This window comes from Lepisma saccharinum, chromosome 8 (genome assembly GCF_977018435.1).
Source record: "Lepisma saccharinum chromosome 8, izLepSacc3.1, whole genome shotgun sequence".
NCBI lineage: Eukaryota > Metazoa > Arthropoda > Insecta > Zygentoma > Lepismatidae > Lepisma > Lepisma saccharinum.
The window spans coordinates 88,830,099-88,888,271 of NC_139236.1; the positions used below are offsets into that span (position 1 = coordinate 88,830,099).

Genomic DNA, 58,173 nt, shown 5'->3' on the forward strand with positions numbered 1-58,173 from the left:
AAACATGTGGCAGAGAAATAAAGAAGAAAACTGAAGAAGAAAAGACCATGTGGAGAATGACGAGAGAAAACTGGAAAGTTCAAAGACAAAATCTCAAAACAGACACCAACCTGACCCATCTAACAGTACCACTGGAGAAAGGAAAGACAGTCATGAAAAATGTTCAGTGTGTGATGAAGATTTAATAAGTAATGTCGAAGATGATCATCTTAAAAACATTGGTTGTGATTACTGCATTCGCTGGTTCCACCTGAAATGTACAGAGCTGTGTAACTTGCCTTATAGAGATGTATCTCAGCAACTGTTTGCCTGCCCAGAGTGTGCTTAGTTGGGCCAAATAATGAATGATTCTCACAAAAGTATTTTTTCTTTCATAAAACCTATGCTAGGGCCTATTCTTAATGTTAAAAAAACAACAGTCTGTGTGAAGCAGGTGTTCTTAATGTCACCCACAAGTATATCTATTTAATGTTACTAGGCATGCATAATGTTACTTACATGATAAGTTAACCTTCATTTTTAAATATATGCTCTCTTAAAATGTTTTATGCATAAAAAAACAGCTCTGTGAAACAATAGCTGACCTGGGGCAACCTATATTGTCTTTGTGCAGTTGCAGGCTGGCTACTAGTGTTGACAATGGCTGACTTCTGAATTTCAGTGGCCGAGTACTGGGATTTTTGCTCTCTTTTTACAATGTGAGCTTAATTGCTATATTTCGTGGTTTATTTGTGCTATAATAAATACTGCAGACATAAAAGTGCAATTCTCCATTTTAAATACATCCTGATTACTAGAAAATGTACTGGGATTTTTATTCACGCGAAATCACTGAAATAAAAATTTCTCTTAAAAGGTTGATTACTGGCAAAATCACTCTATTTTAGAATGCATAATTCGCGCCACTTGTTACTTAGAATTGTTACAAGAATTACGCTTCAGAGGAAGAGACGAAACCAACGATTCCTTGAATCGAGGGAACTATGTGGAACTGCTTCATTTAATGGCTGAAACTGACGATAAACTGAATCATCATGAGGTGGGGAGGTGCCCAAGTCATACGGCCCCTCCCTTAAATGTCCTACTGATAACCGGTAACACTTTTAAAAATCCCACGCCACGCCACTGTCTAAATTATATCTTAGCATCGAGATGTCCACTTAAGTTTCAATTTCCCTTCATGATCCATTATTTTATAATTTGACAAGTTTAAAAACAAGACGCTGCAAATAGCTGTTGCGCAGCTCACACCACATTTCCCCACTCCATTCTCTGCAGCGACGTTGGTTTGCAGTGTTGCAACCTGGAGGGAGTGGAATGGTCTGAGGATTTTCAATGAAATTTGTATTCGCTTTTTGCAGGGCTGTTTTCTACCTGTCGGAGTATAGAACTTCAGCTCAGCTTTTGCCAACGACTCTTTTCCTTCTTTTAAAACTTGAACTCTCCGATGGCGCAGTGGTAGCGTCGTCGCCTTGTAATCAAGGGATCCCGGGTTCGATTCCAGATGGAGGCACATAGTGGTTCGGATCCCACTTTAACCCAGTAATGCCATGCATTGCATATATGCAACGTCATCTCATATTCCCATTTTAAAGTTTTGTATAGAGTTCTCTAGTAATATGAAATGTCTATGGCCAAGTTTGACTTTTGTGCTGTACAAAAAACATATTTTGTTGATACATAACCTTTAACGTCATCAGAAACTGTTAGTCAATTGTCACTGTGTGTTGTTTCAATATGGATGCAGTGCCAGGCATGTCTGGGTCATCTTTGAATGGACAAACCAAACACATCACGGTGAGTTTTCTTTGGGAGATAATTACTTTCTGTTAATTTAGTATTTCGTTTTCACATTTCTTTTATATATTAGAGATTTTAGTGTACATTCTTTGAGAAAATATAGTTATAAAAAAATGTTGCACAAATGCAACATTGGGAATTCCATTTAGAATTGCACCATATGATCCCAGTGTTGCATATCTGCAACTAATTTACATTATTTGGAATACTTATGTTTTATTCTAATTCTAAATTTTTATCTTTGCATGTGTCATTGCTTTAGAACTATTTCAAGAAGAAATCTAGTATTATAATTCGGGCATTAAGCAGAAATGATAAATTCCAAACTCATTGAACAGCTTATTGGTTTGTATTTTAGAATGGGTCTTGCTCAGATGCCTAACATTCAGTCTTACTGGGAGAGAAAGTGTAGGTATCACCTTGTTGCAGATGTAATGTCTCGGAATGAGTTTGAAAAGTTGTGTAGGTACATTCATTTTACAAATAATGCAGAGGTGTCAGATGATCAGAAAAAGGATAAAGTGTGGAAACTTCGTCCATTCATTTCCCAATTACAAAATAATTTTGCAAAAATTAGTCAAGAACAACATCAAAGTGTTGATGAAATCATTGTGCCACTCACAGGCACAAAAAGTCCAGGGTTAAGACAATATATAAAGGGTAAACCCCATCCATTAAATTGTGGGGAAGAGCAAGTAGCTCAGGATTTCTTCACCAATTGGAAGTTTATGAAGGCAAGTCAGCCAATCCATATTTGTACGGACTGGGTGGAGACACTGTTTTCAAAATGTCTTCGCAAGTACCAAGAAACGAAGGCTTCATTGTTTGTGCTGACAATTTTTTCTATTGGAAGAAGGGCTGCATTATTTGGGCACCATACGTGTCAACAGGTTACATGGATGTCCTCTACTATGTGACAAAGATTTGAAGAAAAATGGCAGAGGAGCCTTTGATTATAGAAGAGACACAGATGACAGAATATTGATAGTGAAATGGTATGACAATCGTGGTGTGATACTCATATCTACCTATGCTAGTTTGGAACCAGTAATAGAAGTTAGAAGATGGGAAAAGAAAATGAAGCAATTTCTAAATGTACCACGCCCAAACATCAATAATGGGTGGTATTGATCTTCATAATTGTTTAGTAAGCTTGTACAAATATTCTATAAAGAGTCGAAGGTGGTATATGTACTTGTGGTATCATCTTCTAACTAGTGCTCTTGTGAATGCATGGCTTCTATACTGCAGAGACAGCAAATTCCTTAGTATACCACATAAGGACAAATTACCCTTACGAAAATTTCAAGCCCTTGTGGCAGAATCTCTTATAAGCTTCAAGGCACGAAAAGGTAGACTTTCTCAAAGTCCACCTGAAGTGAAAAAGTGGAAGGCAGTATCGCATGGTCCAACGAAAGAGATACGGAGAGATACAGTAAATCATTTTCCTCAATGGGAAAAGAATCGACAACGATGTAAATTTTGTTCTCAGGGTTACACATATGTATCTTGTATTAAATGTAAAGTAAATCTATGCCTCAACAAAGGCAGAAATTGTTTTTACAACTATCATATGTAAGATAAGTCATGTGAGCATTTACCTTATTGTAATGTAACTGCTCACGTGTGGGCATCAAAATGGATTCTTTTGTACATGTAGTAATAATAAATGCCCAGTGTATCATAAATGCAACAACATTTTTATTTCTTTAGATTTTTTTTAAAAAAAAATCGAATATATTTGATATAAGTTGTCCAAAAGGGTCCAAAAAATCGACAATGTAATTATGGAAATTAACAAGTTAGAGTCCAGCGCAGATAATTCTGCCGTGCGATGCGCGAAACAACTAAAGAAGCAGTGTTGCTAATGGAGCAGATAGAAAAATCGCTGCAGTGCGCCGATGCACAGCTGTTACGTACAACAATAAAATTAGAGAATTCAGGTCTATCTAACGTTGAGTTTTAAACGTCATGCATTATACCAGGACTAGGATTAATATGTACTAACAAGTGGCTTTGTATGTAGCTACATACTTATGGACTAAAAATTCGCAAAATATAAACTAACACATAAGTAAAATTACCCAAAATGCTGCAAAGAAGACTTCTTCATACGATTCCTTATTTGAGTGATTTCAAACAAAATAAAAAAATATATATATTATTTTTCATTGCATTAATGCACTGGTGGCGTTCTAACTTTTCACTCCAAAAACCCGTATACACTGGTATGGAACTGCAACGGCAGATAATAACATGCCAACGTGTTAAACCGCTACAATTGCACCATAACACTCCTCCTGAAGCAGTATTATTATTTCCTCTCTGAGATCGGCGACAGTCGGTTGCCTTTGTTGTACATTTACAAAGGATGCCGGCTTCCACAACAATAACAAGTACATATACTGCCACTAGACGATAAGCTGCGCGGCTTTTTCTTTTGTTATGAACCAGGGCCGGCGCTAGTCATTTTGCCTCCCTGGGAGGTGGCGGCAGATGCCGCTCTATTTCGACCCCCCCCCCCGGTCATTACGCAGCAACGGAAAATTGAAAATCAATATATTCCTAACTAAAACATCAAAATATAAAATAAATAATGAGACTTCTTATGCTATTTCAATACTATTCAGCGCAAAAGAATATCTCGCTCGATCACAGTTTTCAATAGGCTTATTTTTTTCTTCTCTTCAAATTTTGCCGCTCTGGGCGATGGGACGGTTCGCCCTCCCCTTCCGCCGGCCCTGCTATGAACTTGGTCACCCATCAAAGCATGGCAATTTTAACACAGAAAACAATATGTATCGCATTAAGCAGCAAAAATGACAGCCTCCTCTATGCAATTTCTACAACAACACGTGCTGGAGCCAGAGTTGAAATGATGTTGGAGCCACATAATTTATTTATTTTGAATAATTCCAAAATTATGAAATATGAACAATTTGTTGCTGCTGTTCGCTGTTCTCTTGCCAAAATGCTTTATTGGGATGCTAACACCATGACTGGCTTCCTCCTTCATGAACTCGTGCACGTTGCTTAGAATTTCCCGAGCTTGGCTATGCAAGGTTTTTGATTTCAACTTCGACAGAACTGGAGGCATTATGGAATTTAACGTTCATTAGCAAACACACACTTTTACATACACACACGCAATACACGCACACAACGTCAAACCGGTCAAATACTTAGTATAAAATAAAAATATGGTGCTTCCAATCCAACAAAACTCACCGCCACTTTACCTGCCTTTTCCCCTTCCGTGACAGAAATAGTGCTTCATTATTACAGTTGGCAACACTAGTTACTAGCTAGCCAATGAACATGCACTGCATAAAAGAAGCAAGCACTACGCCGTGCTATATTGCCACATTAGCGTCCCTACCGAACGGTGGGAACCGCGAGCTGGAGCGCTATTCAATTGTTTTCAATGATGTTTGCGCGAGTGTGTCCAGGAATGGAATGACAATGTGGCAACAATAGCGAAGGTTTTCGAGCAGGGTAGAACACATGATGCTAAGAGAGAGGGAGACGAAACGAAAATTCGTTTCTACGCAACGGCAAATTTACGTGTGTGGCACTCTAGTACCTTGGGCATTACAGGGTTAAACTGTACGTCCAGTATCGATTAGCCTTACTGTGCATAAAGTGGACTTAAAACAACAAATCAATCCAATCCAATTCTTGTAAAACCTGAGAAACCATCCAGATACTCCCGTGACGGCGCTTGTGGACTCTACAACATTATGCTTAAGTTTATGTAACTCCTCCTGATTTCGCAAATATGTTGCAACATTGTAAACAATTTCTCTGGCTTGTTCTCTAAGGGGCTTTCCAGAGCAGATTGTGGATTTCGTTGGACCCGGCATGTTTTCATTTTTGCATTTCAAAAATATGAAAAACTACTTTTGTACTTGATACAGAGTCTGAAGAAGACCTTGCTAGAAGGTTGAAACGTTACGTTTAGTTTATGTTTTTAATAAAATAAATTACTGCCTTGGTCAGCATATTTAGTTTTTCATAATCATGGAAACAAGGCTTAATGGTGTTATAATTCAAAAATATGCAGCCAAAAAAAAAAGTAAAGAGCAAGAACATTTCAGTGCTTTAAAAAAGAACACAGGAAAGCGTGTTTATCAGATTGCCTTCTCGTAGTGATTGGCCGCGTCCGAATCGGCAGCAGATGTCACCTAGAGCACCGTTCCATCCGGGGACTCAGCCAACCTCCGTTGTCCGAATTCGCGGCAGACGTGGAGTCGGAGGGGAGAGCAGAGAGGCGCGACAGATGCACGCTTGAACTCGCTGTGACGCTGCGCTTGGCAGCCATATTCTAACTTTCACTTTGTACAGACAACATTTACTGATTAGAGGATGTAAAACTCAGTTATACTTTAACATTTTATTGATAATACTGAATGCAGAAAAATTGTAAATGATGAAATAGCGTGTTACATTTTTAATATTAGTAGTAAATAGGTGGAAGTCATTGTCATGTTTGTTTGGCGTCTGCCTTCTGCTTCCGTGCGATGCGCCTGCGCCCCAGAGCGCGGTGGGTGAAGTTCGAACTGACACCTGGCGGGAAAAGTGACAACCGTACTACAAGGGGACATGCAGATTCGGACGACTTGGGCGTGACTTCGACGGCACGCGAGAGCAACGGGAGAGAACTGGACGGAGCGCTTGCCAATCCGGACACGGCCATTGTTGTACCCCATTCCCCAACGGCGAAAGAAACAGTAGGCAAATTGTCCACCACCAGTTTCATTCTGTCAATTTGCGTACCATTCTCTTTGCCGTTGACAAAATATCGCTAAATGTTTTCTAAAGAAAAAGGGTCTAAATTTCCTGTACATTCATTCCCACTAATCATAAACTTGCATTTCTCTCGTCTCAATCTGTTCTTAAGATTTGTAACGTCCTCTTAGCAGACGAATTACGTGGCAGGAGCAAATTTGAAGCTTATTCTTACTGCTGACACGTGCGTGGCAGCAGACTCGGCCAAAAAAGAAACAAGTCACTGCTCGATGTCGCATTCAGAAAATAAAGTCATTCGCCCAGTAGTTTCTCTTCGTTATCGTTATAAACGTTAACGCGCGTGCGTAATACTGCAGTTTACGATCCGCGCACCGCACGCATTTTCAAAGAGCGGATTAAATCAAATGAACCACTGATAAACTGATATGGCCCGGCACCGACAATGTACAGTAGGATCCATGAGTATAACCAGTACGTAGAAGAGTGGTTAGGGAGGATGACGTAATAGGAAGTGCTCCGCAGCGATCTGCGCATATCGGGACTCTTAACTTGTCAGGCTATTCGCGATTAAAATTAACCGATATGCCATCTGGTGGGATTTCTAGGAAGTACTCTAAGTAGGATACGTTGTGTTGAAGTCGTTTAAAGCATGGGGAATATGCGAGAGAGTAAGGTTTACTGTTCAGGTTTCTTTTGCTCTAAATCGTTTTATGGGTCAGAACAAATTAAAAGTTTTCAGGGGTTTCCAACCTGTGGAATCAACAAAATGAAATTTGTTAATAAATCAGGGAAAACGTAATTGACAGAAGATTGGTATGGGGGATATAACATTGTAATTCGGCAAGGAAATTGCGAAGAATGCACGAGTCTGCTTACTTTATTTTTCGAGAGATAAATATATATTACCATGAAAGTGAAGTTTTAAATTGTACTTTATAAATGAAGCTGCTTCTTCTTCTTTTTTTCCGAAAAATCATGATGCGTCTTACCCAATGCGTCCATGTATTACCGGTATTACGTATGTGTGAAATTTGGAACAGGTGCAAGTCGATTAAGAGAGAAGATGAAAATAGTTTGAGAATGAATTAATGTCCAATGTAACCAGAAAAAAAATGGACATGCTAATGTTACTGTTTCATTCAATACGATGTTATTTTTCAGTGAGTATAGCCTGGTCATGAAATCGTGAATATTATTATTAAACCAGCCAGCCTTTCTCTTTCGAGAAAGAACTGCAACGATATGTTCGCAATTTTCTCCTGTCCCAGCTTTTCAATTACAGGTCAATTTCATTTCCTTTATTTTCAAATAATTTCTGAGAACCCCAGTTACAACGTGACGTGCAGATGATACAGCACTGCTTTGGACAACCAGTGCGTATACATAGTTTCGTCTGCATTTTCCGTGTTATTTTTGCCTATTATAATTAAATGCTTCGTTCTCAGTACAGCTTCACGTTTGTTAGAGTACCTGGAATTCACATCGCATTCGCAATATTTAAAAATAATGCGTAATTTAAACGTTTTCTAGCATACCAGTCATGACAACACGCTGCTATTTTGTAATACTGCTGAATGTAAACAAAGATTTATCCTACTTAGAGCGGCCATATTGGAAGCGACACTAGCGCTCAAGTGGTAATTTTAATCGCGAATAGATCTCAGGTGGTAATTTTAATCGCGAATACTATTGCATGCTATAATTCATTTTTTTGTGATTCACTTTGCCTAGCGCTTTTCTGGTGATTTTTAATCTGGAATCTAGCGCGTTTGTCCGCTGGCATTTGGCAACCCTGCGTAGCGCACAGTTGTTTTGGATCAAATTATGAGAACAAGTGTCTGTTAAATTATTATATTAAATATGCATATGATTTTGTAATGAAGTTATTTTCGATACGTTGAATACTGTTTATAGATATGTAACAAGTCCTCTGGAGAAGGTATTGTGAATTTTATTATATTTACCCCATAAATGTCCGGTACTTATTAACTTAACTAATGTGTATTAAACAAAATAAGCAATGAAATTTGATAAATATAGCTAATTACTATGCATTGCATAATATAATCAATAAATATACACGTAAATATGTTAAGAAACAAGTTGGAGCATAGCCTATTTGCAACGCGAACTTGTAATAATAATGAAAGTAGCTTTTGGAGCCAGTGACCGACCTTACAAACTCGAAAATTTTTCACACATATTGCAAAATAATTGCAAACCATTGACGCTACACCCACGAACTATTGACGTGTGGTTAGGTTAGGCAAACATAGTTAAAATTTGGTGTCGTGGTAGTATCAGGATCTAGAAATTGCGAACCATTGACGTGTGGTTAGGTTAGGTAAACATAGGGCCCAAGTTCCTTTTGTTTTATTGTAATTTAATCATGCTACGAATGCAATTTTTACATGGTCGATTTCGATGTACGTCTGTTAACACATACTGCGGAGTTTTAGCGATTACTTAAGGTTTTGTTCAATATATGCTTTCGTGGTTAGGTTCCCTTAGCATTAAAATAAAGTCCCTAAATGCATACTACTAAGGTTCCGATTTACTTGTACATTCATTCCCACGCTTCTACGATATTTACTGTCGCTTGTCGACGGAGAATATCTTGTCCATGAGAAGTGCGTAAGGTAATTATCAAGTTGTTTTTTTTTCTTCAACATAAATAACTTTTTTCGAGTCCAAACAGTGCTCATTACTTAAAGGAAGGTTCAAATTTTGCGTGACAATGATTTCCAAAATTCTACGATATTAGTCTTTGTGCTAGGAGAAATCATAAAACAATCGGAACAGTTACCCTTACGTATTCTGCATTACTAAGGATTCTTGAAGGGGGGATTTTGTTTTTTTCACGACAATAATTTCAATTTTCCACGTATCGAGTATTTTTTTCCGGGTTTGAAAACCCCATCTTCCTCACACCATGCAGATTACTGAAGAAGTGAACGCTACGTAGAACAAACATGGTTTACATGCTTGTATATGGAGAATGATTGTGGTTATTGATAAGCTTATTGTATAACTTCTACATGTCAATTAACAATTTCAACACGTCACCCCCACATGTTAACCTCAGATACTTCATCGGGACTACGTATTTCGTGAGTATAAGAACTAGAATAGAAGTTACGGAAGGGCCCTGTATTGTAAATTCGGTAAATGTTTACTATCCTTCGGACACCTATAACTTCAGAGTTTCGTCAATTTTTGACATTTCTACTTACGTATCTGCTTCGCGGATCATTTTTTAACGTGTATTCACTTTTTTTGATCATTTTTTTTTATTTAAAAAAAGCATTTTTCTAACTGAAGAACGTCCATTTTCACAAATGGTTTGTGGGGCTATGTGTGAATGGTTCGTGGGGCTATGCAAGAATGGTGTGTGGGGCTATGCGAGAATGGTGTGTGGGGCTACGCATATTTTTTCGAAACCAATTTTTAACTATTGTAACCTATTGTGACCCTACCTAACGTAACCTTACCGGAAATGGTTCGTGGGGCTATGTATGAATGGTTCGTGGGGCTATGTGTCAATGGTTGAATTTCCGCTATGAAACATTCCCACATCACACAAAACACCTTCCAGATGTTAGACAATACTACAGGAACTTATTACGGTAAGTAGTTTCTTCTGTAGAAATCTGTCCGAAGGATAGTAAACTAGTACCGTAAATTCTTACCGCACTTCTTAATGTTACTATAAAACTTGAAAAAAAAAAAACACGTTAAATATTCATTACCATTACTGTATTTGTGATGACAAGAGCACCAAACCTGACCTGACTAACCTATTCATGTGAGCATAAAGGAGAGGTGTGATACATTTGATTAGCTCAGTATTTATTAACTTTCTTCCCCCCTTCCCCAATAAGAGTTTAGTCACTTTCAAACAACTTTTCACACCCCAGTTTCACTGACTTTGGACAAACAAATTAGTTTCTCCAATCTTCTATACTAATTTTCAATGTTCTACAAACTTTTGTCCCCCACAAAATTGTGCATGAAATCATTTTGAATCTTATTCCCATGATTGATTTAAAGCTAGATATAAATACAGCAACAGGGTTCCCACATGCCGGAGAACCTGGAAATCCCAGGGAATATGAAAAAAATAAAAATCTCAGGGAAAATCATCTAATTGACAGTCTCATTGAAGTACATCTGATTGACTAGAATATGCTCCTGCCTGTTGATAATAAATACAACTAGTGAATACTAACGATTACAACTTCAGTAACTTGCTATGCACAAGCTTCTTTGAAGAGAGATGCTTGTGATATATGTTTATTTTGCATTACAGATTGATATTGTGCCCATTTGTAACTACTGTATGCCAGAAGTGTGAAAATATTTGTTCTACATGTTATATGTTTGAGATTTTATTTTACGCACTGTAATACAGGTTGAAAGAGTGTTCAACTCGCAAAAGAAACTGTAACCTTAGTCCTTATTATATGCACAGATATGTGTGTGTTATTCTTGGATTGGTTTTGTTATTTGTATCACAAAATGGAACTAATAAGAAATATTTTCTGATACTGATAAACTACTGATATAAATTTTACTGACACCCATATTCCACTGATACAATATAACATTGCAAATGTGTCTTGAGGAACGTGAATAGTTCCTTCACCTTCTTAATTAATGTAGGTAACTATAATAATAATATCGAGTTTATTAAAAAGGCGTGTTTCGGCCTCGCGGGCTATTCTTACAACAAACCCTTAAAAAAAATAATATTACAATTGACACTTTACACTTTCACTTGCAGTAGAAAGAATAAAAATAAAACATTCATACTTATAATGTAAACAATTAATGTACTGAAGGTACAGAGTTAAATCTAAAACCACAATTAGAATACAATCATTACAGCTAAAACTAAAACCAATACCTCATTCCCATTCATTACAGAAAAGACAAATCCAGACATTATTGTTTGCAATGGGTTTTGTCTTTGAAAAACAAACTGCATACTTAAATATTTACAAAACTTTGACATGTGAATTATATGTTGTTATTCATAAAAATAACAAAAGAATTACCAGATACCTGTTGTGTGCAGTATGATAAATAAGAATTAAATTAACAAAATGGCATATTGCACTAAATTACAGGCTATTTATAGATATACTTGGTTGGTTCAATTATCAATAATATTACAGATTCACTGATATGCCGACATCAGTCAGAACTTTTAGAGTCCTGATGAACCTGTCCCATGTATAATGGTATGACTATGATGAGAAATGGGAGGAAGCCATTGTAAAATACATTTAAAGTACTAATGTACTGCATTGAGAACTCTAAAGAAAATTGAGGATTCAGGAAAAATAATGTAGAGTTCATGTAGAAACCCCGAGCAACAATACCACGAGTTTTCTTACTCAAAATATTCTTTCTTATGCACATAAGGTAAATTATGGAGGTCAAGTAACTCTTAGATTTATCATCCTAATATAAGCACTAGAAACATGAAATAATAATGACTTTGACGTGTGTGTTTCCGTTATATATGTCTGAATAATCTACTGCTTGTGAAAAATATTATTTTGCCATGTGGCATTCAAATCCTGGTGATTTTGACTGTGGATATATTTGTTCCAGGATTATGCTGAGTAATTTAATCAGTTACGCAGACTCAACATGGCATCTGAAGGAGAAAGTAAACGTGTTGATTATTTGAAGCTTGCAGGAAGTAGCTTAATCAGAACTGCTTCACTTGTAGTGGAATGGCTAGATGGTAAGTAACAGAAATTATTATTTGTGTAATATTTGTACAATGTGTAATGAAAGAGCTGTTTAACACTGACCTGAAAATATTGTTCTTTCCGATGGAACTTTTTTTTTTCAAGAAATTGTTGAAAATATGTTTGTAAGTTTGTTATTATTTATGAAACCTTTCTGAAATGTACACGAGATTTGCTTTATGCAGATGTACAGTATGTTACATTTTATATAAATTTTCTCACATTTATGAATGTTTTTCTGTAACAATTTTTGAAAGAAAAATATGAAATTGTAATCAAAGTTACTTCAAACATATTTTCAATATGTACTGTAGCAGTGGTTCCCAAAGTGTGCATCGCAGCACCCTTGGGCACCACAAAATGTTCCAATATTTTCACTGAACATGTTTTTAGAATGGCCCATCGCATCAAATTCAATCAGTGACATGATTGTTCCAAATATGTGCTTATTTAATACTTTTTACACATAAAATATTTCTGAATTTGAAACATGTGTTTGTTTAACTTAATGCGTGCAACCTAACCACACTAACTGAGCGTTTGCAAATGTTATGTAGGCCAACATAATGACTTGGGCGCCGCAGAAAAATCTTGGAACACCAAGTGTGCCGTGTAATGAAAACGTCTGGGAACCCCTGTATTATAAAATTAATTAATAACTTAAACACTTCAGATTTGAAATCATCAGTATCTTCAAAATCCGAGGTGGAATTCTCTTGTAGAATTTCAACATTGTGAAATTCTTCAATCTCATTCTGAAAACCAAAAGAGCAATGTAATTTGGCATGAGTATATGTAAATCATAAACATGTGCCACCAGATATCCAATTTTGTGATAGTTTCTTCTGTGTCATTTAGTTCAGCCGTGAATGACTTCTGATCCCATGGCAGTTTCAAAATGAAACTTGGCATGACATTAGAGTGATCCTTATGTCCAAAAAATGGATTTTTCCTTTTTTTTAAAATCACTTTTTGGATATTTAGTGAACATCAAAAGTAGTACTTGGAAAACGTGCATTATATTCAGCAGTAAGTACTCTTAAGTAAGCTGTTTACTAATATTTATTTCTTATTCACATACAGAAGCTGAGAGAGATCAAGCTTTGGATTCTCTGAAAAAAATTGCTTTGAAATATGCATATCTTGATATACATCACAAGATGATGTTGGATGCAATTGATGAAACCAGGAGGGAGACGAGTGCTGATGATGATGTCAATATTGATACAGTAAGACCAATATAATTTAGTTCTAAAATCACTCTTGTTGTCTTGTATAAAGAGCTGAAATGATAGAGTAGACTGTTTGTAATCTGATCATTCTTTGTACATTGGGGTGCCAGATTAGGGAGAGTGTCAGTTTACTTAAAGTCCACATAATACTTTAGTTTTATTCTTCATTAAATTTAATGTTTGTTAATAATAATAATGAATTTTTAAATATTTAATAATTTACTCTTGTATTTAATAACATTGTAAATATGTTCATGTACAGAGCAACAAAGACAAAAGATCATGCACAATCCCAGGACTCCTGTTGTAATGAGTATGTAGTCTTATTGCTCTGGTACCATCCTTTTTGTAGTGAGTACATTCTTCTTAATACAATGCTACACCTATTTGTGACGATTACGTATTCAAAAACTATGCTACCCTGATTTTTATAACGCCACTATAGTAAGTAGCGGAAGCGAATTGTCAAGGTACTACTACACTATTAATGCTACATTTCCATATTTACCCATTTTGAGGTCCCAAGGAAAATAATGTTCTCCCGCAAGAGAAAAGAAGCCTATTGCATGAACGTTTGAATCTGGGTTAACGCAAACTTGTCGGAAGTTGGGGAATCGTCTAGTTCCCCTTTACGACAACTTGCGTACACCCACAGTAACCACAGATATTCATAATCATATACTGTTTAATTTGCTTATTTATTTTAACTCTATTTTCTACAAGGAAGAACTTTTTAATTGATTAAAAGAAAAGATCCAATCTTATCAGGCTTTTATTGTAACTATGAAGTCTGAATAACAGGAATAGATAACAGAATAGTAATTTAACAGAAATTCATGAGAAGGCTCTCTGTTCCTCTTTTTTTTTTTGTCTTTACATTAATCACGAAGTACTTTACAGCCTTTTACTAATAACAGTAAATTGTCCTAATCACACTATAACAACTCTTATGTTAATTCAGCACCAAAATTCTTGAGCAATAAAAATTCCCTTTACAAAACAATTAATTCCACTTCAAAATATCAAAAGGTGGTCCCATCCCTTTTTGTACATTTTTTTATGCTGTCTGGTGATAATCGTAATTCTATTCTTAACAATCAAACATTAACAGTCACTCCCTCATTCACACATTATTTCTCGCCATAGCAAAAACATTAAAAGAGATCTATATACACAGTGCGGCAATTTGAAGTATTGTGGTGCGAACAAGTAACTGGTATCTCACGAACAATCAACGCATAGCTCATTGACCTTGAGCGACATTGCTGCTTGTGGCGTTGTTGAATGTGGACACATGTCGTGAAAGTGTGTCGTCATTGCAACATGGAACAAAGAGCGAACATCAAGTTTTGTGCGCTCTTGGTTAAAACTGCTGCGGAAACGTTTCACATGTTGTAGCAAGTCTATACGGACAATTGTTTATACTGTACGCGTGTATTTGAATGTCTCAGGTTGTTTCAGTGAAGGACGGGAGCCAATTGAACACAACGAGCATCCAGGTGTAGCAGGGATGGTGAGAACACCAAAATTGGTTGAGAAAGTGAGGACAATCATTACTGAAAACTGAAATTTCAGACAGACTGCTACTGCTGCATTTTATCTTGATGCAAAGGATAACACGTGTGAGGCCCGAGTATCGGAATGATGGCAGCTGGTGTCTGCTTCATGACAGTGCCCCAAGTCACAAGACTGTGATTGCGAAGAACTTTTTGGCCCTAAATCGACTCTGTGTGTTGTCACACACTGCCTACTCACTGGATGTGGCTACGTGTGATTATTTTTTATTTCCTAAACCAAAATCTGCACTGAAAGGTTTCTACTTTCATGATGTACCAACAATCTACGACATGGATTTTAAACAGCATTACACAAAACGAATTCCAGCAATCCTTCCATGCACTGGTAGGCATTGCGCTACCATGTGTGGATGCAGGAGGGTCCTTGTTCGGTACCTTGTGACTCGAAAATTCCCAGTCGAAGAAAATTCAACTGATCGCTGATTTGCTTTTTCCCAGCTGCCAATTGGAGTTGCATTCAGTATAGCTGCTTTGTATTTTCAATTTATGACACGTTTCACGTGACTTGACATGGTTATAGACGACTATTCTAAATCAGTTTTCAATTATTATTGTTTAGTTAAAGAAGCGTAATGTAATTTATGCAGAGAGGAAGAAAACCAGCCAAAAACTGCAACAATGGTTTCTATTTTTTTGAAATTCCAAATTCTTGCCAGAAGAGCAAGATTTCAAAGTATTTTTTGGCTGAAATTGAAAATGAATAATGAGCAGTTGGAACGACAACGTAACAGAACACACACAACTACTATGATATGCCTTGTAGACGAATGCCTGGAAAACAAATTCAATAAGATTTGAACAAAGGCAAGACATCGTGATTTTGAGAGCGTGTAGCGAGCACCCAACTGAAATGTATGGAGAAGGGTTTGCTTGTGGTTGGAGGGGTGTGAGAAATAAAGTAACAGAGAAATTCATGGTGGTCTGAGTGACTGATCATAGTAGTTAAAGGTTAACATTTATTACTATTTTGAACAACTTTAGATTGTTCTTTATATATGCTTCATTGTATAAAAATATAATATTTTGTTATTAACTGCAAATCTTCACACTTCTGTCATACCATGTACCACTCAAACCTTAAGCCAGGGATCACCAAACTTTCGATACCGGTAGCTCGTGGAGTCATTTCCAGTAGCTCGCGGCACAGCAATGGCGATTGTAAGTAAAACACAGATGGTGCATAATTTTCATTTGGAGTGGTAGAAGGAGGGTGTCCATGGGGAAAAGGGAACACTGACAGCCACTAAGAAACTGTTCATTCACAATTTGAGAAAAGTTTTTCCATGCACACAGCTGTGAGAAAGGAAAATGTGAGGCTGCTGAAAAATCAGTTACTTAGGCAACAAACAATGTTTTCAAAAGCAACAGACAATAACAAAGCAGCACAAGGCTTCCTACAGTGTCTCACTGATCATCACCCAAAAGAACAAAACCATGCGAGGATTGTGAAATGATAAAAGTTGCCTTCATAGACGCTGCTGATGCATTGATAATTTTGAAAATAGGAGTAAAACCATTTCTGCCATAAGATCTATTCAGTTTTCTGCCAATACAGTTATGAGTCGTCTTGAGGTGATGACTAATGTTTCACAACTGAAAAATGGATTTGGATAGCTGCCAATTTTTTCACTTCAGCTTGAATCTATATGCGACCAATAGCGCTCAATTCACTGTTTTCGTGAACAGTGTTTTGTTAGTAATTTCAAATCAAATGAAGAGTTGATGAAGATCTTTTGCCTAAAAGAGCATATTATGGGACAGGGCATATATTCAAAGATTGAAACATTTATTTCCTCAAATAATACTCCTTTGTGTAAAATGGTGGGTTTGAAACAGATAACGTTCAATGGTTGGGTACGCAAAGATAAAAGCTTTCTTCAATTTGTTTCCTATCACTGTATTATTCACCAACAAGCACTGTGTGGAAATGAAACTTTTTGTGAAAATTGTGAACAAAGTGTGAGCACAGGCTTACAAAGATGCTTATTCATAGCGTTGACATCAGTTTCAAAACCATTTTCAAAATTTCAGAAAAATCAAGCTCCTGGTGCAGTTCATCTCATTGCCTTCTATGGATATTGATAATGAGGAATTTTCAACTTGTATCATGTAACATTTTGTACGGCCCTCGATTATACATCTTATTTTTTTTTTTATATATAAACCAAGAAATAGTCATAAAGAAAATCAATCCAAACTTGTACCTGGCCAGGCATTTTCAAATGCTCAGTGGGTCGTGGAGTTTGGAGACCTCTGCCTTCAAGCTATAAATAATAATATGAATGAAAATGATACAGTAATTGTTAAAGCTTTACATTTGCATGTAGTTAGGTGTAGATGCATGGTAATTATTAATTACATGATGCATGAAGCTTCTCATGGTTTCTTTTTTTTTTTTTTAGTTACTTGAACAAAAATTGAAAGGAAATATCTCTGATGATCAACTGCGAAAACATACTTTTTGCAAACAATTTGAGAATGGTGTGAAGGAAATAACAAAAAAACAAGGTAAGGAAAGTAAATGCCTATGTAACAGTTATTTGTAAGGGTTTTTATTTTATTTTATCTGCGACTTTTCATCCTGGTTTCCCAGAACTATTTCAAACTACACCAAGATATAGAATGACTAGCCATGTAAGGTTGTGTTGTTGTATGTATATCTTTGTGTAGCTTCAAATAGTTCTGGAAAGCCAGGATGAAAGGTCACAGATAAAATAAAAACCACTAAAATTAACTGTGTTGGATTATTTTGCATCTACAAAAAGTGGTTATGCGAACCTTTAATAAATACCCAGGAGTCAGTTTCTGACATAAAATTTCATTTGAAAAAAAACAATGACGTTAATTCATTGAATTCAGCAACAGGCCTCTGTGGACCAAGTCCTGCTTTCGCTGGCTGAAACTTTGATACAGCCTAATTATACCAAATGTGTAATTTTATTTACTATTGGTTCATCATTGTTCAATAAAAGTGAATTTAATATTGAAATGACAACTTCATATTTTGGGGAATGAAAGATGCAGAAGCAAATTAATATACGTAATGAAAGAGCTTGCTTATGTATGAAACTTTTTTTTTTTTTTGTTTTCTATTAATTTTGATGGTTCCTGCCACCATTCTGTCGAGAACTTGCTTGAGAGGATGGTGACTGCGGCCACCGAAATTATTAGAACGCGATAGAAACCAGTGTCACAGATATGTATATTAAATGATAACTATTTTAATAATATTATGTCTTAATTAATCAGCTTTGTCTCATATTTTCCCCCACAGATGATTCTATGCAAGATGAAGATCTGGTTATGACTCAAGAGAAGCCATCGACGATAGATCCCTTCCTCCAAAAGGAGATGAAGGACCCCGTGAAGAACACCAAATGTGGCCACTCGTATGAGAAGACTAGCATAGAGAGCATGATGAAAGCCAGAAAGGACCGTGGATTGAGGTACATATTACGTGTGGTTTGTTTTCAAAAATTGTTCAGAAGTTGCGCTGTCAATATGTTTGCAAACATTTTGGTATTAAACATTTTTTTTGAGTAAGTGGTTCAATTTTGACCAGTTTTGTCCATAGTTGTTCTTAACATTACACATTCAGACACTTTCGTGCTGAAGGCTTGTCTACATTTAGTGTGTAGGTGGAGTTAGTTCCAGAAGTAGCTCTAGGATGCATAAAGCTTGTGTTTGAAACAGTTAGTTTCTATCCGGGTAACAACATTGTTGTAGGAGTGTGTATTTGTTTTGACCTTCCATTTTTTTTTATTCAAAATGTCATGCGGTGGAAAGTAAATATGTTGTTTTTATCTAATTGTCCTTCATTATGGCATTCTGAATGCTTTCAAAATTTAGTTAACACATGTAATGTAAAACCTATGATGTTTTCTGTTCAAGAATTTGAATCACTTGTTCGATATTTACTAATAATGGTTCTGTTACCATATGTTATCGCTTTGCAGATGCAGTAGCTAAAAGGCTTTTCAACAATTATCATTTCTTGTATTAATGCTTATAAAGCCAGAAAATTAAATTGTAAGGGCTTTTCTCGTCTTTTGCATGGTTTATTTATTTCTATTGCTTATTATTTTATTATAATGTTATAATTAATAATAACATTATAATATAATAATAATAATAATAAGATAAACATTTCGTGGAACATTTTGTGTTTTTACTGTAGCTCAGTTTTGTTGAGCCTGTGCTGCTGTATTATGGGAAACGTTCCTGCAAGCAATTTATTAGAGGTAAAACTATAAGATTTGGTTTCAAAGCCTGGTGCTTGAAACTTTTCTGTGGATACCTCATCTGTTTTCACATCTGTTGAGGCAAGAGTAAGCTATAACAAGACTCCACTGACATTGAAAGCACATTTAGAAAGGCTGCAGCCTCTCTTAATCATACATGAGGCTTCTCAGGCAAAAGTTCTCTCATCTTGAATTTAGATGGGAAATTGCTCTATGCTATATGACAGCATTTTGTGTTCCACCTAAGGGAGCTTGGCAACCCATTACAACACACAGAAAAAGACAAATTTTGAAGGACTGGTATGCTGGTGGTCCACCTGTAGTGTTCGTATTGGACATGTTAAATAAAGTTTTAGAATTCACGTTCCACATTTCATACCGTTTCCATGGCAAGTGAATATTCAGGATTGATAAATAATATGTGAATATAGAATAATCAATATGTAGTAAATAGTTAACGGAGGGAGTTTAGATCAGGGAATGTGAGATTAACGTACAATGGATCTGTGATATTTGTATTTTTAAAATATAATAATCATATTTTTAAGGAAAATTTGAGGTTAATTATAAAAAATCCAAGTTTTCAAAAAATAAACAATTTCTAGGGGTGAACGCATAGTGTTACCATACGGTAACGGGGGAATTATTTGAAATGGGAGATTGCAAATTTTCTAAAAATGATTCAAAATCGCTTATTAGTACATATCAACTGATTTTAGACAAATAATTGGAAAAAGAATTGACACAAAATAATTCATGCGTTTAAGGGTTAATTTCAGGTTGGTTCACTTGTGTTTATGTTCAAATTCTTCTTTTCGTTTGTTTGTTTTCTGTAAAATTGGTTGCCAGATTGGTAGACCTGCCCTTGGCTGAAGTTGGACTGCGGTGAAGAGAATTTCATAAGTTTCTGTTTAAAAACATTGGATTTGTGCATACGTTGAGACTCCTGATTCTACAGTTTGTGTTTTCACTCCATTCACTAATTATTTTCTTGATTGTTCTGACAGTTTTACCAATGTAATGCTAAATCACAATTGTATCCCATATCATATACAAGTGCACTGTTTATCTTCTCCACACAATATCGTCTGTGCATTTTGAATCCCAGGCCTAGTCTTGATGTTAGTTTTAAGGCCTGAAATGCCACTCTTAGAGAGAGGTACATATCATGGAGGACAATTGTTCAGGATAATGTTAAAGTAGAGACGCTCACTATTTGGAACAATATAATTTTATTACAATGTTAATAGTCAGTATTTAAATGTTAGTAACCTACATAACAAATCCTCAGTATTAGTAGTCTTTTCTTAACCTTGCCTAAGTTTTCAGCATGTCAATCAGAAGTCTTCTCTTTCGTGTATTTGTGACTATTGATATCTGTGAATAGTGACAAGTAACTGCCACAAATACATAGATGCAAGAGAATCATATTTACATAAATATTTTTTTATATACAGGCTGAGTCAAAAGTAAAGAACCATAGTGTTATTCACTTCAGCTTATACTGTCTATATGATATGTTCAATATTTTTACCCTCTTAAGCTAGGTACATTTCAGACTATGCTCCCAATTCGTCAGAACTCTTGAAGATTGTGGCAGGCGGTATTTTTGTGGCACATTCTGTTATCCTCCCTTGCAGATGGTGTAGGTTGCAAATCTTGGTGGAATAAACCATTGCCTTCAGGTGACTCCATAGGTAAGTAATCCATTGGTGTGAAGTCAGGGGACCTTGCATGCCACTCAACGGGGCCTCGTCGACCTATCCACCTCACCGGAAACTGGTCATCCAGTCACTGACGTACGATTAATCCATTAGTCCTGTGGTTCCTGACTTTTGACACACCCTGTATTACTGCAGCTTGCAATCATGCATCTAAATGTTCTCACAATGATGTTTATACATAGTAGCTTTCGATGTGTACATCTACCGCCACAGCATTGTTTACATGTTAATGTTTACATTGCTAGTTATATTTTTTTCATGTTTATTTTTCTTAGTTTCTTCGTTTTCACATTCCATTCAACCTGTGCCGGACCCTGTGGCCGAGCGGTTAGCACATCGTGCTGCGATGCCAAGGTTCCCGGGTTCGAATCCTGCTCGAACTTGGTTGTTTGTGAATGTCCATTCATCAATTTCATCACTCATCCCCATCTTTGCAAATTAGCCAAGAGGCACAAAACACAAAGTAAAATAAACTAAATCAATCAATCAATCAATAAATCAATCTATTCAACCTGTGATAATTTTGTCAGTTTTCTACACAAGATACAGCAACTGCTATTGTATCAAGTAGGAACCAAATAAAATACATTCATTGTAGGTTCTTGGTTGACAAGAGTGCTCTCTCGAAACATAGTGTTAGAATAAGTATAGCTTCAAAACACTAGATAATGGATAATGTCCAATTAACATGGTGTGCTAATGAACAACCACTGTCACTAACATACAGAGAAATAAGTAGGAATATTGATTGTTTAGTTTCTCATCAGCCCCTTTCTAGCACGATATATGTATAATTTTGATTTGTTTTTAGTGCCATCTTGTACTCTATTTTGTTGTTGTTGTTATTCATTCAGTACTGTATCTGAAACTTTAGGTAAAATAAATAATAAATAAATATTGTGGCTTCACACTAAATACATCTCCAACTAATTATATGTTTTGAACCTTTGCAGGTGTCCAATTGTGGGTTGCAAAAACCAAGATCCTATCACTGAAGCTGACTTGGTTGAGGACATTGAGCTGAAGAGATACATCAACAGTCAGCAGAGATAAAAATTACAATGAATTGCATTGTTAGTGTATATTTAAAGAAGATGGTGTTGTCAAGTAAGAGCATGCATGTGAATGACGTAAAGAAGATTTTTTGTAAATTTTTCACAGGATGGCTTGAATAAAATTGTACCTGAATTGATTGTGGAAAACTCTTGACAAGGTATGATCCTTTGTTATTCTCATATATTATTTTTACTTTGTTTTGTAAGGAATGAGATGTAGTAAAGAAAATTGAACTAAGTAAAAATGTTGTTTTCTTTTCAGGAATGTGCGTGTTGCTTATTTTTCACACATGACTAAAAATGTATATCCTTACATATGTGAAATTTACTTCTTAATTCTATTTCCTTTTCTAATTTTATGTTTGAAATGTTAGCCTACCTAATTAAATTTCCTTATTTGTTTTATAGTTTTATTGACAACCACTCCATTACAGAAAACAATTTACTGTGACTAAAGTAAGTTTGTAATTGTACAGTTTTTCTCAGTTAGACATTGCTTGGTAATTGAATTATTGATTCTTTGAGTGAGTGAAATTAATCATTACGAAATACCAAGTGCAAATGCATTTATTGCTGGCAACATTTCCACAGAACTTTATTCAGGTAAGAACTGAATTGGTAATAGTTATGACATAAAACAGGATAATAATACTCTTTTTCTAATACAGGGTGTCCACCAATCATGAATTCCTTGAACTATGGGAGTTACGTGTGGATTTTTTCCACCAGAAATTCTGCATGAATGTTCTTCACAGATTTGAAGAAGTGACTATTTAATTCAAAATGCAATTTGTACTTTATTTAGTACAATGTATTAGTATTGTAATGTTTCAGTTCAGATTTAATCTCCGATACTGGGTGATGCTTTCCACGGTGTCTGTGTTTTGCAGGGTCTGAAAAAATTGCCGCCTGTCACTTTTGTGGGGGTCTAAATATCTTGGAAATTATGCAAAATGCATAATTTTGCAACAATATTGTTGGGAGAAATGGATTATATCGTTAAATGATTATATTTCATGTGTAATTAAGAATATTTTAAATTAATACCCTTGTAGATTAATATTGTTAAAATTTATAAATACCCTGATCTGCGGTGAATTTTTACAATTTTTGGTATCAGTATTGGCCAAATAAGACTGTATCTGAAACTCTGAGTAAATAAATAAATAAATAAATGTATCGGATCAGACCTAGTTGAAATGGAGAAAAACTGGATACCATTTTTTTAAAATAATATATTTATGACACATGGTGTGAAAGACTCCGTCTGTCCCATAATTATTGTCCGGTACACTTTTGTTTGTTGTCACAAAATACTCGTCCAATGTTCAAACTGTGACATTTGTGTATACAGAAGAAGAAAATGAAACACGGGAATGAGGCATACAACATTATTACTCAAGGATCAGTACAAATTGGCCGATCAAGTATCCAAAAGAACGTAAATAAAAAGTTACCATTTTGGCATACCGGACTATAATTATGGGACAGAGGGAGTACCACTTTTCATTCACAAGAACATTATTGTCTTTGCCTTTGTTGTATGATTAGCATGAACAAGTGCTTTTTACTTGTGCTAGAAGAATTTGCCTTCACATATCGCATAAAAGTCATGTGAGAACCACAGGGACGTAACTCCAATCTATCAAATTTAAAGAGTCAGTAAATTGGAGATACTTGACTCCACCTTACTGCTAAGGATTAGAAATGGAGATGTGTTGATCTGACTCCAAATACAGCTCTTGAGAGGAGTTTACTTAAACGAAACTGAAAGCTGTATTTTTGGAGCTACGTTCCACTGATTCTCATACAATGATATAAAAGTTCACTAAGAAAACACTTGATCTGTTGCTTGCAATTGGAATAGCGCAGAAGTGACAAAATAACTGTTTGCATGCAGTTCACAAAGTCATTTTGTTAGAACTCCACTTTTTGTTAATACACACACACACCAGAAAATGCTGAAGCTAATACTCAAAATAGAACAACAAAATTTTCTCTATTCAATTTCTTCATATATGTGTTCTTCATGTGAAGAAGAAACATGATTGCAATAGTCTTTATTAGTTTGTTTTATAGGTTCCTCGTATGCTGGGTATGAATCACGATACTTTGCATGCTGGAGCAATGTGGGCATTGTTGTATATCTTGTGAAATCTTGACCACATTCTTTTGGAAATTTAGCACTTTTCACCACTTCTACAGTTGCATAATACTTTGTTTTAATACAGAGATAGGCAGAACATAGGAGCAAAATAACAATAAGGCTGCCTAGTGATATTGATACTATTGTAATGTATTGTGCTGTTCCAGCTTCAGTCTCGTATTGTGTAGATGTATTGTTGTGATATGATGTTTCCGTATAATTGTCTGTATTCAGAATTATTATCTCACTTTCCGTTGTTGAAGTTGTCCTCTCATTTGAAGTTTTATCCTCTGTTGCGAACATGCTGATTGTTGAGCACATTAAATTTACTTCCACCCATTGTTGTGAATGTTCGTATCCATTTTCGGTGCTAACGCATGTACTACCGATTACTTCTATGCTTTTCTTCACAACCCACATGTGCATGATCTGTATCCAACAATCACAGAGAATAGGATTTTCCAAAATGTGGAGTTTTTTGAAACGCTTTGAGTAACTGAAAACACCAGGGTGGAGAGTTTTCAGTAAATTGTGATCAAGACTCAGAGAACTGAGATTTTTCATTTTAGAGAAAGTTTGCTCTGATAAAGTTTTAATATTGCAAGAATCTAAAAATAATATGGACAAGGAAGGTGTATTGAGGAAAGGTTCATATTCGGGTACATGCAACTCTTTGTTGTTTTGCAAGTCCAAGAAATTGAGCAGAGAATTTTCTTCAAATGTATCTGGATGTATTTGTCTAATCTTGTTATTACGAAGCAGCAGAATTTCTAAGGATTGTAATCCTGAGAAAGCATATTTGGAAATGGTTTCTATGTTATTAAACGAAAGTTGAATACCTTTGGTACATGAAAGATTTTGAAAAATACCTTTCTCAAGATTCTGAATATTGTTATTATCAAGGTGTAAGTGACTTAGAATTTGCATGTTGGAAAATGTGTGCCGTGATAAGGTTTTAATATTACAAGAACTTAATATTAGTGTACTTAAGTATGGTGCATTGAGAAAGGGTTCATTGTTGGGTAAGTGTAATTCTTTATTACCTTCTAAGTCTAGGAAATCCAGTAGGATGTTCAGGGCAAATGTGTCCGGATATATTTGCCTAATTTGGTTGTAACTGAGTTCCAGACGTTTTAAGAATGACAACTTGGAGAATGCATGCACTGAAATTGTTTGTATGTTGTTAAAAGAAAGTGTAATGTTTGTCAGTTTGGACAGGTTGCAAAATGTATTTATGCCTAGATCTTGCAAGCTGTTGTGCGAAAATAATAGTTCTTTGTAGCCTTCTCTGTGAAGTTCTGGTGGAATGGTGGCCATACCTCTTCCATTGCATTGCACAGTAGTAGATGAGCAGTTGCATTCCACTGAACATGTTGCTGTCACTTTCACTAATGCTGTAATCACCGTGAGGACCAATATGTGGAATTCCATGAAATTCGAAACTGTTCGCTTCCTTTTTATGTGTGTTATTGATATACGGATTCCTGGAAATGGAAAGAAAATATGATGCTATTAAAAATATATTACTGGAAAAAGTTAAATTTTCATGTTATAAATACGGAGAAACTAGTACTCACTTTTATCCGCGAAGCTGTTTTTTCTTCTTTTTCGATTAATTTCAGTGGCCACTGCCACCATCCTCGTTGGAACTTGCTGCGCTGTTGCTTGGCGTGCGTCTTTTGTTCGTAGTTCTCTGGCTGCCGTTAGGTGCGCTGCTAGGTGCGCTGTGCGTCTTGGTGCGTCGTCTGCTATTTCCGGGCGATAACTGCTGTAGTAGTGGAATCCAAGTATGGTGCGCTTGCCCGCTTTCGATGTTTAGTTCGTGCGGGAAGTGCATTATGGCGTGCGTTTCCTTGATTTTGGTGTCTATGAGCGTGTGGGCAGTGTGTTTGACTCGAACCTTTTGAATTTTATGGCTATTGTATTTGATATGTCTAGCAAGACCAGTAGTGGGTTGGGCTTTTTTCGCATCTGCTAGGTGCTGTTGGATTCTTTCATTGACAGATCTGATGGACCTGCCGATGTAATGAGCCTTGCATTCACACTCTGCATCATATACACCTGGGTTGTCAAGGGGGGAGAGGAAGTACCGTTTGTGCTTGTTCAGTTTATCAGTTATTTTGGAGTTGGGTTTGTGCGCTACTTTGATGCCAAATGGGAGAAGGGCTTTGGCTATGCGGTTGGAAGTGGTGGGATGGTAGGGGAAGGCAAACCATTTATATTGGTCGCTGGGGGTTGGTTGTGGCTGGGTTGCTTGTGGATGGGTTGATTGTGGTAGGTTAGGGTGTCTGACCTGTATTTCCGCCTTACTGCACCAAGTGGAAAGTTGTGATTCAGTGTAGCCATGTTTCAGGGCTATTTCTGTGATGGTGGCTATCTCCTCTCGTAGATCCTCTTCTTTGCCACAGTAGGAGAAGGCTCTTCGATAAAAGTTTAGCCACACATTGGCTTTTAGCTTAGGGGGATGGCTAGAGAGAGCATGTATGTACTGGTTGCCTGCATCCGGTTTTCTGTAGACGGTGGTTGTGAATTTGTTAAGTGCACGGCTGATGGTGATGTCCAGGAAGTTGATTTTACCAAGTTTTTCATGCTCTACGGTGAAGTTGAGCCTGGGGTGGATGTTATTTAGTTTGTTCACTAGGAGGTTGAGTTCTTCTGCCTTTTTGTATACAACTATTGTGTCGTCCGCGTACCTTCCATATCGGATGTGTTGTAGTTCTGGAGTGTGGAGTATCTCTTTTTCAGCCAGGTGCATGACGATGTTGGCTAAAGGAGCTGATAGCGGGTTGCCCATCGCAAGGCTCTCGGATTGGTTGTAGAATTTATCTTCAAACTGAAAGTAATTGTGTTTTAGACAAACTTCCAATAGCCTGGTTATCTCTTGTACCTCTAGGGCCGGGATTCTGTTAGTTGTCAGCCATCTTTCCACCGAACGCAGTGCTAGGTCTATGGGGATTGAACTGTACATATCTACTATATCAATGCTGGCTAATTTTGCACTGTCAGCATTGATATAGTAAAGTTACCAGATTTTTAGCATCGGCACTGTTGCGGAACACGTATGTAAGCTTGTGGTTGAAATGAGATATTTTGTTTTTTAGCCAGTTTGTTAGGTGAACTGTGGGGTAATTGAAGCCAGCTATTATAAGTCGCATGGGGATTCCAGGTTTATGAGTTTTAGGAATGCCATAGGCAATGGCAGGTGAAGGGTGGGGATTGAGGAGGAATTTGTGGTCTTGTTCACTAAGTATGGCACTAGATTTCACTGCATTTTTCACAATTCTATTGCACCTGTCTGTGGGGTCTTTTTTGATGACACTGTACGAGTCACTGTTTAGTTTGTCTATCACTTTCGTGGAGTAATCACCTTTGTGCATGATTACGAACTGGTTTGTTTTGTCAGACTTTAGACACCAAACATCATTGGTGTTCAGCCATTTGCCAAAATCGGAGAGGACAGAAGAGATTTCTTGGTGCACTGGATTAGGTTTCCTGGTTTTACTGTTGGTCATCACTTTTTGAAAAATTCCGGCTGCTGACGTTCTGATGTTTTCCGAATCTTGGGGTTTGGGAGCAAAACAAGCTGCTTTTTCTGCCGCACATATGAGGTCGAGGGTGGGTGGCTTACTGTTTTGTACATTAAACTTATCGCCGTAGGCAAGGAGTTCTTTGAATTTGTTGGGGATTGAGAGATTTGACAGATTTATTATGTTTTTTCCATGTCCGTCATCTGGGTTGATTGCATTCTCACTCGGCCATGTTCCTCCCAAGTGGTGAAGTTTGTTGCGTAAAGACCTAGTTTTTTGGTTTTCCAAGATTTGTAGCATGTATTCGATGTTATTCTTTGCATGCTCCCACTTAGCGGGTGATAGCGTGGTTTCCAGTCTATTTCTTTGTCGTTCACACGTGTGAGACAGTCAGCGAATTTCAGCATGTTTGTCGGAAATAACGGCGGAAAGCGCACGTTTTTGTGAAATATGGATAACATTCTTCATTCTGTAGCTGCTATTTTGCACTTTCCACTGGATGAACTTGGGAAAAACATCGCACCGTTTGCACGCTTTCGAGAAAATTACGTCCAAACGACGCACAAGTAACTTACGTTCGTTCCGTTCGTATTCCCGTAATTCCTTCACACGCGAAGGTTCTGTATTCATGATTGGGAAAAGAGAGACGCGGTAGTATATAAATACGGAGAAACTAGTACTCACTTTTATCCGCGAAGCTGTTTTTTCTTCTTTTTCGATTAATTTCAGTGGCCACTGCCACCATCCTCGTTGGAACTTGCTGCGCTGTTGCTTGGCGTGCGTCTTTTGTTCGTAGTTCTCTGGCTGCCGTTAGGTGCGCTGCTAGGTGCGCTGTGCGTCTTGGTACATCGTCTGCTATTTCCGGGCGTTTTCACCTGCGTTTTCACCTGCCATTGCCTATGGCATTCCTAAAACTCATAAACCTGGAATCCCCATGCGACTTATAATAGCTGGCTTCAATTACCCCACAGTTCACCTAACAAACTGGCTAAAAAACAAAATATCTCATTTCAACCACAAGCTTACATACGTGTTCCGCAACAGTGCCGATGCTAAAAATCTGGTAACTTTACTATATCAATGCTGACAGTGCAAAATTAGCCAGCATTGATATAGTAGATATGTACAGTTCAATCCCCATAGACCTAGCACTGCGTTCGGTGGAAAGATGGCTGACAACTAACAGAATCCCGGCCCTAGAGGTACAAGAGATAACCAGGCTATTGGAAGTTTGTCTAAAACACAATTACTTTCAGTTTGAAGATAAATTCTACAACCAATCCGAGGGCCTTGCGATGGGCAACCCGCTATCAGCTCCTTTAGCCAACATCGTCATGCACCTGGCTGAAAAAGAGATACTCCACACTCCAGAACTACAACACATCCGATATGGAAGGTACGCGGACGACACAATAGTTGTATACAAAAAGGCAGAAGAACTCAACCTCCTAGTGAACAAACTAAATAACATCCACCCCAGGCTCAACTTCACCGTAGAGCATGAAAAACTTGGTAAAATCAACTTCCTGGACATCACCATCAGCCGTGCACTTAACAAATTCACAACCACCGTCTACAGAAAACCGGATGCAGGCAACCAGTACATACATGCTCTCTCTAGCCATCCCCCTAAGCAAAAAGCCAATGTGTGGCTAAACTTTTATCGAAGAGCCTTCTCCTACTGTGGCAAAGAAGAGGATCTACGAGAGGAGATAGCCACCATCACAGAAATAGCCCTGAAACATGGCTACACTGAATCACAACTTTCCACTTGGTGCAGTAAGGCGGAAATATAGGTCAGACACCCTAATCTACCACAATCAACCCATCCACAAGCAACCCAGCCACAACCAACCCCCAGCGACCAATATAAATGGTTTGCCTTCCCCTACCATCCCACCACTTCAACTGCATAGCCAGAGCCCTTCTCCCATTTGGCATCAAAGTAGCGCACAAACCCAACTCCAAAATAACTGATAAACTGAACAAGCACAAACGGTACTTCCTCTCCCCCCTTGACAACCCAGGTGTATATGATGCAGAGTGTGAATGCAAGGCTCATTACATCGGCAGGTCCATCAGATCTGTCAATGAAAGAATCCAACAGCACCTAGCAGATGTGAAAAAAGCCCAACCCACTACTGGTCTTGCTAGACATATCAAATACAATATCCATAAAATTCAAAAGGTTCGAGTCAAACACACTGCCCACATGCTCATAGACACCAAAATCAAGGAAACGCACGCCATAATGCACTTCCCACATGAACTAAACATCGATAGCGGGCAAGCGCACAATACTTGGATTCCACTACTGCAGCAGTTATCGCCTGGAAATAGCAGACGACACACCAAGACGCACAGCGCACCTAGCAGCGCACCTAACGGCAGCCAGAGAACTACGAACAAAAGACGCACGCCAAGCAACAGCGCAGCAAGTTCCAACGAGGATGGTGGCAGTGGCCACTGAAATTAATCGAAAAAGAAGAAAAAACAGCTTCGCGGATAAAAGTGAGTACTAGTTTCTCCGTATTTATATACTACCGCGTCTCTCTTTTCCCAATCATGAATACAGAACCTTCGCGTGTGAAGGAATTACGGGAATACGAACGGAACGAACGTAAGTTACTTGTGCGTCGTTTGGACGTAATTTTCTCGAAAGCGTGCAAACGGTGCGATGTTTTTCCCAAGTTCATCCAGTGGAAAGTGCAAAATAGCAGCTACAGAATGAAGAACGTTATCCATATTTCACAAAAACGTGCGCTTTCCGCCGTTATTTCCGACAAACATGCTGAAATTCGCTGACTGTCTCACACGTGTGAACGACAAAGAAATAGACTGGAAACCACGCTATCACCCGCGAAGTGGGAGCATGCAAAGAATAACATCGAATACATGCTACAAATCTTGGAAAACCAAAAAAACTAGCTCTTTACGCAACAAACTTCACGCTTGGGAGGAACATGGCCGAGTGAGAATGCAATCAACCCAGATGACGGACATGGAAAAAACATAATAAATCTGTCAAATCTCTCAATCCCCAACAAATTCAAAGAACTCCTTGCCTACGGCGATAAGTTTAATGTACAAAACAGTAAGCCACCCACCCTCGACCTCATATGTGCGGCAGAAAAAGCAGCTTGTTTTGCTCCCAAACCCCAAGATTCGGAAAACATCAGAACGTCAGCAGCCGGAATTTTTCAAAAAGTGATGACCAACAGTAAAACCAGGAAACCTAATCCAGTGCACCAAGAAATCTCTTCTGTCCTCTCCGATTTTGGCAAATGGCTGAACACCAATGATGTTTGGTGTCTAAAGTCTGACAAAACAAACCAGTTCGTAATCATGCACAAAGGTGATTACTCCACGAAAGTGATAGACAAACTAAACAGTGACTCGTACAGTGTCATCAAAAAAGACCCCACAGACAGGTGCAATAGAATTGTGAAAAATGCAGTGAAATCTAGTGCCATACTTAGTGAACAAGACCACAAATTCCTCCTCAATCCCCACCCTTCACCTGCCATTGCCTATGGCATTCCTAAAACTCATAAACCTGGAATCCCCATGCGACTTATAATAGCTGGCTTCAATTACCCCACAGTTCACCTAACAAACTGGCTAAAAAACAAAATATCTCATTTCAACCACAAGCTTACATACGTGTTCCGCAACAGTGCCGATGCTAAAAATCTGGTAACTTTACTATATCAATGCTGACAGTGCAAAATTAGCCAGCATTGATATAGTAGATATGTACAGTTCAATCCCCATAGACCTAGCACTGCGTTCGGTGGAAAGATGGCTGACAACTAACAGAATCCCGGCCCTAGAGGTACAAGAGATAACCAGGCTATTGGAAGTTTGTCTAAAACACAATTACTTTCAGTTTGAAGATAAATTCTACAACCAATCCGAGGGCCTTGCGATGGGCAACCCGCTATCAGCTCCTTTAGCCAACATCGTCATGCACCTGGCTGAAAAAGAGATACTCCACACTCCAGAACTACAACACATCCGATATGGAAGGTACGCGGACGACACAATAGTTGTATACAAAAAGGCAGAAGAACTCAACCTCCTAGTGAACAAACTAAATAACATCCACCCCAGGCTCAACTTCACCGTAGAGCATGAAAAACTTGGTAAAATCAACTTCCTGGACATCACCATCAGCCGTGCACTTAACAAATTCACAACCACCGTCTACAGAAAACCGGATGCAGGCAACCAGTACATACATGCTCTCTCTAGCCATCCCCCTAAGCTAAAAGCCAATGTGTGGCTAAACTTTTATCGAAGAGCCTTCTCCTACTGTGGCAAAGAAGAGGATCTACGAGAGGAGATAGCCACCATCACAGAAATAGCCCTGAAACATGGCTACACTGAATCACAACTTTCCACTTGGTGCAGTAAGGCGGAAATACAGGTCAGACACCCTAACCTACCACAATCAACCCATCCACAAGCAACCCAGCCACAACCAACCCCCAGCGACCAATATAAATGGTTTGCCTTCCCCTACCATCCCACCACTTCCAACCGCATAGCCAAAGCCCTTCTCCCATTTGGCATCAAAGTAGCGCACAAACCCAACTCCAAAATAACTGATAAACTGAACAAGCACAAACGGTACTTCCTCTCCCCCCTTGACAACCCAGGTGTATATGATGCAGAGTGTGAATGCAAGGCTCATTACATCGGCAGGTCCATCAGATCTGTCAATGAAAGAATCCAACAGCACCTAGCAGATGCGAAAAAAGCCCAACCCACTACTGGTCTTGCTAGACATATCAAATACAATAGCCATAAAATTCAAAAGGTTCGAGTCAAACACACTGCCCACACGCTCATAGACACCAAAATCAAGGAAACGCACGCCATAATGCACTTCCCGCACGAACTAAACATCGATAGCGGGCAAGCGCACCATACTTGGATTCCACTACTGCAGCAGTTATCGCCCGGAAATAGCAGACGACGCACCAAGATGCACAGCGCACCTAGCAGCGCACCTAACGGCAGCCAGAGAACTACGAACAAAAGACGCACGCCAAGCAACAGCGCAGCAAGTTCCAACGAGGATGGTGGCAGTGGCCACTGAAATTAATCGAAAAAGAAGAAAAAACAGCTTCGCGGATAAAAGTGAGTACTAGTTTCTCCGTATTTATATACTACCGCGTCTCTCTTTTCCCAATCATGAATTTCATGTTATGTTTAAAGCTTGGCTGGACCTTTGGATGATGATGCCAGGGCATCTGTTTTTGAATTTTCCTTTCGAAAAAGTGCTATATATTCCAAAATATGAAAAATTCTTAGAATTCCTTCAAGAGCATTCATGTGAATCTCCATGTGATTTGTTTTCGTTGTCGTCTACAATTTTGTGCCTACATAAATCTATTAACCTTTTGGCACTCACGCTTATTTCTGTCACATGAGTATTCGCGCGTTGTATTTTTTACAACACTCACTATTTTCAGTCATACAATTGAGGCACTCCGAATAATAACGGCAGATCCCAACCAAAGTTCATTTTGAGAAAAATGACATTATCTCTTTAATTTCAAAATTTGGGAGATTTTTAACATTATGACATAATTTTTTTTTGTTCTTTTAAATATGGTTTTTCAAGTTTATCTGCAAATTCTTGAACCATTGTGCTTAATAGTTTCACAGATTTTGTGCTATTTACTAGGAAAGAATATACACAAGTGAAAAAATGGGATAAAACTTATTTATTGAGTTTACCTTTATATAACATGTTGTATTAATCCAACTCCGTTCCCAGATTTTCACATTCTTCTTCAACATCAACACAAATTATGAACAAGATTTTTATAAATAACAATAGTTGCATCAGGTCATTGTATTTAGCTTTCTTAATTTTTTTCTGTTGGCTGTACTTCTGTTGTAACTTAAAGAATGAAACATCTAAAGTTTTACCTCGTTTCCTAAAATCAACTGTTTGATGCAAGTCAATGTCAGAATAAGATAAACTAAATTTTACAATATCAGGATTATCATTTTCCACAATAATGGAAGTAACCTTAAGTAAAAGCAGAGGAGCACCATTAACATTTTTTCTGATTGATTGATTGAGTTGGTGTTTTAAGTCCACTTTGTGCACAGTAAGGCTAATGGGGACTGTGCCTACAGTTTAAAGTGGGATCCGAACCACTATGTGCCTCCACCGGGTATCGAACCCAGGACTCCTTGATTACAAGGCGACGATGCTACCACTGCTCCATCGCTTTTTTCTAATGACAAAGTTTGAACTAATGCCATTTTGAATATCAGCAAAATCTTCCCTGGTCATTTTATTAATAGTGAAAGGTTTTTTTTTTACTCTTGGTGCTTCAATGACATTTCACCATTGGTTTGGGCAATACATGCACTGCATCTTCGTTGTTTTCTTCTCAATAGCTGCAAAATCCCTATCCGAAGCCATGTACGAGTGTCCTGGTACGAAAATCTATGTGTTATTGAATCAAAAACCTTCACTTATACTAAGTAAATCCAAAGAGCAACAATATGAAAATTTTTGTTTTGTCCAGCACAAGAATCAGTCCATATGATCAGGTTATTAACATTGAAGTTTGATTTCAGCTGAGGAAAAACTTATTAAGAAACAAGAACCGATTTCATCACTGTCACGTGAAGCCACATTTTCAGACCATACATTCAATACTGCACTGTCATCATTTAACATGTGAATATTAGAGGTATACGTCCATAGCTGACGCATGTAAAACACTGTTTCTGTAGAAATACGAGTATTAGGTAAACTTGCGCCTGCTTTCGTCTCGGATTATTCTGTCCTTTTTTATGCCTTTCGAGGTTCATTTTTCTCGATTAAATTAAACAAATAGGCATTCTTCTTGTTATAATCACCAAGATCATAAAACTCTAGAAACAATGTGTCCTTCACATCCTCAGACAAACTTTGAAAGATGCAGTTGAATCAGGAAAGTTCCAACACTTCTCAAATGGTTGACGTTTTTTTTCCTGGAACCACAGTTAAAGTTTTTGTTACATATGACTTGCCACTGTTTCTGCATAACTTTTGTTTGTTTATTACCTATTCAGTAGAGTTTTTCACTCGTTTTTTTACCTTTTTTTTGGAGATTCTGGCATAACAACACACTCAGTCATGGACGCTGCCATATTGTCTACAACGCCACCAAACTCGTAGCGGACATAAACAAAAGCACACACAGTTGGGATATGCCATTTTTCCACTGATAATATTTTCATCTTCCTTACGGACGAATTTTAAAGGTGGAATATGAGAGTTTTGGCATATTGCAATTCTTTTGATACTTCAGCATATGAAAGATAAGTGGCAGCAGTATACCGTCATACGTGTATTTCAAAATTCGAGGTCGGGTGACAGCAGTATACCGTCATACTTGTATTTCAAAATTCGAGGTCAGTTGGGATCTGCCGTTATTATTCTGAGCGCCTCAATTGTAATTCTTCAAGAAAGTAGTTTTTTTTTATTTTCTTAATATTTATTAATTGAGACATTATATCTCAAGCAATTTACTCTTGTGGATGGAATTGTAAAAAGAACACAAAAGTACTCATGCGTTATAAAAGTACAACAGACACACATTCACTGCTTCATTCTTCTGTTGCAACTAAATGTGTGACTAATGAAACCACATATTTAGCAGTAACTATGAGGAAGAACCAACAAACGAATACGTTGGTGGAATCGATTGTTGGTGACCAAGCTTTTCATTTTACTTTTAAAAATTATACATTGTTGTACTTTTTACAACAGCACGAGTGCTGGGAGGTTAAACTCTTAATAATATCTAGAGAACGGCGAAAGCAAGCTACACGAATATTCACATGAATGTTTTAGAAGTAATTCTAAGCAAACGTAATACTGTATTTCATATTTTGGAATATTATAGCAGTTTTTTGAAAAGAAAGGAAAATTCAAATTCAGCTGCCTTGGCATCGCTAAAAGTATTTTTTAACAAGTACTTTTTCAAAGAAGTAGATATTTCCCAAGAAAATAATATGCAATGTTATTGAAAATGTAAAATGGAGCTGCGGGAGCTCAGTTGGTAGAGCATCTCGCTACCTGCATTAACCAAAGTTGCACTTCCATTGCTGTATGCACAAAACTTTTGATAGATATGCCATATCATAACATGATGGTATCCAGTGCTGTATTCTGAAAATTTGACCTGGTTTACCTCAGCAGTTTATTTATTATATATATTTATTACATATTAATATCCCATGCTGCGACAGTCTGCGTGGGCCAAGGTCTACCTACCGACTGCCGAGTTGGGAGAACATTCAACCAGTTAGTGGGTGACGTGTGGTCAGCATGATGAACCCCCAGTCGTCGTAGGTTTACGTGACTGGGATATGCTACTCATTCATAGCTCCCCAATTTCCTCACAATGGTAGGTGGCCACCAGTCCCATACACTGGCCGAAATCTCAGGAGAAAAGTTGTTACGCTTCCCTCGGGAGACCCGAACCTGCACGTATCCCATATCTGGAGACCAAAGCATGACCACGCATGGCCACAGTGCATGACTTTATTATGTATTAATTACATATAGTATAAATAAAACACTAATGCAGACATGCAAGTAAAACATAAACAGAATTCTTACAACTTAATATTTTCTGCCAATTTTTATACATATGAAAAAATGTTGGTTTACCGACGATATACAAGGTAACATGGGAGAATGCACCACTGATATCATTAAAAAGTAGATGACATTGGAAAGTTTATATTTTTTTATTTTCACTCCTCTCATGCCCACTTTTACTTCGTTGCTTTTCAAATCACTTGCCTACATAATGTACAAATGCATGCTAGACACGAGAGCAAAAAAACATTTTTTTCAAAAAATTTATGAAGATTGCTGCATTGAGGAGAAGTGTCTCCATAGGCAATGTCAAAAAAAGGAAAACAGATTTATTTTCAATCACAATATTCCCTATCATTTATTTATAGATCTCACCTTTGCATTCCCCCCCCCCCCCCGTTCGTTGATCATTGTGGTGTGAGCAGCACCATGCTCTGTGCATCTATCTTCAATTTAGTTCAACCTTGATAGCAAACTGTATCTTGGGCAGTGTTTTAGAATAAGCAACTGGTCATACATGTTCAGCAATTGAAGCCAGGTCACTACGTTTTCTGTTGAATCAAATCTACCTGTGAATTTAATCTGGCATAAAATGAAATTACTCTATACTTGCCTGTTAAAAGTTTTTGCAAATAGTTGAGAAGCTGGCCATATGAAGTTCTTTCCTCTGATGCAATGTGTACATTGTAGATAGCACAAGTCAACAAACCAAAGATAATTTGGAAGTTATCAACTATTTTAGTAATAACCTCCTAATTGATAAGGTAAATTCTATAAAGTTGTGAAAGTTGAGCAGGAACTTTGAACATTAGCATAAATGATGGGGGAGGGGGGGGGGGGAACATGAAGATCAGTTCCCAGGATGTTAGCAAAATTAATGTTAACGTGTAAATTGTTTTTGTGGAGGGGAACAAATACCTCCCCTCCATTGCCTCCAAGTGATACCTCTAACTTTGAAGGTCTCATCGTTCTCATAATGTTAATTCAAATGATGTGTAATACTACAATGGAATATGTTCTGAAATATAGCCTTTCCCTGCACATTAAAACATGCCCCCCACCTGCACTATAATTTCAGCCATAGTGGAGGTGATGAAGGGAACCTCTGTTCTCCTGAAACGTCGCAATGAAAAACTGTTTTCTTATGCTTGTAATAACCGTAAACTACAAGAAAATAATAAAAAAAAAATTATTGTTATCGAGGAAGGAAAATAAAGCTTCCTGGAAAATAAAACAATTCTCTCAACCGTTTACTTTGTTAGCGTCCTTTGCAGAATAATATCTGACATGCTAGATATGATATCTTGAAGATGATTAGGTAGTCTGAAATTCTTATACAATTAACAAGTTTTCTTAGATTAGAATATAAACCATAACATTTGTGACTTGTGTTTATAGATGTACTGTATTTCTAGTCTTGAGTATGTGAAGTGGCAAATGTAAACTTTGCACCTTAAATATTTTGAATACAAGATCATTTAATTTAATTGAATTATATTTTTTTTAACACACTGGAATCGCACACACCCTTTATATTGTTAATATATTTGTGTGTGTGTGCTGATTAGTGTGTGTGGGTGGTGAGAGGTGGTAATACGTAAGTTGAAATAGAGAAAACATGTGCTTATAGCCTTGAATTTTTGAAAAATTCACCTTGAAAACTGGGAATTATACTTGAATTTTATCATGGTTCTAGAGTAGCCACCCTGCTTAGTTGTTAAAGCTCAAGCAGATAGGGGCCATCACTTCATTCTTAGTTGCTTCAGCATGCCAAAGTTTCAGTTAGGTATACTGAGTTCCCTCTGATTTCCTAGGACTCCATTGGAAAGCCTCTCTAACCTGGTCCTCTTGTACTTCTGGCTTTATCATTATGTGTAGAGCCCGGAAGTTTGGCAAAATGCCTCTTTTTATCTACTGCATATATTGATAAAATTTTTCCGGATATACGTTTCTTATGTTGTTTCGAATGTTTTGGAAGCCTTTTCATTTTGCCTATTTGGGACCCCACTGCCTATTTTTAATTATAATGCCTTTTTTTTCCTTTTCAATGAAATTTGACATTTTTTTAAAAAAAATGTGTATATAAATTATTTTTCTCCCAAAAAACGTTGTTGGCATTTATTTTTCTTCCGTTTATTATGTGAATAATTTTCGCCTTATTTAAGTAATATTGAACTCACGCATGTTTCAACATTGCTGAAGGAGAAAAGTGTGAGAAAAAAGTATTTCATGCTGAGTCAGGATATTGCCTTTCGGTTAACATTTCTTGTGCATGATTGACTGCTGAAGTGGACAGGTTGATTTCGAACACAAAGAAAATATTTCTGAAATCTCCCTCTCGAACCCGAAAATTTCAGGAAGTTGCGATTGAGCTTAGTTTACCTCAGCAACCAGTCTTGACGAGATAGGGAACCTGGATATCAGCAGCTATATATTATGCTAACAACCTTCAAAAAATCAGTGAGGTGATCGATGCTCTTCCAGAAAATGAAGCGGCTTCAATTCGTGAAGTGAAAAAACTCCCGTGCTATTCAAGTTTACTTTTCCACATTATGGTGCATTGCCAGAGACAATTACAATTATAGCATCCATGAAAATCTTCGAGGAATCTATGCAGCAGATGATGGAAGTGCCAGGAGAAAAGGGGTGAGTTGTTGCGGAAAAGTGCTAACGGGTAGTGAGTGCAAATGAGGACTTGAAACAATTGAAAATAATTTGTGACATTCTAAAAGGTGAAAATGCTGTTACCAAAATGAGTCCAGCTACGTTAGCTTGTTATATGTATGCTCCAATAACTTCTGTCGAAGTAGACAGATCATTTTCTATTATGAAAAACATTCTCTCTGACAGACGACTATCAATGAATGTTTAGAACTTAAAAAGCACTTTAAGCGACTTCTAAATGTGCCTTTTTTCGCTTTATTTTGCCCCTTTTTTCATTTTTAGTGCCTATTTACCACATTATAAATGCCTTTTTGCCTGCCTATTTTAACGAAAATAAATGCCTGAACTTCCGGGCTCTAGTTATGTGCCATCCTGTATCCTGAAACTGTGCATGCCACTGGTGAATGGAATTTGTCGTTGAATGATAACTGACAGATGATAAAATTCGAGCACAAAAACAACTTCTCAGAGCCGTGACCCACCATCTTATAAAATCTGTCTCCTAGCAGCCAAATGCATAATTACATATTGCAAAAAGAAAACTTTGAGTGTGTCCCCATCCATCAGTGCAGTTATCAATGTCATATATTACATGACCTGACCAGCGCCGGCTCCTGTGGAGGAGTGGTTAGCACATTGCGCTGCAACGCCAGGGGTCCCGGATTTGAATCCCGGACAGGGCATGGATGTTTGTGAGTGTTCAATCATCAATTTTATCATATAATCACTCATCCCCATCTTCGCAAATTAGCCAAAAGTGGCACAAAAAGCGAAGTAAAATAAAGCAAATCAACAACGACCTGACCAGCAAAAAATATTAAAACTGCAACAATTATTTTGAATTACCCTGTATATGTGTGAGTAGTGTTTGTTCTTTTGATGCATTTAAAATTGTAGCACAGTTGAGGGTAACAACTTTTCTGAACAGTACTTTGTAATTCTTTTTGGATAAACCAAATTCTTGTACATACCAAGCTATATAGATGTATTACAGGGATTGACTATATGTTCATTTTTATCTATTTTCAAAATCTTCTCATTCGTTCCATATCTCTGATATCAATCATAATATTTTTTCTGGACATTTCGTTTTCTAATAACAGGAAATTAAAAATAGCATGTGTTCGATTTAGGGAATATATTAAAAATAATTCACATTACATTTTGTATGAGTTTATTACAGTTAATTCCATAGATATTACAGTTGTGCTCATTTCAATAAACATCAGAACATTTTTATCATGAAGAAAATAAAATTATTCATATAAGACGTAAGCGAGTTACTAAAGATATAGCTGCATATATAACAGCACTTAACGGACACAAAAAAATCCCAACCCACTACCAGACTATAGATCGACCACAAGGAAAAAAACCTTGGGACGAAAAGTCCCCGCGCAGCTTTTCCTTCTTCCCTCTACCTCGGGCCATAAGGAAGCATGGTCCACTCTCCCCCTCCTCTACTCGCGGGAGTACGGTGCACAGGAGTCGCGGGTCTGCGCAGGTTTCTTTGCTTGCGGTTCCACTATAGCAAGGCACCTCAAGTTTAACAAACACAGGATCCAAAATCGACACCAAAATCAAAGAGACACATGCAATTATGCACTTTCCACATGAGCTGAATATCGACAGCGGTCAGGCTCATCATGTTTGGTTCCCGCTTTTACAACAACTCAAACCCATCACGCAGAGCAGACTAAATGGCTACACCAGCGCCCCTAGTGGTAAGCAAGGAAACAACAGGAATCGGAAGTCAACCTAACAGTAAAGCATCGAGTTCCCATGTGGATTGCAGCAGAGGCGACCAAAATTAATAGAAAATTTACAAGTAAGTTTCGCGGATATATCTTTAGTAACTTGCTTACGTCTTATATTATCAACCACGTTGTTTATTCCCCTTAACATAAAATTATTCAGTTAAAAATATTTACAAATTTGAAGCTAAAAAATCAAACTGAATGCCTATGTAGCAACACATTTTACAGAATTTTAAATTTAATTAAGTACCTACCCCTAATTACTGCTTTGATCTTATTCCTTTGTGATTTGACATCATAAAAATATACAACTATTGTTTAGATATGTACCTGTTGAATATTTCTAAATTTTCAAACCTACTTGTGTTCATCAGGGAAGGTGAAAATTAAATGCACACGAGTTAAAATCAAGTTTAAAAGTTAAGGATGAAAGTAAATAATACCTAATGGCCAGCCAAACAACAACCTTGTAATCAAGGGTCCTGGGTTCGATACCTGGTGGAGGTACATAATGGTTCACATCCTACTTTAAACTGTAGGTTGAGTTCTGATTTGTATATCTGTGCATAAAGTGGGTTTAAAACAAACTTCAATTCTAGGTTAGTGTTGTAACAGATAATGAAAACTAATGATATGATGAAGCAGGAAGTTGACTGATTTAAAAATACTTCCTGATATATTGTTAAACAGATTCTGATGCCAATGTTTAACCAATTCCAATATCAGGGTGTGCATATTCGCAATGTTTATATTGTAGTTGTTAAAACACTCCTTTTCTTGCTGTCCCATTTAACTCATCGACAATTTTCCACATCGTTTTTTTGATTTATAAGGTTGAGTCAAATGAAAGCCAAGATGTTGTTTAGATGAAAACAAATATATATGTAAAAGAAAAAAATGCACCCCTGGCACTATGACACTTGTCCACTGTTTAATTTGTCTAGTGATTTCTAGAAGTCATTTGGTAGCTGGGTTAGAAGTTCTGTGACTGTCTTCTTTGTGTCTGTATCCAAAGCAAATGTGTGTCCTTTTCTCTTTAGTTCACCAAATGTGTGAAATTCACACAATGATAGATCTGGACTGTAAAGAGTGTGCTGCAGGGTTTCCCAATTAAACTCCACTGGAGTTTGCAGTTTCAGACCTACTCTACATTGCAGCATAACAATGATGCAGAATGCAACATTATGGATTATTGAATCAGTCACATGGATTGCCAAGTTACAGGACATAACTATTCAACCGACCGAAGGACTTGCTGACTTTCATTTAACTCACCCTTATATAATGAGCTTCACACTTTGGAAGATTTCATACCGAAGCGACATGTGACAAGTGTTGCTTGGAAGCAAATCCTCAGTAATCAGTTGAACCTTTTGAAACCGAAGCGACATGACAAGCTGCACATGTTGCTTGTCGCTTCCTGTCGCTCTGACTGGGCCGTTTTCTCAATAAGGTGCATCGTGATGCTTCAGTTTGTTGTTCCCGCATGAGCAATGAATGCTTCACACCAATGAGGTATATTTAAATTAGAAGAGAGCCCAACCAGAGACCTTAAAGCAGTTTTGAAACTAATTTGTTGATATAATAAAGTATCAACATAGATTTTAATGCAACGTTCTTTTGAATTTATGAAGTGTGATAATGCAATTATTTGGTTGTAATTTGCCTCCAACATTATGTGAAGAGGCTGTGTTTTGGCCATTTAGGACATGACTGCTTTTGTTTGAAACAACCAGGGCTTGGAGGCACGTTAGTTCAAAGTAGGTCAGTCAACATGGTAGGGTACTCCAGTGCAGTGTATCTCAACCATCAGGCTGCGACCCGGTACTGGTACCAATAGTCTGATATCAATTATAGTGAGCCGAAAGAGGTTCTGCTGAAAGTGGTTGACAGATAACAATCCTAATTTCATATTTGAGTTGTGAGTTTTTGTCTTTTTAAAGTACAAATAGACTAATCAAGACGGGATCTGCAGTTTAAAGTGAGATCCTCACCACTATGTGCTCCAATGGGTATTGGACCCAGGATCACTTGATTACAAGGCAACGATGTTACTGCTATGCTATTCACATTTTTATATTTGTTAACAAGCCTGGATGTAATCGAAGTATTTACTCTTTGATTTTACCATAATTTTTTTTACCAATATTTAATTTCAAAGGTACATGTTCATTCATGTGTAAAATTTTATGAACTAGAAAGGTACTTATGAGTAAAATTTTTGCGATCAGGGATTCAACTTTTAAGAAATTGGAATTTGCCATGCCATGGTATCACCACTGCTCTAGTGTTTAGGTCTTTGCTTTATCCAAGCAAGGAGAGTGACAAGTCAAGCGTATACAGTTTGAGCTTAGTGCATATGATTTCTTCATTTTCTCATGGGCAACATGTCTCTCCTGAGTTTCAAAAACTGGTACAAATTTTACAACATAATTTACATTTTTAGGTTTTCTTCCTGTGACTAATAAACTAGAGAAACAAGTGTTGCTTGCCACTTGTCACTTTCGTGTGAAATCTCCCTTAGTCTTTAGTATTACTTTTCTTTAGATTGATGAATGCTTATTAAAATACAATTCAAATTCAACTGTAATATTTGCATCTTTTCTGATTTTACTTAGCAACCTCATTCTTTTGATTGGTTTAATAATAATAATAATTCATAGCTCGACAGCCCTCGAAAGGCCCTGGGCCAATCTTCCAGCTGCCAGTCTCCCTCCCACAATCCTACCTAGAGGTGTGGAGATCTTCAACCGGTAATGGGGCGACGTGGGGTTAGCACGTCGAACCCCCAACCATTGTAGGAGATTTCCAAAACCAGGTTACACTACTCACTTGTAGCTCCCCAATTTCCTCACGATGGTGGGTTGCCACCGGCCCTATACACAGGCCGAGAACCCAGGCGGATTCGAACCCATGCCGTCCCGCAGTCTGAGTCCAAAGCACAATGCCTTAGACCGCACAGCCATGGAGGAGGACTGATTGGTTTAATAATTCCTGATATTATGCATTGCTCCTTTGCGTTGCTGATATTTTAACCTGTGTCCTTCAGAAAGCTATTCCGAAGCATCAAGTGAACATTTTCAAGCTTATCAGATACGTTTATCTATATCTATCTATATAACCATATACCTATATCTAGTGGAACAAAGGAAGGAGAGCCACAAAGGCTAAATAACAAGGAAAAAGGAAACACTCACCAGTGTTGCACCTTTTACTTACTATATCTACATGTATATATATCTATGTATGACCATGTTTTGTCTTAAGGCAAGGAGGGACAATTTCCCCTAGGTCTTTCTCGCTGGGGCAGCTGCTGATCACTGTTGCCAACTTCGCTCTTTTGGAGCCAGATCTGGCTCTTTCGTGCACTCGTTTGACTGTGAACTCTGGCACCCGCCCTCTGCCCCACTATGATGCCACCACTGGCTCCGGCCCATAAATACCAACTTTTGCCATGAGTGTACATTTTGCACGTGACGTGATATTCGTATAGCTATAGACTGCGTCACCCACCTCTTCTTTCCTCCCCATGTATTTTTATATATAGCGCTGTGGCTAAGATGAAGATGACAATTTTGTTATCCGGGAACCCTTTATTTTCGATTTATATTAACATCATTGGATTATTGAGATGGGTGATGCCGCCAAATCTAGACGGTGAAAACTAAGAATAAATTGCCATCACTTTAAAGCTAACGATAATAGCAGCACCCCCACCCCTCTGACAACTAAAAATTACCCTAGGAGGCACTTTATGCAGCCTTCGTTAATCTAGCTCCTTGAAAGTCCTCTTTAGCTATATTAATGGTGAAATTTAGCTGTATTATGCACATCAGGTTTGGCAACACTGCCAGGATGGCCGTAGGAGGCAAGGAGAAATGCACTAGGCTTATGGGACCATTATTTTTTTCGTTCTCTCGGGAATATAAAACATCCCATGACGTTGAAAAGTACATGGACGGGAAAAGGACTCGTTGAACTATGTCATAGCAGTAGGAAAAGTCGAAACTCCTATTTGATGAGCCGTAACTTGAAGTTGAAGTTGATGTCCCATAAGGAATACATGGGATTCGGTAAATACTAATTCATCATATTTTTCAAAAATCGTATAAGGCTTAATAATCAACTTAGGAAACCGCTTCCACTTACAACATGGGGAGAAATTCATACTCTTCATTTCTGGCGGAGATCTTTTTAGTAGCATTGCTCATTCCGACGATATTGGAATAAATGCATGCCTGGTGCGTAATTGTCCCTCTTCGCCTTAAGTGCTCAAATTATTGTGTTATTTTTTTAAGAGAAAAACTAGTGTTTAACATATCGAGTGAGAAAAGATGGATGTAACTGACCTTAGAATGCTCTTTTGATATTGTGCTAAAATAGTAGATACAAACTTTGAACTAGAAACTAGGATTGATGCATTTTTGATATTAAGATCAGCCCTTACATTAGGTTTGTCATTTTTAATAAAATATGGAAATGATTTACCATTATGAATCCTCTATTTTCTTAAAAGTGTATCTTAGAAGATTACTACCATAAATGTTACAGTTTAATTGTAAGAATTTAAAGTTTTTCAAAATAATTATTAGTGTGTATTTCACTTTACTTGAAATCTTCAACAATGATTTGCAGCATTAGTAGTATTATTAACAATGATTAGTGCTTTGGTTACACTGACCACACATCACCCCATAACTGGTTGGATGTGCCACAGGTTATTTAGAGAGGAAAATAAAAAATTTTCATACAAGACAGAGTCAAGTTTGGGTTCAAAAGTGGTAAATAAAATAAAATTTCGATGTTATTCTGGTGAAAATTGGATCAAAATTGACATTTTGGTTTTTAAATTATGAATATAATCCTAAATTTGATTTAAAAACTATAATTATTGCACAAAATAAACATTTCCTTTCTAATACCACATTTATGTAGCTAACAGAATATTAAGTTTTTTTCCTGTGTAAAGGAATCCACTTTTTCGTTGCAAATATTTACAACAGAATTAATGAATTTTCCGTGAATTGCATAACTCGCAGGATAATTCAAACTTCAGAAAGTGTTGTGTTGATAAATAAACTAAATTTCATGTTTAAGAGTCCTATTTTGCATTTCATTTAGTGACAAAACAGGGTAGGAAAATACACCTCACACCTTTCAGAAACATGAAAAATGAACATTACAGCATGTTATGTTATGAAATATGCATGCCTCTAGTTATTTATAATTTTTATTACTAGCTTCTAACAGTAGCTAGTAATAACACTAGTTTTGTTCAGGATATGTCTTCAAACTGCAGGCACAAGTCTGCTTTTTCTATCTCTGTATGAAGTGGACTGAAAACAAATTTTGACACAAGATTCTGTGTTAAAATAAGAATGAAGAAAAATGTATGGGAATTATGAAAAGCATTAATAGGTACTGGGAACTGGTGTACCAATTTCTTCGTAAATATGGGAAATTCTCTCTTGAGAATTGCTGGGTGTTGGAACAATACGAAGATAATCATGGTGATTGGTTGGTTGTCTGGGCTCAAGATATTGCCTACTATATGTGGTTGAAGGAGCACTGGAATACCTTCTCACATTGTGGATAAGAGTTGGTGTTGGCGAATACCTGACACTTTGTTCCCTCTGTTCGTTTTCTTGTTTCATTTTACTGATAACTGTTTCTACAAGTTTTACATCTCTCTGCTGTTGGCTTCTTTGAGAACAATGCTTGATACAAAATGCAAACAGGACAAGAATTAAAATACTGCTAATGATAATAAGTACAAGTGTGGTTGAATTAGAGAGCAAAGTTGTAATATAACCCGAACCTGAAGTTTTAGTATTAGAATCAATCTCTCTCTTCAACAAATTGTCATCAGTTACTAGAGTGCTGCTTAGAATATGATAATCAGTAGATTGTGATCTGAATGTTTGATTTTTCTCTGTTAATTGTGTTTCTGTTTCATATGTAGATTGTATTTGATTTTCCTTCATTGATCGTATGCTCTCAGTTGATGAGACACTATCTTCCAGCTTTCTTTCATTGTTAGTTGTGCATTGTGAATTTTGCTCATGTCTAGAACATACGTCAACATCCGTATCTATGTTGTTTTTCCCAACCCAATTTTTAATATTCTGCATTGGACAGTCACATTTCAGAGAATTTTTATTGAAACTAAGTATTTCAAGATTTTCTAAATGTTGGAATATATCTAGGTTTAGAGATGTTAGCTTGTTGTCCTCAAGATAAAGGGAATTTAGATTATTCATAAGAGAGAAAGTATGTTTTGACAAAGTTCCAATGTTGCAAGAGCTTAATATTAACGTTGTTAATGTTGGTATTTTCAGAAAGGGTCCATTTTTCGGTATTTGTAGGTCCTTATTGTTCCTTAAGTCCAAGTAATTCAGCAAATTGTTTTCTACAAATGTGTCAGGATGGAGTTGTGTAATCTTGTTATTCTTAAGAACCAGAATTTGTAAGGACTGCATCCCTGAGAATGCATCTAGTTCAATAGTTTTTACATTACTGCAACAGAACTCAAAGTTTGTAACTTGCGACAGGCCTTGGAAAATATTTTTCTTTATTGTTTCAATGTTGTTGTTAGAAAAATCCAGTTCTTCATATCCCCCTGGGAGATTGGGTGGAATGCGTTGCAATCCTTTTCTGCTGCAATCAATGCTGGTAGAACAGTAGCATGTTTGTGGGCATTTTTCTGTGGCAACACTTGTCATCAAATTGATGAGCAACCACGAACAAATGATGTTTTTGCTTTTTGACATCTATGCATTGGTTTACCTGCAAGTAAAATACCTTCTAAGCAATTGGCATTCACACTCTCTTCTATTCGTTACATTTAACCTATGTACAGGGTGGCCAACAAAAAAACAAACCCAAACGAACTAGCTGTCAGTGACCTTCCCAATGCATTTTGTAACACAGCAATGGAAAAGCACATACTTGCCTGTTACACCGAGCAACACCACATAGCCAATACTCCGGCCATGAATTTCCATCTGCTGTTTGAGATTGAGTCTGTAGATTAATTGCATAAACCATACCCTTGAGGTGTCCTGCACCATACCCATGCAGTCTAAGGGGTCATGCTTTGAACTCTGGCTACGATACACGTGTAGGTTCGAGACTCTCAGGGGAAGTGTAACAACTTTTCTTCTGAGATTCCAGCCAGTGTATGGGACCGGTGGCCGCCCACCATCGTGAGGAAATTGGGGAAGCTACGAATGAGTAGCGTAACCTGGTCATGGAAACTTATAACAACAACTCGGGGTTCGTTGTGCTGACCACATGTCACCCCATAACTGGTCAGATGATTGGCAACCTTGCAGGTGGAAGTGAGGCCGGCTGTCGGTAGGTTGGCTCACGGGCTGTTGCCACACGAGTTATTTATACCTTTGAGGTAACACCACAGGTAAAAGTCACGCATGGTTAAGCATGGATACCGTGGAGGTCATATCCCCTTGCTAAGTGTATTTTTTTCTTCTGTGAATACCTTATGAACTCCACGAAGTGCCATTCATGATGTATGGTAAGTTGGCCTGTTATGCTGAAAGAAACAATATTCTCACCCGTCAGTTAACTTCTCAAAGAATTGCCTAAAGATGTTCATGTACACGGCTGTGTACACAGTGCCTTCAGAGAACATTGGGCCCACAATCCACTTTTGTTGATGCAATGAATTTGGATTTTCTGTGAATCAATACCCGTCGTCCTGAATATTATGCAATCGTTATTGCTTATTTTTGCGTCCCTCCTTTAACTCTTACACTACTGTTACTTCATATGTCTTCTTGTGGGAGTTCGGTTGGATTCGGTTTATTGTGGGCTACCCTGTATGTCATATGGTATCCCTTTACCTCTTTCAGTACCATAGGTCAGACTAATTCTCTTATATTCAGCATGTAAGATTACAATCAGCAAGCAGCTTGATGACAAGTGGTCTAGTTCCTGGCATGGATGTTCTATGTGAGTGTCTCTTCATTGGTTTCATCTAATCATCACTCATCCTCATCATTGCAATTAGCCATAAAAGTGATGTAAGTAACAAAAATCCAATACAATGTAGCAAACATTTAGTGATATATTTAAAAATAAGGACGTTTTTCAGTGATTTTATCGACAACTGCCACCATGATTATATGCATCATGTTTCATGCTTTTTTACATTTAAGAACTTCCAAATAACTAAATACATGTATGTCTTGCGAATTTTACAAGTACCATATTTGCCAGTGCATAAGACACACCTTTTCCTTTTAAAAATAGGTCTGAAAAACAGGGTGTGTCTTATATGCTGATACTCAGTTTTTGATTACCTTCATTTCTGGAAATTTTCTCTGTTCTGAGTTGATTTCTTTCTTGCTTTCTTGCGGTGATGATGAAGATTAAAGTTAAAATGTATTCTTTCCTAGTTTGATTAGATAAGTTAATTATTGTAAGTAGACCTATACATTACTTTATATTTGAAATACTGTAAATTAATTACAAATTCGATGATGAAGCTTTTTCCTCAAAAATGTGTTCGAAAGAGGGTGTCAGTGCACGTCTTATACGCCGGCAAATATAGTTATTAAATGAAGTACTTACAGTTTCATTTCCTGATGTTTTAATGTAATATTGGCAAAGAGGTTTCTTACATCATTTTTTCTTTGCACTGAATTTTTTCATATTCATTGACAGGCACTCTGGAAAGTAGTCGGTCACTCCTATCATTGATTTGTCAGTGGTTTACAGCACCTTTACTTTACCAGGGCAGATTGCAACTGACCTGGAAAAACCTGGAAAAGTCCGAGAAATAAGTATAAAAGTCCTGGAACAGTCTGATAAATTTGTGACAGCCTTCAAAAACCGTGGATAGTCAGGGAAGAATAAAATTTTCTCATAGTTAGAGAATGAAAACCATCTCCACTTTTCGGAATCCATTTTTTGATAGACAAATATTCCATAAAGTAAAAAAAATGCAAAGTGCTTCCCTGTGCTTTGCACTACACCATGAAGAGAGGGGTGTGGAGTTACGGCCCCACACTTTCTTGATCACGGCCGAAGGTTGGAGTGATGTGATCAGCACCACCCCCCTGGCTGCCTTTACCCCCCAGAGTTTCCTCCAGATTCCCAATTCATGTGGCGTTGGGTGACGCCACTTGAACAGGCAGAAAATATCCTGGTTCTCCCCCACTGGGAATCGAACCCGGGTCTCTCACATGGTAGTCAAACTCCCTAACGACTGAGCTATGATGTTCCATATAACAATGATTTTGTTTTAATTAATTTATTCTAAAGAGTGTTCAATAAACTTGATACTTTTGAACAGCATGTGCCGTTGAACAGTCACTACTTAGTTACTAATGCATTAGAGCACCACAGAATGATTTGCATTTTTTGTAAAAAATAAAACCTGGGAAAGTCAGTGAATTTGGTTTATGTGCACGATTTTACATATAGTGCCTTTAGTATATCACAACTTTTTCCCTCAGCGGCCCTAAGGCTGGGGGGATGGGGTGTAAATTTTATCTGATTTTATGCTGCCTGTGAACATCTAATGATTTACTCCATGTGATGCCACTGTTTGTTCATTGTTCTCTGTCTCAGTAGAAATAGGCAAGTTTTTCACTGCAACCTTCAGACTAGCCGATATTGTGCCTTACGTTTCATATCAGCATAGCATTCACTTAATATAATATCATCTGTCATCTGGTATCTTCTTCTTCCCCGGATCTGCCCCATTAACTGTTCCTTCCACTCAGCATGTCTTTTAGCACACAGTTTCTTAACTAGTGTCACAGTAGCTATATTTATTTTCCTTTTTTCTTGATTACTTCCAGCATTGCTCTTCTCCATTTGTCTGTCCATTTCACATGCTCCATTCTTCACCATATCTACATTTCTGAAACTTCTAAACATTTTTCCTTACTTCTTCGTAGGGTCCATCTGCACCATACAACGCTACACTCCACACAAAACATTTCACTAGACTCTTTCTTAGCTGTTTGTTCAGAGGTCTACAAAACACACACAGGCTTTTTTGCCATTGCTCTTCTCACGTTGACTTCTTACTGCAGCTCATGTCACTGCTTGTGATACCAAGTATCTGAAGCTGTTAACTTTGGTCTTGAATTCCCAATAACCATTGCCTTTGTCTTGTTCACACTTCTTTTTATTTATTTTCATCACTAACTGAAAACAGTGGGAATTTAAGTCTTCTAACATACCTTTCTCCATCTTTTCGTCTTCTGCTAAGAATGACATGTTAATGGCAAATCTTATACATTGTATTTTTTCCCCCTATTATAATTACCCCTCTCTTATTCTGGAAACAGTTCTTTACTAATTCTTCTAAGACGTTGAATAAAGTAGATGACAGGCAGCAAGCTTGTTGTGCTCGTCTCCCAATTTCACTTCCCTTTGTCATTTCTTCTTTTACTCTCACTTTAACTCATTGTTTCATGTACAGATTGGCTAAGAGTTTACTCTATCCAATCTATGGCATTTCTTCCCAGTATCTCTGTATGTTTCATCCAATTCACTCTATCAAATGCTTTCTCCAGATCCTCAAATACTATAAATACTTACTCTCCTTTGTCAAGGCATTTTCCACCAATTTCCTGCAGTAATCTAATTGCATCTCTTGTACATTTTCTCTTTCTGAAACCAAACTGTTTGTCTTCCAACTCCCCATCAACTGTAGTGTATAAGTGTCTGTTTTTTACTATCAGGAGAATTTTTACCGAGTGCAAAATCAGGCTGATTGTCCTGTAGTCAGTACATTTCCTGGCTGTACTTTTCTTCTGAGGAGGAACTCAAACAGTCTTTGTGATGTGGCATTGCTTTTGGCTAATTTCAATGATGAGGATGAATGATGATTATGTGACATTGATGAAGGGACACACACCAATGCCCAAGAATGGGACTCGAAACCAAGATCTTCAGGAGTAAGATCAAAATCCAACCCCTTAACCAACTCTGCCTCCAAATTGGAGTTCCATGTTTTCTAGCTTTTACCACAACCAACCACCACATGTTTTGTAATTTGAAACGAATAAGGCTTGTTAGACAGGCAAATGACATGCTATATTTTGGCTTGCACACAAGGAAATGTTTATGCAATGTAAACATACAAACATTAATTACATCTGTATTGAACTACACAATGAAATGCAAAAACAAATAATAGATCATCCTTGCTATTATCAGCAGTGCTCAAGAAAGAAATTGTAATAGCTTTTTATAGTACCTAAAATATCAAACAACTCACACTAAGCTGACGATACTTAGATGTCAAAATTATGACTTTAAATGCAACTCCGCTACAAGTAATAAATTAATAATAATAGTAACGGTAAGGTAAGGTAAAGTTCCCTGTGCATTTTTAGGGGGTAGGGCCTCACATATTCTCGATCTCAGCCATATTGGAGGTGTTACCCAGGGTTGTCCCCAGGTATCCATTGATTTGAGGCTGGGTGAGCCCCAGAGCAGCTTTATGCAGGGACAAGGCCAGAAAAATTCCAACCTTAGATCACGAACCCCAGGAATTGAACACAAGTCTCCTGCATGGCAGTCAGACACCCTACCCTAGCTCATACTAAGCTGTAGTTAATTCTTGAAAATCACAAATGGTCCTGCTGAATGAACGAAAGAGGAAACAATTCTTAACAACAATGGTGATGAAAGAAACACATCAGCTGCTGATTTTTGTAGAGACTGTCGCCACTACAGGAAAGTAAACGCAGCTTCAATTTCAAACTGGTTTCAATGGCGTGTCTGATGTTTACAGTAACAGTAGTCTCACTTCAATACCTAACATTCTACACTCAATATGATGACCTGGTTTAACAAGTCATAATGTTATATGACACTGCAAGAGTGAATAGTTAAGTTGAACATGAATGTTGGAAAAGTAATGCAGAAGAAAATTAAGGGGTGCACAAGCACCCCTGTTACAGCTATATAGCAACAATAACCTGAAAAAGATATAGGTCCCAAACTTTTTTAAAAAAAATATGGAAGATTCAAAGTAAAGTTTTTGAGAAAGGAAGGAAGTAACAGTTTTGAATTTAGCTGTAGGAGACATGGAGCTAAATTCAAAACTATTACTTCTGTCCTTTCTTTAAAAAGATAACTTTGAAATTCAGTTAAAACCAAAATTGTCACCACTCATACACAAAAACAATAGGATATAATTGCGACCAATTTATATCAGTTTGCAATCAACATGTGAAGGTAACAATAGCAGAAACTAGATTATTTTTGCAAAATTGTTAGAGCATTTCCTTACATGGGTATATAAAATGGAAGCATCACCTAAAAAATAAAAAAGACAAAATAAAAAATTAATTTCCAAGTTCCAAAATTTATAATTATATTCAATGAATACTACATATTCTATTTAATCTTTATTTTATTATTTGTATCTCAGTATTATGTAGTACGTAGGATTCGTGTAAGACACTCTCTCTCTGTACATTGTAACTCTTATAATTATAAAGAAAAGGTAACCAAGTTTATAGTCTGTGTGGGTTACCATGACTACACAATTGTGTTATATGGATGGATGAACATGGAGTATAAGTATACTTTAATACGTTTTTATTGTGATATGTGTTAGTTTTACACAATTAAACAGGTGTTATCATTGTTCGGTGTTGTCCCTAATGACTTTTATTTATCATGAAGTACGTCTAAGTAACGGGAAGCGAGATGATATCAATCAATTTCATCACTCATCCCCATCAAATTCAAATTCAAATCTTTGCAAATTAGCCAAAAGCGGAGAACAAAAAACCAAGTAAAATAAAGCAAATCAATCAATCAATCTTATACGTTTCTAATACTGTATCAAGGCCCTCAGACTGTTCTCAGCATTTGAAATCTTATTAAATAAATATATACATAAAATATTTTTGTTTCTTTCTACTTAAATGAACTATGTGAAAATTCAGGAAGTGGAGACTGGAGGAATGAACTGACACGTTTGACCTCCCCTCCTGTGCTTATTGTGTAAATTGTTTGTTCTAATTAGAATATGGTGCACCATACCTGGCTGATTTTTTGCTGTCGCGTCAGTTGCTTCACTTCTTATCAGTGTTATCAGAGGAAAGATAAGATTTATTGACTTTTGATTTCCTTGAACATAATATGCCGTTCTTGTCGTAAAGCAAATATGGAGATAGTCGGACATAAAACGGGAAAGTTTGTGTGTGTATGTAATTTTGGGCAAATACAGGATTCTCCTAATATATTAGAAAGATAAAACTTCATGCTTCACGGATCTAATTGGTTTTCACTTTTAATAGTACTCTAAATTTAGTAACTCTACAGGGTAAAATAATGTATATTTTGAGCACCAAAGTTGGCAACCTCATTGTTAAATCAATCAGTCAATTGGCACTGTTCCATTATATGATGTGTCAAACACCTAACTTACGCAAGAGTTTCAATTATTTATTACCAAATAAATACAGGGTGATTCTTTTGCTACTAGACCTTGAAAAATGCAAATATCTCGGAGGCTATGCATTTTATTTAGAACACATGTACGTTAACATATAGCTTGATTTGTGAAAAGCATGTTCATGTTACAAAAGGCATTGAAAATGTCCACCACCACTCTACAGGAAGAGTCTAAATCAACGCTGCATATTTTCAATTAACACATGCTTCACTACTGTGTAACCCATTCCTCTGCATTAACCTCACTCAGTAAGCAAAAATGGAAAAGAAACCTGTGTGCCAGTAACTGTGCACTCTCCTCCGTACTCCACAGAAGCCAACCAATACTGTAACAAGTGCCAACTACAGCCGAAAGGAAGATCATAAGTGGTAACAATGTGGCAGGTCATTATTGTGGTGCTACACTGTTATGGCCACACATTGTTACTCACAGACAGCTGACTTTATTTCATTCCTTGCTCAAAGTATAAGATTCACCACATATTTCATATTTATATGTTTTCAACGAGCTAAGACATTTGCATTTTCCAGGGTCGTGCAGGGAAAAAAATTGCCCTGTGATGTCGACGATAAAACAAGACATAAAGGTTTTTTCTGCATCAAGTGATTGTGATTTTTTGTATGACAAGTTTCTGATGTTTCAATTGACTAGTAGGCTGATCTCTTTTTTTCCGACTCAAGCACATATTTTCTTAAATCAAACTATGTGATGCTCAAAATGTAGGAAATTTGTATTTTTTTTCTTTCAAATTACCCCTGGATGCCGGACATTAGAATAAAATGTAGGATATGTCCGGGAAAAAGAGGACGTCTGGTAATCCTACGTATCTAACTGTTATGTATGTTACATATTTGTCCATATTCACTTACTGCTCCAAATTGTTATACAGATTCTCTGTGTGGTTAAAATCTGGGGAATTAGCAGGCCAGTGGAGATGAGAAAGTTGCAGAATGCTCAACACTTTGCAAACCTGTGCATGCAGCTGTTTTCATCTTGTAAGGCAGTAGCATTCATGTTGTGTACAGCATGGAGATGTTGGCTAAAGGACAACGCTTGGTCATTCAGAATGCCAACCATGCTTGTTCAAGGTTCTAGTTACTGGCAAGGAATTCATGCTGGCTTTGCAACTCGTCAATGAGCATCGTATTTCCATCAATTGTTATTATGCCAATGCAATGTTGTTGGTGAGAGACACCACTTATTTTACCACCCTTTGGACATTCTGTCATGACATTGCTAACTGGACCATTTTATTAATTTTGTGTCCATGGGCATGCCCATAAAAAATTGCCCTTTTTTACCACTCAGTCACATATGTATTGTTACCAATTTAGGGTCACCTCTCCAGGTAACTGTACAAGACTTATGGCATACATTGCTGGTCTCATATTGAACTCATTACTCTTTTGGATGCTATTTATTGGGTGGATAGAAATTGCCATATGTTCTACCAGGAGCAAGTAATTTTTCATCCGTATTGCTGGCTGAATACTGTTTTACCCATCTGCACTAACTCTTCAGGAGAGCTGGTTGAAGTTTGATTTATAACCCGTAGCTGTGTCACCCCAGTCGAATTTGTTCATGTTACCATTTGAAAATAGAAAGTGCAACATCTACGTGTGCATACGTTATCTATGACTCGCACAAGGTTGAGAATGTTCGAGAACTAATTTAAATTTCTTTAAGATAACAAAATTAATCATTGTATAAACTGTTTTGGCTTTGAAAAAATATATTAGAAAGGTATGTTATTTACAACTTTAACTATTTTATGTAAATATTGTAAACATCTATTTTACATGTCGTAATTATGTAAATCTATAGAAACCTGTAAGTATCCACCAAGTTTCCTTGGTTTTTTGTAAATAACCAGTAGTATAAAAGGAAGCTGATTTTCTGTATATTTCGGCTATCTTACCCGATTGCTGGTATCACAAGTTTACCTTGTAGGGAGAACTGCCCACTCTTCGGAGGCTCGGAGGCTGCAATTTGCTTGGGTTAGTTTCTCAGATCTGCTTCAGCTCTAGTTAGTTGCGATACCGAAAAGCAATCGTGACTAATCCTGGAAGGGTTACCCGTTTTGGATTTGTCATAAAAATCTGCATCAGTTAACCTAAATTCAGGATTGCCAAGGATTAAGTATTAATGTATATTGTCATTAATGTTAATAAACTCGACTTTTTGGAAGAAAGTTCCATACCTTTTCATTGCTAAAAACTAAAGAAAGGTATTAAAATCCTACACCAGTGACCAGGTTAGGGTCTGTAAGATAGTTACCCTAACAGCTATCTGAGAAGTTCGATCCTGGGTAACATAGTAATTAACCTAGACTCTAGAAGACCGAGAAGGTGTGTGTCATAGCGCAGCACCCTTTGAGGGCCACCTACCTACCGACTGCAGGCCTGACTCCCACATGCCGAGGTGGGAGATCATTCAACAAGCTACGGGATGATGTGTGGTCAGCATGACGAACCCCCAGTTGTTGTTGTAGGTTTCCGTGACTTGGTTACCCTACTCATTTGTAGCTCCTCCAGTTCTCCACGATGATGGGCTGCCACTGCTCCCATACACAACCCAAAATCTCAGGAGAAAAGTTGTTATGCTTCCTTCAGGAGACTTGAACCTGCATACGTCCCGTAGCCCAAGTCCAAAGCATGACACCTTAGACTGCATGGCCACGGTGCGGGACAAGTTGGATTTAAACTGATTTTGAATACACTACATGATGTGTGCAAGCATTTCATTAATATTGATAATTCACACTTCTTTACATCCAGGTACGTCATTTCGGAACGTGGTTCTGTACATTTTTGACGGGAGTGTTTTGGGATAAGTAGTATTTCTATGTTTTTGTGTTTCTAAAATCTGTTACAAATAAATTAAGTGGGTGGGTCCAGACCACCAAAAACCTATTTTTGGGAACGGAAACAACAAAAGCAAAATTCTAAGATATGTATTTTTTGTTTGGTTGCATCATACCTAAACGTAATGCACTAAATTTAGAATTTCCTCCCTACTGTAATGTGTTGGTTGAAATATTATGATTATTTTGTTAAGTGAACCTAAATACTTAAAAAAGGACAATATAGCTATAAAACCAGAGAATTTTAGACAAATAATAGGTAAAAAATGACAATATGATGTGGATCTCAATAGCGTTCCCGCAATCAATGATGGGAGTTTTTCCACGTGACTATTGCAGTGTTATAGATAGTAAAATGGTTGGGTGACAGGTGTACCCCACATACCTAAGTGTGTTACAATAAATATCATGCCTAATACAGGGTAAATGACCTAACCAGTGGCATGTCCAGGATTTTCAAAAGGAGGGGGTTAGGTATACAATTTTTAGTAGTCAGCCCTCATTTTGCCATCTTTTCCTGCATTTGATGTTCTTTTTTTTAGGAATACTGTGCTGGGGGGGTTATAACCGCCACCAACCCCCCCCCCCCCTTTGGGCACGCCACTGAACCTAACGGAAGCTACTTTCCAGATAAATCTATCTAGTAACCATGTTCACTTACACTCAGATTGCGTGAAAGGAATAATTTTAATAAATGTAATACCTGAAATGAAGTTTTATATTTTCTATAAAAAATGTTAACAAGCGATACAGTAAATAATGTTGTGACAAGCAATTTGTGACAAAAATGACAAACATAACTGTTGTGGAATGTCAACTTGTTCAACCCCTTTTTACTTTTTATTTATTCTTTTACACTTTTTGGACAACATTAATATCATTACCAGACCTTCTACCTATATTGCAAACTTTGAAAAACCACTATGTTTATATCTCTCCCTCTCACTTGCACACACATAGAGAGAAGGAGATATTTATACACACATGCATGAAAGAAATG

At 37.3% G+C, this 58,173-nt stretch overlaps 3 protein-coding genes across 3 annotated transcripts; 1 reads left to right on the forward strand and 2 right to left on the reverse strand.

Annotated features, from left to right (window-relative positions):
* Window positions 1-8,330: 8,330 nt before the first annotated feature.
* LOC145991632 (E3 SUMO-protein ligase NSE2-like) lies at window positions 8,331-23,316 on the forward strand. The gene is made up of 6 exons (XM_083127694.1): window positions 8,331-8,488; window positions 12,169-12,304; window positions 13,395-13,540; window positions 17,523-17,628; window positions 18,395-18,566; window positions 22,039-23,316. The coding sequence occupies exons 2-6, from the start codon at window positions 12,208-12,210 to the stop codon at window positions 22,136-22,138; spliced, it is 621 nt and encodes a 206-aa protein (XP_082983820.1). The 5' UTR covers window positions 8,331-8,488; window positions 12,169-12,207; the 3' UTR covers window positions 22,139-23,316.
* A 542-nt stretch (window positions 23,317-23,858) lies between these two features.
* On the reverse strand, window positions 23,859-25,271 carry LOC145991286 (uncharacterized). The gene has a single exon (XM_083127274.1). The coding sequence runs from the start codon at window positions 25,211-25,213 to the stop codon at window positions 24,140-24,142; it is 1,074 nt and encodes a 357-aa protein (XP_082983400.1). The 5' UTR covers window positions 25,214-25,271; the 3' UTR covers window positions 23,859-24,139.
* A 20,544-nt stretch (window positions 25,272-45,815) lies between these two features.
* LOC145991285 (uncharacterized) lies at window positions 45,816-47,705 on the reverse strand. The gene has a single exon (XM_083127272.1). It carries the CDS (start codon window positions 47,625-47,627, stop codon window positions 46,269-46,271), a length of 1,359 nt encoding a protein of 452 aa, XP_082983398.1. The 5' UTR covers window positions 47,628-47,705; the 3' UTR covers window positions 45,816-46,268.
* Between the last annotated feature and the right edge of the window lie 10,468 nt (window positions 47,706-58,173).

What these genes read in the sequence shown, in the direction of transcription:
- LOC145991632 (XM_083127694.1), top strand. Translation starts at nt 12,208, where the DNA reads ATGGCATCTGAAGGAGAAAGTAAACGTGTTGATTATTTGAAGCTTGCA. An exon ending in ATGATGTCAATATTGATACA is followed by an intron (nt 13,541 to 17,522) that starts GTAAGACCAATA and finishes TTTTTTTTTTAG; the next exon opens with TTACTTGAACAAAAATTGAA. An exon ending in GGAAATAACAAAAAAACAAG is followed by an intron (nt 17,629 to 18,394) that starts GTAAGGAAAGTA and finishes TTTCCCCCACAG; the next exon opens with ATGATTCTATGCAAGATGAA.
- LOC145991286 (XM_083127274.1), bottom strand. Translation starts at nt 25,213, where the DNA reads ATGCAAATTCTAAGTCACTTACACCTTGATAATAACAATATTCAGAAT.
- LOC145991285 (XM_083127272.1), bottom strand. Translation starts at nt 47,627, where the DNA reads ATGTCAAAAAGCAAAAACATCATTTGTTCGTGGTTGCTCATCAATTTG.